We start from the raw sequence: 72,089 nt of genomic DNA, 5'->3' as shown, positions 1-72,089 counted from the left end.
TGCCAAGCAGACCATCTGTACATTCATGGAATGATAACTTTTCCGGTTCCTGTACATCTGTTCACTCCTGTGGGGGGGGACCAGAGCTACATGGGTGCCATCAATAGCACCTATGATGTTGGGGATATCTCCAAGGGCATAGAAGTCACCTTTCACTGTAGCCAAATCTTCCACCTCAGGGAAAATGATGTATCTCCTTACGTGTTTCAGCAGGGCAGACAACACTCTGGACAGCACGTTGGAAAACATAGGCTGGGACATCCCTGATGCCATGGCCACTGTTGTCTGAAAAGACCCACTTGCAAGGAAATGGAGCACTGACAGCACCTGCACATCAGGGGGGATTCCAGTGGGATGGCGGATTGGTAACATCAGGTCTGGCTCAAACTGGGTATATAGTTCCAGGATTGTGGCACGGTCAAACCTGTAGGTGACGATTAAATGTCGCTCCTCCATTGTCAACAGGTCCACCAGCGGTCGGTACACCGGAGGATTCCGCCATCTTCTCAAATGTCCCAGCTGACGGCGCCTAGGAAGGACAAAAGCGACGATCGAGTCAATTTTTTTCCAGGTATGTACCCACAGTTACACAGAACACAACACCAAACACAAAACCCTTCCTGTATGTGTGTTGAGTGTAGGCCTAGCTATGTCTGATGAAGAAGTAAATGAAGCCATGTAGGCCCCTGAAATGGCGGCTGCCTGACCTCTAAACTGGGACAATGGGATTGTGGGGTAACTGCGTTGCCGTTGCACACCGTCGCGGTAGGCCGGCGTAGACCGCGGCGCAATGCTGCATTGGTTAACATTGGACCCTATGGGTCCCAGGAGCCAATAAGGAATTGCGCCGGCGGTGATGATACGCACCGCCGCAGACGTCACCGACGCGGACATCACCGAAATTTTCTAGCTGTTCAATCACTAGATACCTGATCTTCGACAGGAGAGGACCTACACTGCAAGTGCTGCTGTGACCTCGGTCTGGAAGCGACGATGGCTGCTGAGTCTGAGGAAAGGGCCCCTGCCTTCACTGCTCAGGAGTTGGAGAAACTGGTAGACGGGGTCCTCCCCCAGTACACACTACTCTACGGTCCTCCAGACCAACAGGTTAGTACACAGGTAGCACGTTGTATGGGCTAGGCCTGGGTGGAGAGGGCTGGTTGTAAGAAGGAAGGGGGCAGAGTTCAGGGAACATGAATTGAATGCATGTGAATGAATGTGCCACATGGCTAGGGTAGGGAGGGGGGCCACTCACATCGACGGTGCAGTTGGTAATGACTTTGCTTCTTCCCTTGTGCATGTCATGTAGGTCAGCGCCCACCAGAAGAAGGACATTTGGCGTGCCATCGCCAAGGACGTCCGGACCCTGGGGGTCCACCAGAGACGGGGCACCCACTGCCAGAAAAGATGGGAGGACATTCGCCACTGGAGCAAGAAGACGGCGGAGGCTCAGCTGGGGATGGCCTCCCAACGTGGGAGGGGTGCCTATCGCACCATGACCCCCCTGATGTTCAGGATCCTGGCGGTGGCCTACCCTGAGTTGGATGGGCGCTTGAGGGCATCCCAGCAGACACAAGGAGTGAGTACTCTCTCATTCTGCGGACTTTGCGTGCAGTGGAGGAGTCTGGGTGGGGGAGGAGGCCTGTGGGTGTACCTATACCAGGCAGAAATATGCAGACTAGGCCCCTCCGTAATGCAGGCCATGTGGCACTCTACCCCACCGCAGTAGAGTGCCAACTACAGGTATAGATGCCCCTGTGGCATCCATGTGTGCAGATGTCCACCATAGCCATGTAGGCCAGATCCCAGAAATTGCATCTGCAGAGGCCAGGAGAACGGTGTAGTGCAGGGGGCTGCTGTGTCTGTATTGTCCGCCAAAGGTAGCGGTATGCCATGCACTCAACCTGTCTTTCTTCTGTTCCCCCCCCCCCTTTTTGTGCTCTCCCTGTTCTTTTGTGCATCAGCATCATCAGGCGGAGGTACAGTGGCACCAGAGCACGAGGGAGCTGCATCCCACTTGGCCCTGGAGGGCCACACCACGGACTCAGAATGCACCAGTGGGACGGAGGGCTAGGGGAGCTTCACGTCGGCCATGGGATCACCAACCAGCGACACGGACTCGTCCTCCGATGGGAGCTCCCTTGTGGTGGCGGCACCATCTGTGCGCCCCACTTCTACAGGTACAGCCGTCACCTCCCCTACCAGCACCGCCCTCCCAGCAGCCCCTCAGCGTTCGCCCTGTGCCCGCTCAACCAGGAGGGTGGGCATCACCTTTGCCCCAGGCACTTCCGGCCCTGCCCCAGTCACCCCTGCTGCCCTCAGTGAGGAGGCCATTGACCTCCTCAGGTCACTCACTGTTGGGCAGTCTACCATTGTGAATGCCATCCAGGGTGTAGAAAGGGAGTTGCAACACGGTAATGCATTCCTGGAGGGCATTCATTCTGGTCAGGCTGTCCTTCAGCGAATCCTGCAATCTCTGGCCTCAGCACTGATGGCAGCCATTGTCCCTGTGTCTAGCCTCCCCCCTCCAACCTCCTCCACCCAGACCCAATCCCCTGTACCCCAGCCCATCCCAAGCACACCTACAGACCAGCATGCACACACGTCAACACACAATGAAACCTCAGGCAAACATAGGCACCACACAATCCACAGGCACACACACAAGCATCACCCACGTGCAGACACAGCAACATCCACTGCCTCCACTGTGTCCCCCTCCTCGTCGTCTCCCTCCTCCCTCCCAGTGTCATCTACACTCTCACCTGCATGCACTACATCTACAGGCACTAGGACTCGCACCAGAACACCCAGCACCACACCCTGCTCACCTGCAATTACCACCTCCACTCCCATTTACACATCCCCTGTCTCCTCTCCCAGTGTGTCTGTGACGCCCCCTCCCAAAGTACACAAACGCGGGCACCCACACACCCAAAATCCATCCACCTCACGACAGCATCCAGTACCTGCACCTGCACCCAAAACACCTAAAGTGACACCTCCTACAACCACCTCCTCTTCCTCCACTCCCAGACCCCCTCCAACTACCCATCCCAGTGTTCGTCAGAAACTGTCCCTCTGTAAAGTTGACCTTTTTGCCCCCACCCCCCCTCCAATTCATAAGTCCCGTCGTAGCGCCTCAGCCAAAAAGCCTCCAATACCAGTGGTGCCTGTTCAACGTGTGTGGAGTGCACCGCCCACCAGGGCAGGCAGTGTGACCCGGAGCCAAGGCACTGGCAGCCCACCCCCTGTAAAGGCTCTGAAATTGGAAAGTGGCCGACGGGACCCTGTGAAGACTCCTGGAGGCAAAACAACTCACAGGGGTTCCAGGGGGATTGCAGAGTCACCTGTGACTCCTCCAAAGGTGGGGAAGGGCCAGAGGAAGTCTGCACAGCCTGGTGTGAGCAGCACGGCAGAGAAGGGCGGCATCCTTCCCGGCGGTCGGGACGCCACCGCCAGAACCGTCGTCACTGGTCCGGAGACCACCGCCAGAGTCATTGCCCAGGAGGGCCCAAGGATAGTCACTGGTCAGGCGACCACCGACACCACCGGAGTCAGTGCCCAGGAGGGCCCAAGTATCATCACTGGTCAGGAGACCACCACCAACGCCGGAGTCAGTGCCCAGGAGGGCCCAAGTATCGTCACTGGTCAGGAGACCACCGCCAGAGTCAATGCCCAAGTATCATCACTGGTCAGGAGACCACCGCCGGAGTCAGTGCCCAGGAGGGCCCCAGCTGCCACAGCCCCGCTGGGCAATGAGGGAACGTCATGCCACACACCAATGCCCAGTCCAGAGAACGTCATGCCACACACCAATGCCCAGTCCAGAACCGCCATGGCAAAGCACTGCTGAACAGTCCAGATGCCGCCATGGCAAAGCACCGCTGAACAGTCCAGAACCGCCATGGCAAAGCACCGCTGAACAGTCCAGATTCCGCCATGGCAAAGCACCGCTGGACAGTCCAGAACCACCATGGCAAAGCACAGCTGAACAGTCCAGAGACCTCCATGGCAAAGCACCGCTGAACAGTCCAGAGACCGCTATGGCAAAGCACCGCTGAACAGTCCAGAGACCGCCATGGCAAAGCACCGCTGAACAGTCCCGAACCGCCATGGCAAAGCACTGCTGAACAGTCCAGAGACCGCCATGGCAAAGCACCGCTGAACAGTCCAGAGACCGCCATGGCAAAGCACCGCTGAACAGTCCAGAGACCGCCATGGCGAAGCACCGCTGAATAGGGCATGCACCGGGGAAGAATGAAAAGGCCGCCACATCAAGCATCTTTATCCCATGTGCAGGTGGGACAGTGACGTGACAGGAATTTCCACGGGGAGACTAATCCAGTCTGGGCACCAGTCCCCCTCCAGAACCAGTAGAGGCTGGAATCTACTTGCGAAACTGTGGCTTTGCACTCCCCAGGATGGTACAGTGGGCAACCCACCCACTGTAGAGACTTGAGAGACTGTGGCTTTGCACTCCCAGGATGGTACAGTGGGCAACCCATCCGCTGTAGAGACTTGAGAGACTGTGGCTTTGCACTCCCCAGGATTGAACAGTGGGCAACCCACCCGCTGTAGGGACTTGAGAGACTGTGGCTTTGCACTCCCCCGGATGGTACAGTGGGCAACCCACCCACTGTAGAGACTTGAGAGACTGTGGCTTTGCACTCCCCAGGATTGAACAGTGGGCAACCCACCCACTGTAGAGACGTGAGAGACTGTGGCTTTGCACTCCCCAGGATTGAACAGTGGGCAACCTACCCACTGTAGAGACTTGAGAGACTGTGGCTTTGCACTCCCCAGGATTGAACAGTGGGCAAGCCACCCACTGTAGAGACTTGAGAGACTGTGGCTTTGCACTCCCCAGGATTGAACAGTGGGCAACCCACCCACTGTAGAGACGTGAGAGACTGTGGCTTTGCACTCCCCAGGATTGAATAGTGGGCAACCCACCCACTGTAGAGACTTGAGAGACTGTGGCTTTGCACTCCCCAGGATTGAACAGTGGGCAAGCCACCCACTGTAGAGACTTGAGAGACTGTGGCTTTGCACTCCCCAGGATACATCAATGGGCATGGAGCCCCGTTGTGGATCTGTCTTTGCACTCATCCGGCTGAGGTGCCCCCCTTCCCTTCCCCCTGAGGTGCCTGTAGTATTTTGATCTGATGCCCCAGCAGTGTTCTCTCCGTTTGTGGACAGGTATCTTTTGTGGGCCTCGCCCATGCATTTTTGGACTAGTGGTGCACGGACATTGACATGTGCATATCTGCACTACTTTTCGTAATGTATAAACTTTTCTATGATTTTATAATGTATCTGTATATTTTTTAGACTAGTATATTGATACATTACAATGTTTTAACTGATTGCGTTTTGTCTTTGCATTCTTCCGGGGGGGTTGTGGGTTGTTACTGTGATTTTAGTGAATGCATTGGTGTGTGTGTTGTAATATGCGAGGGTGGGGGTGTTTCGTGTGTGTCCCCCTAACTTTTGCCTCCCCCCTCCCCTATGTCGTAGGTGCAGTACTCACCGTTGTCTTCGCCTGTGCCGACGTTGCTCTTCGTAGATGAATAGGAATACAAGGGCCGGTACGATTTGGAGTTCCGGCTCCATGGAGTCCTCCTTCCTTGTGGAATGTGTTCAGGTGAGCGTTTCCCCATTGCAGTAACTGTTTCCGCCGTGTTTTTATCCATGGTGAGTCCGCCCCGGAAAAGGTGGCGGATTGGTACGTTGTGATACTATGGGCGGTACATTGTCTTCCGCCTGTCTGTTGGCGGTGACCGCCACGCTGCTTGTCTGTACCGCCGTGGTGGGCGGTGTGTTATAGTGGCTGTCTTTGTTGGCGGTTTCCGCCAGGGTCATGATTCCCTTTTTTTGTCGGCCGGCCTGTTTTCGGTATTACCGCACCTTTAACACCGTCCGCCAGGGTTGTAATGACCCCCTATCTCCTTTGGGAATCCCACACGGGTAAATATCCCCATCAGAGTTCTGGTCACCACCGGTGCAGTTACGGTCCTCAGAGGGATTGCCTCTGGGTAACGGGTGGCATGGTCCACCAAAACCAGGATGAACCTGTTGCCTAAGGCAGTTTTGGGGTCCAATGGACGAACAATGTCGATGCCCACCCTTTCAAAGGGGGTGCCAATGACAGGAAGTGGAATCAGGGGGGTTTTAACCCTTTTCCCTGCTTTACCACTGGACTGGCAGGTAGGACAAGATCTACAGAACTTATCTGAGTTTGTCCTCATTCTGGGCCAATAAAAGTGGGTGACAAGCCTGTCAAAGGTCTTGCCTTGCCCCAAATGTCTTGCCAGGGGAATGTCGTGAGCCAGACCCAGTAGGAAGGTTCGGTAACACTGGGGGACCACCAGCGCACGCGCTGCCCCAAAGGCTGGAACCTTAGGCTCACTGTAGAGGAGATCATTCTCCCAATATATGTGGTGATCGGCAGAGGCTTCACCTGCCGCCTGGTCTGAGGCTTGCTTCCTCAGACCCTCTAGAGTGGGACATTCTTTCTGCGCCTTGCAGAATTCCTCCCTGGTGGGTCCACCCTGAACTTGCCAGCCAGCAAGCTCAGGTAGGTCACCTAGGGTGGCAATGTCTTCCCCAGTTGTCTCGGGAGTCTCCTACTCAGGAACCCTGTCAACCACTGCAGGAACTTCTGGGACTGGTTTCCCGCGCCCCTTGCCCCTCCTCTTGGCAGCTCTCTGGGCCATTTTTCCAGGCTCCAGATGCCCTTGACTTCCCTCTTGGTCAGCCATGGACCGTGTGGTCATGAAGACCCACTCAGGTAACCCTAACATCTCCAGGTGAGAACTGAGCTCCACTTCTTTCCAAGCAGTATGTTCAAGATCATTACCTAACAGACAATCTACAGGCATGGCAGGACTCACAGCTACTTTCAGAGTACCAGAGACCCCCCCCCCACTCAAAGGGAACCAGAGCCACCAGTAGGTGACTCTCACGATTGTCATCGACTATGACCTGGTGGAATGTATTAGGGACTATCTGCTCTGTTGACACCAGCTGACTCTTGATAGTAGTCATACTGGCTCCTGTGTCACGCAGAGCCTCCACCTTCTGCCCATCAATGGTGACCCACTGCCTGTACTTGGAAGTATTTTGGGGCATGTGGGCTTTGGGCACCATTTCTCTTTCTCCCAGAGACACTTTGGAAATCTCTACCTGTTCCCCAAAGCTATCTGGGTCCATCTCCCCCCGAGCGCTACACTAGTCAACCCAGGTGTCTGTCCAGTAGTGGACGGTGCTCTATTGGAGCACTGGGGGTCACCTTTATAGTGACCATACTGGTAACACTCCATACATTTGGGGTTGGATTTCCCTGACCTATCATATGTCCCTGGCTTTTTCCCAAATCTGGAAAAGGAATGGTTGCCACCACCTCCCTGGGAATTCTTTTGGGGGCCTTTGGAGAGTTCCTTATCTGTAAGTTTATCTCCCCCCTCTTTCTTCTGTTGGGAACCCTGACCACCTTTGTGGGTGTCCCCCCCAGGTAATTTCTTGGACACTCTGGTGCTAACCCAGAGGTCCGCCTCCTCAACAAGCTTCCTGGGATCAGTCACCTTACTATCCACTAAGTGCTGGCACAACTCTGTAAAAGTAGTATTAAGCATATGCTCTCTCAGAATCAAGTCATATAACCCTTTATAATCATCTACTTTGTTCCTCCGCACCCATCCATTCAGTGCCTTACCGCAGTGTTGTCCAACCTTTTTATCGCCGCGGACCGGTAAATGTTTGATAATTTTTCCGTGGCCCGCTTGTCCCATTGTGTGACAAGCGGGCCACGGAAAAATTATCAAACATTTACCGCCGCCACAGTGGGGCGGCCCGGTGCCGATTGATCCACGGACCGGCACTGGTCCGCAGCCCGGGTGTTTGGGAACACTGCCTTACCGGAAAAGTCAAATAAATCTACCCATGTTTGTGTCGTTTGATTGGTGCTGTCCCTGAACCTCTGACGGTATCCCTCAGGGGTCAGCCCAAACTTGGCAAGTAAAGTGGCTTTTTGAAGTGGGTATGTGTTTTGATCAGGTTGATCCAATGTGAGAAGTGTGTCCCTCCCCAATGGCGGCACATAACCCCACATAGCTACCCCCCATTGCCCTTCAGGAAACTCATGAGCCCTTAGTGCAACTTCATAAGCAGCTAACCATTTATCTATGTCATCTCCCACCACAAAACTGGGCACCACATTTTTGGGTATACAAACCTTCTTTTCTCCAGCAGGTCCTGTCAGTATGCTGCCACCATTATTGCTGGATTCAGACTGCTTTGCCTTGAGATCCAGCTCCTTGAGACTCAGTTCATGAGCCAATAACAGTTTCTTTTCAGCCAAGGCTCTCTCAGCTGCAGCTTCAACTCTTTCAGCTTCAATCTGTTTGGCTGCTCTTTCAGCCCCAGCTTGCTTGGCTTCTCTCTCTGCCCTTCTTTCCTCCTGTTGAGCCTCAATTTTCAGTTTTGCCATTTACAATTGGAACTCCCTTTCCTCTCTCCTTTCCTCTGCGGTCAGGCTTTGCACAGAGACACTGCTCCCTGGTCTGGAAGGGGGCACAATTGTAGTGGTAACACCATCCACAGAGAGCAACAAATGCTCTGAGGGGCCATTTTCTGGCTCCTCTTCCTCATCATCCTCTTCTAAATGGGCTTCTGCACAGGCCCTCAGAGCCACTTGAAAGTCCTCCTTTTTGGAGGCCCCTTGGGTGGGTACCCTCATTGCAGAATCCTTTTAGTTGTTTGACCATATATGTATCCAACAGGACTAGGTCAAAGTCTCCTATCTGAGACCAGTCAGAGGCATGTTTAGTGAGGATTTAGTTTTTGAAAATTGTCAGGAAAAAACTAATTTGCAAAAAGAGATAAAAATCAAGTTGACCTTCAACTGTGGGTAGGTAGTGAAATACTTAGCTACTGTATGTCATTGCACAAATACAAGTCCTATCCTCACAGCTGATCACCAATGTTAGAAATTGTTTTTTTAGTTGGCAGTCAGGTTACCCCCTGTCCAAGCAAAAGCCCTCACTCTAGTCAGGGTAAGTCACACACAATCCAAGATTATCCTGTGCCCACCCTCTGGTAGCTTGGCACGAGCAGTCAGGCTTAACTTAGAAGGCAATGTGTAAAGTATTTGTGCAATAAATCATACAATACCACCATATAGCACCACAAAAATACACCACACAGTGTTTAGAAAAATATATAATATTTATCAGGATAATTGTAGGTCAAAACGAATAAAGTTGCAATGTGAATTTGTGGGGATATCACTGAAAAGTGATATAAAGTGTCTTAAGTCTTTAAAAAGCAAACAAAGTCTCTTTCAAGCACAAAGTACCTGGTTTGGAGTGGAAAATCTCCTCAGAGGGCCACAGAAGAAGAGATACGTGGAAAAAGGGTGTGTGTGTCGATTTCTCCCCAGCACACACGGACTTGCGTCGTTATTTTTCGCGCAGGGAAGTCGTGCGTCATTTTCCGGCGCGCGGACAGTCTCTTTCTGTGGATCGCGGGGATTACCAGATGTCCCGGGTCTGTGCGTGGATTCTCCTGCTTGTTTACCGGCTGCGCGTCGTTCTGCGGGGCTGTGCGTCGAAGTTTCGCTCTCACGGCAGGCGTCGCGTCGATTTCTCCTCTGGAGGTCGGGCGGCGTTGTCCTTGCGAGGCCGTGCGTCGAAGTTCCGGTCGTCCCGAAGGCGTTGCGTCGATCAGCGTCGGTGTGCGGAGTTTTTCTCGCCGTGGAACAAGCTGTGCGTCGAAAATTTCGGCGCACGAAGCGTCCAAGTGAAAAAAGAGAAGTCTTTTTGGTCCTGAGACTTCAGGGAACAGGAGGCAAGCTCTATCCAAGCCCTTGGGAGCACTTTTACAGCCGGACAAGGGTTCAGCAAGGCAGCAGGGCAACAGCAAGGCAGCAGTCCTTTGTAGAAAGCAGTCAGGTGAGTCCTTTAGGCAGCCAGGCAGTTCTTCTTGGCTGGATGCAGGTTCTGGTTCAGGTTTCTTCTCCAGCAAGTGTCTCATGAGGTAGGGCAGAGGCCCTGTTTTATACCCAAATGTGCCTTTGAAGTGGGGGAGACTTCAAAGAGTGGCTAAGAAGTGCACCACGTCCCCTTTCAGTTCAATCCTGTCTGCCAGGGTCCCAGTAGGGGGTGTGGCAGTCCTTTGTGTGAGAGCAGGCCCTCCACCCTCCCAGCCCAGGAAGACCCATTCAAAATGCAGATGTATGCAAGTGAGGCTGAGTACCCTGTGTTTGGGGTGTGTCTGAGTGAATGCACAAGGAGCTGTCAACTAAGCCCAGCCAGACGTGGACTGTAAGGCACATAAAGATTTAAGTGCTAAGAAATGCTCACTTTCTAAAAGTGTCATTTCTAGAATAGTAATATTAAATCCAACTTCACCAGTCAGCAAGATTTTATATTACCATTCTGGCCATACTAAATATGACCTTCCTACTCCTTTCAGATCAGTAGCTACCACTTCAATACTGTATGAGGGCAGCCCCAATGTTAGCCTATGAATGGAGCAGGCCTCACAGTAGTGCAAAAACGAATTTAGGAGTTTTACACTACCAGGGCATGTAAACTACACAGGTACATGTCCTGCCTTTCACCCACACAGCACCCTGCTCTAGGGGTTACCTAGGGCACACATTAGAGGTGACTTATATGTGGAGAAAGGGGAGGTTCAGGCTTGGCAAGTACTTTTAAATGCCAAGTCGAGGTGACAGTGAAACTGCACACACAGGCCTTGCAGTGGCAGGCCTGAGACAAGGAAAAGGGGCTACTTAAGTGGTTGGCACAACCAGTGCTGCAGGCCCACTAGTAGTAATCTACAGCCCTAGGCACATAGAGTGCCCATTACTAGGGAATTATAAGTAAATTAAATAGTCCAATCAGGTATGATTCAAGGTTACCATGTTTTAAGGGAGAGAGCATATGCACTTTAGCACTGGTTAGCAGTGGTAAAGTGCGCAGAGTCTAAAAGCCAGCAAAAACAGTGTCCAAAAAGTGGAGGGAGGCAGGCAAAAAGTTAGGGGTGACCACCCTAAGGCTGTCAGGTGGAACAAGTACTGGTAGAGTTCAGGCTTGCTCTTACTGTCACAAACCTTCGCTTTTAATTATAACAGTCGCCTGACCTTCCCATTGTCAAAAAAGGTGTTCTTTAAATACAAAGGGTCAGATTTAGAAGATACCTGTGCCACCTTGCGCAACATTAGCATCCCTTTTTGATGCTAATGTGGCTCAGCGAGGCATAAATTGCTGCAGCATAGTTACAAAGTGGCGCAATGCATGCATTGCGCCACTTTGCGACCACTTGCCCCACATTATGCCTGCACCCAGCATAACGTATGCAAGGGGGCGTTCCAGCACTAGGAGGCTCACAAAAATGACACAATGATATCTACAAAATTTCATTGCACCATTTTTGGCATCTTTTTTAATGCTTGCTTAAAGCATTCCTTACAAGGATGCACACATTGACATCAATAGGCCTCGTTGCACTTTGCCCCACTAGATCCACATTTTTGATGCTGGTGGAGCAAAACGCCACAATAGTGTCAAAAATGTTGACCCTATTGGCCTAACGTGCGTCATGGTGCACCGTATTGTGAATACGGTGCACCCATGGTGTTGTTAGGTGGCGGTGGGGGGGCGCAAGAAAGCTGGCGCATCAGTTCCGATGTATCATATTCTTTCAAATCTTTGCTAAAGTCCTCAGAAAATCGGAATCTGGCCTAAGCTTAGAGCCTGATTCACAAAGGTATACTTACACTTTTTTGTAATTCACAATGCAATTTTACGAGTAGCCTATCTTTTTACGAGCGGAGACTCTGCCACAAGTGGGGAGTCTCTGCAGTCATGAAGATAATACTCGTAAAATTGCTTTGTGAATTGCAAAAAAAATTTAAACATACTCCGATGGACTCTGGACAATCCTGCAACACAAAATGGCTTTATTCAAGCTAGATAATGGGTTCACACATCAGCATTGCTAAAGAATGCGTAATATGAATGGGTCACGTTACATACTACATTACGACTGAAGACTAGAAATCAGAAAATGCAAAGCCTTAAGGAAGCAACCCAGACGTGAAAAGTGTTGGTTGAGAAGTGAACTCTGAAAAATGGGTGGTAAGCGATCAAAACTACAACCCATGGGAAGAATAAAAAGCTTTAAAACATTGGGAAAATATGGCTTAAAACAGACAAAAGAATGAGATAAATGTTTGGGGACTATATTATATTGAAGCATATGGTCACAAGAGATTTTTTAAATTGATGTTTCGTTTTTTTATCAGTTAAATACTAAGCAAGATCATCAACGATCTAAATTTCATGAAGAATGCGGTCTACATAAAGAAGTAGGCATCTTAAATGTAATAAGAGTAACTTGCTGTCAGGTACTCTTTTTGGAAATTATATAGTCTGTGCAGGTGTGTGTACTGGCTGCACAGCGCCATGCCTTAATCTAATTATCTTAATAAGAAACTGTGAAATAAATACCAGAGAAAGGATGGGCATGTCGCTGAGGTGTGATGAGATGGACAGGCACACCCCAGGAAGGAAAGCAAGAAAGAGAAAACATGTACACTGATTCCTGTAATCCAAAGGTCACGGGCATGTTAAAGGGAAAACAACATTCGACAAATTAGACACCCCTAGACAAACCATGCGCAACATGCTATTCAGGACAAACTAAATAAGAAGCTGTTTGGGGAAAAAAAACAAGATATGGGGGTGAGGTGTCAGGGAAAATTTGAGTAAACTATTTATAAAATTAACATGCAACCCTGAGTACTTGGTCCCCTTCTCTGGATTACACTCCCTCTTTGAGAGTCGGGCCACGCTCAACATCACAATTAGGGGTTCGTGAATGTAGGAGGCTGGCCCGGTTTGTAGTGGGTACCTAAGATACTTACACCTTATAGCAGGTTCACTTATCCCTTATTAGTGAAATGTAGTTAGTGTCTAGAAGCCAGGCTCTCTAGGGGTAGTGTGGATGAGCAGACAAGCCCTGACTAGGAGACATGCAAAGCTCATGCAATACCACTGTAGTCATGCAGAACTCACACACATGACAGATCTCAGTGTAACAAAAGGTACTTTATTTTGGTGACACAAATGCCAAAAACACCATAGAGACTATACTCCCTAAGGAGGTAAATAATACACAAATTATGTACACTGGAATGCAGAAATAGCTGTAAAAAAATCACAATATTTAGAAATGGGCCTGGGGGAACACAAACCATATACTAAGAAAGTGGAATGCGAAAGTAGGTTTCCCCCCTAGGCAAGTGTAGTGTGTAGAGGGGCATTGGAAGTATTAGAAAACACCAAAGGTAAGTAATAGAACCCACCCCAGATAGCAGGAGTAAATCACAGTAACTGTCCTAGAACACACAAGAACATGAGAAAGAAGATTATGCAAGACCCAGAAGAGACTGCAAGACACCAATGATGGACTCCTGGACCTGAAGACCGGTGGAAGAAGGGGACTAGGTCCAAGAAGCACAGAAGAGTCCAGGGAGACAGGAGCCCCTGCTAACCCGGATGAAGGCGCAAAAGAAGAAATACCGATGAAGAACAACAGTCACTACTGCACCCAAGAAGATGGATTTACTCCTCCTTTCCTGGTTGGTGCAGAAAATGTCCCACGCCGGATGGATGATTGCAGTCTGGTTGGTGTTGCTGGATTCTGCTAACAAGCCTTGGCACATGCAAAGCTTGCGGATAGCGGAAATGGCACTGCCCGGGACCAGGAGGGACCTGGTGGACTCTACACAGGAGGGTGAGACAGAGGGGGCACTCAGCAACTTAGAGAGCAATCAGAATACCAGGCAGCATGCACAGGAGTCCCACAGCATGGGGAAAAAGAAGGTCAAAAGGAGGCCCACACAGCACTACACAAAGGGATCCCATGCTGCCGGAGAACCATACAGGAGGCTGTGTGTCACAGGAAGGAGAGCTGGGGCTGGAGCTGCATGACGCATGAAGAAGTTTGTGGAAAGATGCCAACAAGCTTTGACAACTGCAAAACATGCAGTGCAAGGGGACTGTCTTGCGTGGAGAGGCAAGCTCTTACCTCCACTAAAGTTGGACAGTTGGACGCCAGGACCGTCTGAAGCACTTCAGTCCACCGCCTGTGATGCTGGATCCATGCACTTTGTCAGGAGAGGGGACACAAGCCACCAGTCATCACTGCAGAGGGGTGCCTGCTGAAGCGGGGAAGTGACTCCTTCACTTCAAGGGAGATTCCTTTGTTCGTTTGGTGAGGAATAGCTGTCCTCTGAGGATGCACGACCGGAAAACAGTTACAGTTGCTGGCAGGAGCTGAAAAAACAATGTTGGGATTTTGTCTTTGCTTCTTTGTTGCAGTTGTAGAGTTTCTGGAGGGCCCAGATGCAGTTTCTTCGGTAAGAAAGTGAAGTGAAGGTTGCAGAGGATTCCTGCTGGATTCTTGCAATCCGAATCTGAAGAACCACCCAACAGAGAAACCCTAAATAGCTCTGAAAGGGGGATTGGTCAGCTACACAGGTAAGCACCAATCAGGGGAGTGCTCTGATGTCACCTTCAGGCACTGGCCACTCAGATGCTCCCAGAGTTCCCTGCCAAATTGGAATCCAAGGTGGTAAAACCCTCTGGAGGAGCTCTGAGCACCACCCCTGGGGTAGTGATGGACAGGGGAGTGGTCACTCACCTTTCCTTTGTCCAGTTTTGCACCAGAGCAGGGACTGAAGTCGCTGAACAGGTGTGGAATTGATTATGCAAGGAGGGTATCATCGATGCCCTTCAATGCATTTCCAGAGACACTGGGAGCCTACCCTTCCATGCCTGTGACACCTATTTCCAAGGGGAGAGGGTGTAACATCCCTCTCCCAATGGAAATCCTTTGTTAAGCCTTCCTGGGCTCGAGCTGCTTGAGCAACAGGAGGGCAGAAACCAGTCTGTGAGTTGGCAGCAGCTAGGGCTGCCTGGAAAACCTCGGAATACTGTAATGGCAATGATGGGGGACTTTTAAGGATCCTCCAGAGTGCATGGAATCGTGCAACCAATGCTTGCAAAAGCCTTGAGGTATGATTCCAACATGTTTGATACCAAGCATGGCCATATTCGGAATTACCATTGTGAAGCTTCACATAGGTGTTGACCTAGGTCCAGTGCAAGCGTAAAATGGTGTCCCCACACTCAAGAAGTCCGGGAAGATGGTCCTGGATTTTGTCGGGGCACTTCTGTTAATGCAGGGGTGCCCTCACACACAGGTACTCTGCACCCAGCCTTCAGGGCTGGAAGACCTGCAAAAAAGGTGACTTATGAGTGACCTGGTGCAGTGTAAATGGCAGTGAATGGGTGCATTCACCATTTCATACAGGCTGCAATGGCAGGCCTATCAAAGCCTTTGCATGGGCCCGCTATGGTTGGCAAAAGAAATGTTGCAGCCCGTAGGGATCCCCTGGAACCCTAATGCCCTAGGTACTTAGGTAATCATATCTTATGGACTTATCAGGGGGCACCAGTATGTCAATTGTGGGTGAAATACTGGATTACCTGTATGCAAGAACCATAATTTAAGGGAGAGAGCATAACTACTGGGGTCCTGATTAGTAGGATCCCAGTAGACACAGTCAAACACACTGACAAACAGGCCAAAAGTGGGGGTAACCATGCTAGAAAGAGGCTACTTTCATACAGTGAAGAAATCCGCTCCACTGGTGGAGTTTGCTGAGTTTTGCGTTTTCCTTGCAGAGTTCCAAAAAACTCAGCGAGGTGACAGGGAGTGGAGTTTTTTCTCTTGCGCTTACTTAAATCAAGGGTGGGTACGCATCCACCCCACAGTCCCGGGGATCACTACCTCCCCAGGGCTATAATAAACAGATGAAGCAGGTCACATTCAATGTTGGAGGGGTGCCAAGTGGCTCCCCTTTTGGAGCAAATAATAGTCCTGGCTACCACTATGTTTGGTATATTGTTGGGAGCCGGTTGTGATCATGAAGGCCTTGAGACCCCTCCGCTGTCCCCAGTGCACACTGAGTGCCCTGCAGGGCACCCAGGATTGTTGGCCAGACCTCCTTCCCCCCAAAAGAAGATAATGATAAGTCTGGGCTTTGGGGGATGGATTCCTGGGGCCAAAATCTGCTGGTGTAAGAGGGGGCTGCATAGACTTGTGTTGGACTTCGCCCTCTTTACAGGGTCACTCCAAAAGTTTTTGACTGATCCCCTCCTGTTTTGCTGAATTTGTTTTTTGTGGAATCAGGAGCCTGTGCACTTTACCACTGCTGGCCGGTGCTATCGGTTATGCTCACTCCCTCAAGCATGGAAAAATTGGTTTACACCTGATTGGCAGTGGTATACCATATACACAGGGCTGGTAAATGAAACTACTATAAGTGGGTTTGCAGCACTTATTGTACCATTCACTTAAGTAGTTCCTTAAAACGTGCCCCAGGCCTGCCATTTCAGCCTGTATGTGGTGTTAAACTAATTTGACTTGGCAAACTAAAACCCTTGTCAGGCATAAAACTCGTGTTTTATTACATATGTCATCCCTAAGGTATGCCCTAAATTGCAAGTAGGGATGAGTGCATTGTATTTGAAAAGTTGGACATGTACTTTTAGGTTTTACATGTCCTGGTAGTGAAAAACTCACAGATTAGATGTCACTACAGTGAGGCCTCCCAACAGGATAACACTGAGTACTCTTCTCACATTTAATAAGTATTAATGTTTATTTGGGAGCAGGTGGAAATGTAATTTTTGATGTCAAAGGAATTGTAATTTTAAATCCTTTATAATGATAAAGTCAGATTTTAAATCACAGTTCTGAAAATGCAACATTTAGAAAGCTAGCATTCGCTTGTCGTGACCATTTAGTGCCTGCATCATGTTTCCTGAGTTACTTGAGTATGTGTAGTAGGCAGTTGGACTTTCTGTATTTCTCCCAGACAGCCACACAAAAGAAGGACTGGAAATGGGCAGAATGGACCTTCCAAGAAAGAGGGGGTCTGGATCTGTGTACATCCCCACTTGCATTTCAAAGACCTTGCCTCAGCTCACCAAAGAACGTCACACTAACCTATTTTGCCCCCAGAAAACTGAGACCAGGGCAGAAAGGGAGGAAATTCCACACAAATCTGTGGAGGGGTACTCTAGAAGTTTCTTACACTCCAAATCTGGCACCAGGACTTCCTTGCTTCTAAGACCTGCTTTCCTGCTTGAAACCAAGACTTCCAGAGAGACTCAAGGGATAGTTGGCTGTCCTCAGGGATCAAAAGATTCCCCCCAAAAGTACTCTGAGAACCAAGAGAAGACTGGCACCCACCTTTCCGCTAATCAAGCAGTCAGCCTGATTTTTTTGAAGCTCCTACTACGTTCTTCTCCACAGCAGCAAATCCTGTTCTGCGGCTCCTCACAAAAGGGCTGTCCGGCCTCGTGCATCCCTAATTGGCTACAGACTGCAGCTTTGTCCCACTAGAGACTTTTGACTTCTATAAAAGAGGCTAAGGGCCTGATTTAGATTTTGATGGAGGGGTTACTTCGTCACAATAGTGACAGATATCCCATCCACAGAAATCTAAATCACATTGTTTCCCATAAGATTTAGGCCCATATTTATACTTTTTGACGCAAACCAGAGCCAGCGCTGGTTTGCGCCAAAATTTTTACTGCCGGCTGACGCAGTTCCTATGTGCCATGCAGGCGCCTTATTTAAGGAATTACGTTAGCCGGCACTGCGGACTGGTCAGAGTAAAAAAAAAAAGACTCAAACCAGGCAGCACCAGCATAGGGGAAAATGGGGGTTGTGCATCAAAAAAAAGTCAGGTTTGAGGCAAAAATCATGCAAGTCAGGTTTGAGGCAAAAATCATGCCTCAAACCGGACTTGTGCCATTTTATGATGCACAACCCCCATTGAAATGACTCCTGTCTTAGCAAAGACAGGAGTCATGCCCCCTTGCCCAATGGCATTGCGCAGGGGACTTCTGTCCCCTGGTCATTGGGCACAGTGGCATGTAGGGGGGCCCAAATTAGCCCCCCCATGCCACTTTAAAATAAATACTTACCTCAACTTACCTGTAATTACCTGGGATGGGTCCCCCCATCCATGGGTGTCTTCCAGGGGGGGGGGGGGAGGGTGGCAGGCGGTGTCCCTGGTGGCAGGGAAGGGCATCTCTGGACTCCTTCCATGGTCAGAGACCATGGAAGTGAGCCCACAGGTCCCTTAACGCCTGCCCTAACCCAGGCGTTAAAAAACAGTGCACATCAGGCTGTACGCCGTTTTTTAAGGGCCGCCCTCTCCTGTGCGTCAAAATAAAGCAGGAGTATAAATAAGGCGCACAGGCCTTAAAGTAATTTTTTGGGCGGGAACGCCTACCTTGCATGTCATTAACGCAAGGCAGTTTCCCGCAAAAATGACTCACATGGAGGAATTTTGACGTCCGCGGTCGTCAAAGTTTATATATGGGGCACGGTTTGTGCCGAATGTGCGCCAAAATTTTTGCCGCACATTCGGCGCAAACAGAGTATAAATATGCCCCTTCGTTTTCGGCAGACCGGATATCTGTCACTGGTGTGACAGAGTAACCCCTCAGTTGAAATCTAAATCAGGCCCTAATGAAGAGTTATTCACTGCAATTTCATCCAGAAGCTCCCTCAGACACTGCCAGCTGCCATACCCTGCTGGTAGTGGCAGTGCTAGAGGCGGTGGAGATGGAGGTGCTGGTGGCGGTGCAGGTGGCGGGGCAGGTTGCAGTGTTTGCCGCCGTACAGGTTGGTGTAGTCATGGTCAGAAGGGGTGACACTAGTCCCTCAGTCGGTGCCACTGTGCCCTGTCCTGACCTGCTCTTCTGCTTTTGTCCCTTCCCCACCTTTGATGGTGCTGCAGGTGTCTTGCCACTGTCACTTTTTGTTTTCGGGAGCCCTTGGTGGCTGGGAGGTGCAGATTCTCCCTCCGGGATGTGGCCACCTTCTTCATCTTGGCAGGTGGCGGAATGTCGTTACCCTCACTACGTGGCACACTGGCAGCCCTGATGGGTGGTGCACTCGATGACCCCGCAGTTGCTGGCACCACTGTGCCTGGGGATTTGGTGGCTGAGGTGCTGGGCTGGGACCTGGAAAGCCTGTCCCTAGGGGGAGGACGGGGGGAGGTGAAGGGAAGAGGTCAAAGTTTGCCAGGAAAAGTTTTTTAGACACACTGGGATGGGAACATGGAGGGGGTTTGGGAGTGGAGGAATAGGTAGTGGTTGTAGGAGGTGTACGTTTGCTGAATTTGGGTGAAGGTGCATGGGCCAGAGGCTGTTGTGAGGTGGATGGCTGTTGGGTGGGTGTGTGCCTGCGTTTGTGTACTTTGGGAGGAGGGCTCACAGACACACTGGGAGAGGACACTGGGCATGTGTGCAAGGTAGTGCAGGTGGTGATTGCACGTGAGTGGTGTGTGGTGACGGGCATGCTGGTGATGGAGGTAGTGGCTGAGGATGTAGTGCATGCAGGTGTGAGTGGAGATGAGACAGGGAGGGAGGAGGAGGAGGACGTGGAGGAGGGGGACACAGTGGAGGCAGTGGATGTTGATGTGTCTGCACAGGTATGGTACTTGTGTGAGTGCTTGTGAGATGTGTGGTGCTTATGTTTGCCATGCCCACTCTTGTGTGTTGATGAGTGTGCATGCTGGTCTGATGGTGTGCTTGGGATAGGCTAAGGTACGGGGGATTGGGTCTGGGTGGAGGAAGTTGGAGTGGGGAGGCTGGACACAGGGGCAATGGCTGCCATCAGTGCTGAGGCCAGAGCCTGAAATGCTTTCTGTTGGGCCTCCTGCCCAGAATGAATGCCCTCCAGGTATGCATTTGTTTGTTGCAAATGCCTCTCAACACGCTGGATGGCATTCAAAATGGTATATTGCCCAACAGTGAGTGATCTCAGGAGGTCAATAGCCTCCTCACTGAGTGCAGCAGGGCTGACTGGGGCAGGGCCTGAGGTGCCTGGGGGGAATGAGATGCCCACCCTCCTGGGTGAGCAGGCACGGGAAACACGCTGAGGGGCTGCTGGGAGGGCGGTGCTGCTGGAGGGGAGGCAGCTGTACCTGTTGATGCGGTGGGCACCTGGGTGCCTGCCACCGCAAGGGAGCTCCCATCAGAGGAGCAGTTGCTGTCACTGGTGTATACTCCTGTCCCCGTCGTGGAGCTCCCCTCGCCCTCCGTCCCACTGGTGGCTTCAGACTCCGTTGCTTCACCCTCCAGGGCCAAGTGGGTTGCAGCTCCCTCCTGCTATGGTGCCACTGCTCCTCTACCAGATGATGCTATTGCACACAAGAACAGGGAGACAAAACAAAAAGGTGGGAAAGACAGAAGAAAAACATGTTCAGTGCATGCAACACCACTACTGTTGGCGGACACAACACACAGGGAGCAGCCCTCTGCATTAATCCATGCACTAACAGTTCCTAGCAAATTCACATGCCCACGAGGCCTAAGTCCAATTGCTGCACACTTGGAAGTCACAGGAGCCTGACTAGGTGTAGATGGCTCTTACCACTAGGGCGATTGGGGTGCCACAGAGCCTGCCTAACAAGGGACCTTGCCTACTAAGTTCACCCTGGCCTAGGGGAACCCACAGCCCACCTCCCCCACCCAGACACCTCGTAATGTGCGCAAAGTCAGCTGAATGAGAGTGTACTCACCCCCTTGTGGCTGCTGAGAGGCCCTCAAGTGCCCATCAAACTCCGGATAGGCCACCACCAGGATCCGGTACATCAGGGGGCTCATGGTGTGACGGGCACCCCTCCACATTTGGAGGCCATCCCCAGCTGGGCCTCCGCAGTCTTCCTGCTCCAGCAGCGCAGGTCCTCCCATCTGTTATGGCAGTGGGTGCTCCATCTATGGTAGACCCCCAGGGTCCAGACGTCCTTGGCGATGGCACGCCAAATACCCTTCTTCTGGTGGGTGCTGACCTAGAGGAAAGGTACAGGAGGAAAGTAAATTACTCACCCGTCCAGACCGTCATACTCATTGCCCACCAGTTCCCACCCATGCCCTGACGCACATACACTCAACATCCTCACATGCAGGCCTCACGCCCTCCCCACATGTATCTTCCATCCACACCACTCAAAACAGGCATTGCCCACGCAGCATGCTCATAGTGTACTCACCTGTTTGTCTGGAGGACCGTACAGTTGTGTGTACTGAGGGATGACCCCATCCACCAGTTTCTCCAACTCCTCCGAAGTGAAGGCAGGGGCCCTTTCCCCAGACACTCTGTGTAGGAAAGTACCATCTTGCCTGACATGTTACCCCCATGTTTCACTGTATATATGTTGTTTTAGTTGTATGTGTCACTGGGACCCTGCCAGCCAGGGCCCCAGTGCTCATAAGTGTGCCCTGTATGTGTTACCTTTTTATGACTAACTGTCTCACTGAGGCTCTGCTATCCAGAACCTCAGTGGTTATGCTCTCTCATTTCTTTCCAAATTGTCACTAACAGGCTAGTGACCAATGTCACCAATTTACATTGGCATATTGGAACGCCCTTATAATCCCCTAGTATATGGTACTGAGGTACCCAGGGTATTGGGGTTCCAGGAGACCCCTATGGGCTGCAGCATTTCTTGTGCCACCCATAGGGAGATCTGACAATTCTTCCACAGGCCTGCCAGTGCAGCCTGAGTGAAATAACGTACACGTTATTTCACAGCCATATACCACTGCACTTAAGTAACTTATAAGTCACCTATATGTCTAACCTTTACCTGGTAAAGGTTGGGTGCAAAGTTACTTAGTGTGTGGGCACCCTGGCACTAGCCAAAGTGCCCACACATTGTTCAGGGCAAATTCCCCGGACTTTGTGAGTGCGGGGACACCATTACACGCGTGCACTATACATATGTCACGACATATGTATAGCGTCACAATGGTAACTCCGAACATGGCCATGTAACATGTCTAAGATCATGGAATTGTGACCATTCTGGCATTGGGGAGACAATTCCATGATCCCCCGAGTCTCTAGCTCAGACCCGGGTACTGCCAAACTACCTTTCCAGGGGTTTCACTGCAGCTGCTGCTGCTGCCAACCCCTCAGACAGGTTTCTGCCCTACTGGGGTCCAGCCAGGCTTGGCCCAGGAAGGCAGAACAAAGGACTTCCTCAGAGAGAGGGTGTTACACCCTCTCCCTTTGGAAAAAGGTGTCAGGGCTGGGGAGGAGTAGCCTCCCCCAGCCTCTGGAAATGTTTTGATGGGCACAGATCGTGCCCATCTCTGCATAATCCAGTCTGCACCGGTTCAGGGATCCCTCAGCCCTGCTCTGGCGTGAAACTGGACAAAGGAAAGGGGAGTGACCACTCCCCTGACCTGCACCTCCCCTGGGAGGTGCCCAGAGCTCCTCCAGTGTGCTCCAGACCTCTGCCATCTTGGAAACAGAGGTGCTGCTGGCACACTGGACTGCTCTGAGTGGCCAGTGCCAGCAGGTGACGTCAGAGACTCCTTCTGATATGCTCCTTCAGGTGTTGCTAGCCTATGCTCTCTCCTAGGTAGCCAAACCTTCTTTTCTGGCTATTTAGGGTCTCTGCTTTGGGGAATTCTTTAGATAACGAATGCAAGAGCTCATCAGAGTTCCTCTGCATCTCTCTCTTCCCCTTCTGCCAAGGAATCGACTGCTGACCGTGCTGGAAGCCTGCAAAACTGCAACAAAGTAGCAAAGATGACTACTGCGACCTTGTAACGCTGATCCTGCCGCCTTCTCAACTGTTTTCCTGGTGGTGCATGCTGTGGGGGTAGTCTGCCTCCTCTCTGCACTAGAAGCTCCGAAGAAATCTCCCGTAGGTCGACGGAATCTTCCCCCTGCAACCGCAGGCACCAAAGAACTGCATCACCGGTCCTCTGGGAGTCCTCTCAGCACGACGAGTGAGGTCCCTTGAACTCAGCAACTCTGTCCAAGTGACTCCCACAGTCCAGTGACTCTTCAGTCCAAGTTTGGTGGAGGTAAGTCCTTGCCTTCCCACGCTAGACTGCATTGCTTGGAACCGCGTGTTTTGCAGCTACTCCGGTTCCTGTGCACTCTTCCAGGATTTCCTTAGTGCACAGCCAAGCCTGGGTCCCCGGCACTCTAACCTGCAGTGCACGACCTCCTGAGTTGTCCTCCGGCGTCATGGGACCCTCTTTTGTGACTTTGGGTGAGCTCCAGTTCACTCCACTTTGTAGTGCCTGTTCCAGCACTTCTGTGGGTGCTGCTTGCTTCTGAGTGGGCTCTTTGTCTTGCTGGATACCCTCTCTGTCTCCTCACGCCATTGGCGACATCCTGGTCCCTCCTGGGCCACAGCAGCATCCAAAAACCCTAATCGCGACCCTTGCAGCTAGCAAGGCTTGTTTGCGGTCTTTCTGCACGGAAACACGTCTGCACGACTCTTCACGACGTGGGACATCCATCCTCCAAAGGGGAAGTTTCTAGCCCTTGTTGTTCTTGCAGAATCCACAGCTTCTACCATCCAGTGGCAGCTTCTTTGCACCCACAGCTGGCATTTCCTGGGCATCTGCCCACTCCCGACTTGATCGTGACTTTTGGACTTGGTCCCCTTGTTCCACAGGTACTCTCGTCAGGAAATCCATCATTGTTGCATTGCTGGTGTTGGTCTTCCTTGCAGAATTCCCCTATCACGACTTCTGTACTCTCTGGGGAACTTAGGTGCACTTTGCACCCACTTTTCAGGGTCTTGGGGTGGGCTATTTTTCTAACGCTCACTGTTTTCTTACAGTCCCAGCGACCCTCTACAAGGTCACATAGGTTTGGGGTCCATTCCTGGTTCGCATTCCACTTCTAGAGTATATGGTTTTTGTTGCCCCATCCCTATGTGCCCCCATTGCATCCTATTGTGACTATACATTGTTTGCACTGTTTTCTATTGCTATTACTGCATATTTTGGTATTGTGTACATACATCTTGTGTATATTTGCTATCCTCATACTGAGGGTACTCACTGAGATACTTTGGCATATTGTCATAAAAATAAAGTACCTTTATTTTTAGTATATCTGTGTATTGTGTTTTCTTATGATATTGTGCATATGACACTAGTGGTACTGTAGGAGCTTCACTTGTCTCCTAGTTTAGCCTAAGCTGCTCTGCTAAGCTACCTTTTCTATCAGCCTAAGCTGCTAGACACCCCTCTACACTAATAAGGGATACCTGGACCTGGTGCAAGGTGTAAGTACCTCTTGGTACCTACTACAAGGCAGGCTAGCCTCCTACACTCTGGCCATCCTCGCTTCCAGACACAGGTCACAGCAGCACTTGCAGTGTAGGTCCTCTCCTGTTGAAGGTCAGGTATCAAGTGAGTGAACGGTAAGAAAATGGCGGTCACGTCCACGGCGGTGTGTACCGTCACCATCGGCGTACATCGTCATTGGATCATGGGACCCATAGGGCCCAATGTTAATCAATGCTGAATTGCGCCGCGGTCTTCAACCGCCCACTGCGATGGTGTACAACGCAAGCGCAGTTACCTCATTTCCCCTTGTCCCCCCTTACAGGTCAGGCAGCTGCCATTTCAGGGGGCCACATTGGATGGATAAAAACTGCACCACACCTAACTTGGCTGGGAATACAGACAGATACCGGCACATTGCGATTCATCAATGTTTCAGCAAATAACACATTGTGATACCTCAGTGTTTGATGACCCTCTGCTCGCTGTTTTCCTCCATAGGGCACGTCTGCTGGGGCAGGTGATGAGATGGCAGCATCCTCTGGTGTACAGACCCCTGGTGGACCTGTCAACAATGGAAGAGAGAAACATCATAATCACATACAGACTTGATCATGCAACAATCATTGAACTGTGTGCCCAGTTGGAACCAGACCTGATTTCAGCTTTCTGACATCCCACAGGAATCCCCCCCTCTAGTGCAGGTTCTGTCTGTACTCCATTTCCTGGTCAGTGGTTCTTTTCAAACAACAGTGGCCATGGCATCAGGGATTTCCCAGCCAATGTTCTCTAACATGTTGTCCGGAGTGTTCCCTGCCCTGCTGAAACACATGCGCAGCTACATCGTTTCTCCCCAAGTGGAGGATTTGCCCACAGTGAAAGGTGACTTTTATGCACTGGGACATATCCCCAACATCATTGGTGCCACTTATGGTACACATGTGGCATTTGAACCCCCCAGCAGGAATGAACAGGTGTACAGAAACCGGAAAAGCTTCAATTCGATGAATGTGCAGATGGTGAGGTTGGCAGACCAGTACATCTCCCATGTGAATGCCAAGTATCCTAGCTCAGTGCATGAGGAATAGCAGCATCCCTTATGTGATGGGGCAACTTCTGAGTCACGGTGTGTGGCTAATAGTTGAGCCCAAGGTCCCAACACAGTTGACATAGGTGTCTGGGTATGGGGTTGTCCCTAAGGGTAAGTGTGTGTCTAACAGTTGTCCCTCGACATTTGCAGGTGACTCTGGTTACCCCAACCTGTCATGGCTACTGGCCCCAGTGAGGAATCCCAGGACAAGGGCAGAGGAACGCTACAATGAGGCACATGGGCGTACTAGGAGGATTATAGAACGCACCTTCAGCCTCCTGAAGGCCAGATTCCGATGCCTCCATCTGATAGATGGCTCCCTATACTACTCACCGAAGAAGGTGTGCCAGATAATCGTGGCCTGCTGTATGGTGCACAACCTGGCTTTGTGATGCCAGGTGCCTTTTCTGCAGGAGGATGGGCCAGATGATGGTCTTGTGGCAGCTGTGGAGCCTGTGGACAGTGAAAAAGAGGAGGCAGAAGAAGAAGATGTCGACAACCGAAACAACATCATCATGCAATACTTCCAGTGAGACACAGGTAAGAAGATGTAACTGCTTCCCACATCTCATACTATTGTTGGAGCTAGCATAAGTCTGTCATTTTCACTCAGTGTATGGACCCTGACATGTTACTTTGCCTTTCCATTTCACAGATCTGGGTCCCACTTTGTGCCCTCTGCTATGTTTACTGCTGGCCTACAGCTGTGTTATATTGGTATGTGAACAAGTACATTGACATTGCTATATTTCAGAGGTTTTGCAATTACAAATTTGTAAAAACACAGACAGACTCCAGATTGTTTTGTGATTGAAGTGTGTTTATTTCTGTGCACATAAGTGTAGGGGGTTGTGAAATGGGCTAGGGTGATGGTGGAGGAATGCCCATGGCAGAGTCCAGTCTATTTGTTTCACAGGTGCATTGTCCAACGGGGCATAGGAAGTGGAGCAATGGCAGTTTAAGTTGGACAGGGTGACAAAGTGGGACAGAAGGGTGACATTCAGGGGGGGCTAATTTCCTGGTGGGGGTCTTGGCAATGTTCTCTGTCTTGTTCCTGGATCTCAGGGACCATTTGCGAGGTGGTTCTCCATCTGCAGAGGGAGGGGTGCTGGTGGCCTGTTGTTCCTGTGGGGGTGCCTCCTGTCCACTAGCGCTGGCAGAGGTGGAGGGCTGTTCATCGTCCTGGCTAGTGTCAGGGGCTTGTTGGTGTGCCACTGTGTCCCTCCTGGTGTTGAGAAGGTCTGCCAGCACCCCTGCAATGGTGACCAGGGTGGTGTTGATGGACTTCAAGTCCTCCCTGATCCCCAGGTAGTGTTCCTCCTGCAGCCGCTGGGTCTCCTGAAACTTGGACAGTACCATGCCCATGGTCTCCTGGGAATTGTGGTAAGCTCCCATGATGTTGGAGAGTGCCTCGTGGAGAGTGGGTTCCCTGGGCCTGTCCTCCCCCTGTGCACAACAGTCCTCCCTGCTTCCCTGTTATCCTCTGTTCCCTGAACCGTGTGCCCACTGCCACTGCCACTGCCCCCAGGTCCTGCAGCCGCTGGGTCTCCTGAAACTTGGCCAGTACCATGCCCATGGTCTCCTGGGAATTGTGGTAAGCTCCCATGATGTTGGAGAGTGCCTCGTAGAGAGTGGGTTCCCTGGGCCTGTCCTCCCCCTGTGCACAACAGTCCTCCCTGCTTCCCTGTTATCCTCTGCCTCTGTTCCCTGAACCGTGTGCCCACTGCCACTGCCCCCAGGTCCCTGATCGTCCTGTGTTAGTGGGGTTGCCTGGGTTCCCTGTAGTGATGGACACACTGCTGATTGACGTGTCCTGGGGACAGAGGGATGGGCCCGCTAGGTGGGTGCTGTGGCGGAGTTTCCTGAGGGGGAAGGTTCAGTGGTAGTTTGTGACTGTGTCAGGGGAACCGACTTTCCTGAGGTTGCTGATGGGCCGGGCTGGCCATCTTGATCCAGGCATGCAGAGCTGTGATTTTGGGGCATGAGTGTATCTCTCTACTGGACATGCTTTGGTGATGGGTGTCCATGCATTGGTGTTACATGCAGGGCTTGATTTCAAGATGTGTGGGTTGTGTTAGTGGGTTATCTGTGGGTTGTTGGGGTGTGAGGGTGAGGGTGGGAGTATGTGATGGCATGCAGGTGGGGTGGGGGGATAAAGTAGTAAAGATTTGCCTCATCACAGTCCAGTCGTCCTGCTACTCCGGCCAGGCCCTCAGGATGCATGATCACCAAGACTTGCTCCTCCCATGTTGTTAGTTGTGGAGGAGGAGGTGGGGGTCCACCGCCAGTCCTCTGTACAGCAATCTGGTGTCTGCATACCACAGAACGTACCAACCCCCGTAGGTCGTTCCACCTCTTCCTGATGTCATCCGGGGTTCTTGGATGCTGTCCCACTGCGTTGACCCTGTCGACAATTCTGCGTCATAGGTCCATCTTCTTTGCAATGGATGTCTGCTGCACCGGTGATCCGAATAGCTGTGTCTCTACCCAGACGATTTCCTCCACCATGACCCTGAGCTCCTCCTCAGAGAACCTGGGGTGTCATTGAGGTGCCATGATGTGGTGTGGGTGATGTGTGAGGTGGTGTCTGTTGTGATGTGTGAGGGGATGTGTTGGTGTGTGTTGTTTGAGGTGCGTGGATGTTGTATGAGTGATGGTGTTGTGTGTCTGTGGATGCTGGTGTTGTGTTAGAACGTCTCTCTCTCTGGCCTTCTTTCAGAATTTTGGTTGTAAGTGTTTGTGGGTGCTCTGGGTGTGTGTTTTATATTGGATTGGGTGTGTGGGTGTGGTCTGTGTCTGCGTATCAGATGTGTGTATCTTGAACTATCCAATTTGGTTGTGTTTTGTAAATGTGTGTGTATTTTGAGCGCAGCGGTGTGTACTGCCAATGGAATACCGCGGTTGAAAGACCGCCGCGTTGATTCATGGGTCGTGATAGTGTGGCGTATTCTTGTTGGCGTAACGGTGTTGGTTTTGGTATCGCCAGTTTATCACTGACCTTTGGTGTGGCGGACTTATGTGGGTGTCTGTATTGTGGCAGATTCCGAGCTGTGAGTCGCAATACCTGTAGCGGAATTCTGCTGCCGCAACGGTATGTTGGCGGTCTTCTGCACGGCGGAAAGCGGGATTTACCGCCAGGGTTGTAATGAGGGCCTTAATGTTGAGTTTAGTATTTTGCCTTTACACCCATTGTGATAGCATGTGTTTTGTGTTTTTCCAGTCATGCATATTGTTTCAAAACAATTCTCCAACAAACTCTTGTTGCAGAAATGTTAGAGTCAAGTTAGATTTTGCAAAGGTGACGAATTTGCAACTTGATGAAGTTTAAACGTTTGGGTAATGTTTAAATGGCATAAATTAAAATATTCTACCAATGTTTTCTATTTAGTTTAACTTTAAGATAGCATGATGCAATACGTGGATCCCTTGTCACCATCCTAGCAACTCACTGTTTAATCAAGGCGAAGGTGTTAGTAATTTACTATGTTGTGGGCCATATTCAGAGAGAGAAGGATGATTGTAAATAAACACCGGAATACAATATGGAAATGTTATCACAGCTTCTGCAGTTGCTACAGCCTAGTCGCATAGTCATTGATTTCATTAATTGCTTACTTGTTAGATTAGCATTACAAATCCATTACAATAATGTCATCATCATAGCAGAACGCCTAATGTACTCTTTAACAATTAACATGGTTCTTAAGGTTAAGAGTATACATCTGCAAAAATAATACATGTACCAGCTTATAAAAGAAGGGTTCATTTTGCAATGTAGACTTCGTTGGTTTGGGCCACGATACTGCATGCAACAATAGTGTGTGAAAATAAACCTTCACTCTTCCATGTATACTTGCCAATTACCGTACACTGATGACATGGGTTGCACTTGTGTCTGCTGTGAATGCATATTATATCTACTTGTGAGTCGGATATGCGATTCTTCTCTGCAACTGTCATATTGCTTGTCAGTCAATAATTACCAGCTAGAGTGAAAAGTAGGTGTGTGTCGCTGTTACTTTGCAAACGCATCTTTTTTATGTACTGCTGACTGAAAACAGTATGCAATAATGCAGCCAAGAAAATCATTAAAATATACAGAGATGTCAACAGGATCATAAATATTGATGCTAAATAAGCCCCTGTGTTCTGGAAAGAAAAACATACTGGGTGTTGCCATGTGCCAGGCAAGCATTTGAAAACTGCTAATCCATTGCAAAAAATACACACGCCTCAGTGCACCTATCATTAGGTTGTGCTGTGTGTGAGATGAGTGATATGTGAGACATGAATAATGAGAGGTGTTTATCAGTTTACTTGTAAAATTAACTTGTTAGGGCCATCAATACAGAAAGTAAATCTTTCTAACCTACTGTGCCAAATGAAAAGAGTGCATTTGAAGCAGAAACACGGCCTACTGAGTAATGAATTCAACCTTACTGCTATGAAGGTGATCATACGAACGAGTTTAACTATACACCGTACCAGAGTTTGTGGAACCCATGAGTCAAAGTACAACTGAGGTTTAAAACAGATTAGCGTAAGGCAAACAGCTCAGATTGCTTAACAGTAATATTATTAGATTGAATCCTACTCCGCCTCAATAACGCCCTCATAGTTCAGGGCGGCCATTCCTGGAAACGGGCAAGCTTGTTGCTTATTAGACTAATTGGCAATAATTACTAAGAGGTGACCAAGACCTCTACTACTGTGGGTGCACTAATCAAGCAAGTTCGTAAAACATATCTTATGTCAAAAACCCAAGAAATACTACGAACATGTTAGGTATTAGTGTTGTCTTACTGGGGCTCACTATAATCAGGATAACTGGTCAATGCTATTGGAACATTACCATTTCATACCTAATTCTCATTACTGTCCTGGATGGGACGTCTAAGAAAATAGGGTCCAGCATATTTAAATCCCTAGATGTTTTGCTTTTCCACTACTAGGTTTATGAACTTTTATTGTGAGTTAGACTCACAAATTGAATCTCATTCACTGTAAACTCTGTTATAGTGCGCTGAGAATGATAGTCAAAAGTTTCCACATTGTGAAACAGAGCCTGCTGTGATTTGAAGCACTAGGTTGGCCGAACGTGTACACATGCACACATGTGTGTAGGACTGCTGTCCAGCTCAGTCCAATAAGCGTGCAGAGGTACACAGCTGCAGAAGAGAACCTTCAGGGATTTGTGCCTCCCTAAGATAGTGCTTATAACGTGAGTGGACATTCGTGGTGTAAGTCTGAAGAGCTTAACTAAAAAGAGTGTGTGCTCACTATATTTTAGGTTATGGGCAAACTCTGTACTAAAGTACAGTGTTGCTCTTAGAGATAAATGTGAAGTATGAATCTTAGGGCAAACAATCATCAGAAATGCAAATACAATATTGGTTTCATCATATTGCCATTACTTTTGGCACTTACATTTTTCATTGTTCTCTGAACCAAAACCTTAATGAGATATCTGTTTCTGAATCCCCCTGCTGATCCAAGTTAATGACTGCTGACAAGGCAAAGGATAAACAGCATGACGGTCATTTATCACTAATGAGTCTGAGGCTGGAGGAATCAGAATCAGAACTATGGTGTGCTGATGATCCTGCTACATCTAATCATGCCTGTGAGGTCCCTCCCAAGTAGAGCAACGGAGGGTAGCTAGAGTTCTGGATCTAACCACAAAAGGGATTCTCCTTTGACGTTTTGGATGGAATAGACCATGGCGCTGTGGCAGCTGAAGGCTTGGTTTCAGGCTCTCAGTGAGATCTTTCATCAGATCAGTGAAATCACTATCCTTGAATGTCACAAGATGCTGTGTAGGACGGTTGTGGCAGGGCTGGAATGATGATTTGAAATCCCAGGATTGGTGCCAAATCTTAGGAACGTTATACCCCCACTGAAACATCTTTGCACAGGAGAGAGAAGGGGAGCGAGAAGATGGGTTCCCCACGACCCTGAAGAAGACCTTACTCCTTTGTAGGGTATCAGGGCACCCTGAACATTTCGTAGATGGGAACTGGTAAATTTATCCCACCAGGGCCTAGTGGTGCTACCACCCCTTACACCTTTTGATGAATAGAAGGGGGAAGGACCAGCTGGGGAGCCGGAATGAGGAGTGGGCCTGAAGTGATGTACCCTCAACAGAGGGCCACCCGCTAAGACGTTTACTATCACAGGGAGCCAGCATTAATAAATACTAGAAACTAAAATTGGTGCCTCTGTGCTAGGCAGATAAGAAGGCCCCAAAGATGGCCAAGCACAGCGGAGCACCACTAGGACATGCAGCTTAGCAAGCCTTTGTCAATGCAAATTATGGGTGAAGGAACAGAGGCAGAGTGTTCTTCTTACCTGCAGGTCAAGGAGTGTGGGCAGAGAACGGAGGATGCCGGCCCTCCACTGCAACACAACCCCCATGTTGTTGGCGGGAGCCGGGGGTAATACGGGATTGGGTTCTCTCTGTGACCCAGACCTCAGTATATGGATGGTACTTCCCTGGAGGGGTAGGGCACTGAGCCTTGAAAAAATACAAAAAGTTATTTTGTGAGGCAATTGAAGTGGCAAAGCAACACATAAAAAATTCATGCCTCAGGGCATCAATTGCTCCAGAGTCGTCTGGGGTACTCTAAGACAAATGATATGTTTGTTTTTGTGGTGCCCCAGAAAGGAAAGGGACATCACCCACACTATGCAGGAAGTTAGTGAGGCAGGTAGGTGTGCAGCTGTCTCCAATGGTTTTCTTAAAGTTCCCTTTTGTCTCTCAGGGGGTCGAATTGATGACACCATCCAACCACTCCTTTTTGTTCAGAGACTTTAAACTGTTAAATGGTCGTAAGGCTAAACTTGCAGCATGTTAAAACAGAGGAAATACCTATGCACACATTTTACTGAAGTAGAATTGCTTTGTTGAGAAGAATAATAAATGTCACAATGCATCATAATATGTTTTGGTGGGAATTGTGAAAAGGCTTTACTGACAATCGCAATGTTAACAGTCATTCTTTACATGATTTAATGGAGGCCATTGCAATGATTTGAAATGCATTTTTGACTATGACAAGTTTAGCACTGAATAATGAGAGGCCTTATTTAATGTAATTGTAAGAAGAAAAAATACATGGAAAGCTTGATAACGCGTCCCACCTTTAATAATTTAATTTACACGGGGACTCGTTTCAGGCCAATGAACCTTTTGACCTTGATTGGAGACTCCTTAGGACGAGATATCTATTCAGCATTTCAATCAATAGAAAAATAACCTCATCAATATTCACAATAACAAATCAATCAAATTAGTTGTTGACATTAAAAAGAATCAAAACACACCATGAACTTTCAGCCACGAATAACCGCACAACTTTAGTAAAATTAAAGATATTTATTCCCTATTTGGTACACTCTACTAGCAAGTTTATTAGTCTCAATACCAGTAAACACATCAACACCGTTACAATGTGACAACTTAAATAAGACTTTATCAAATCAAAGATCATGAACATTAGAACAAACACAACGTCAACATGAATCAACTTAGCAGAGTATCATTAGCATATTATTCATAAAAGCAAAGATTCAGTCATTTGTTTATTTGCACCCAGTATTTAGTGAACTCCTTAACTACCCTGTAATTAGCATCAGCATGTTGGGCTTCATGCAAAACAATTTAGCAACACAAATTTGGAAAATATCTAACTATGGCCTCTATCAAAATAGCAGTTGATACCTAGAAAGAAAAGGCAAACAGACAATTTCAGTTTATCATCATATAGTTTCCCTCGTAATGGGTTGGCATACAGAGTCAGTCTTCGTCCTTAGGACATCAGTCGATTCACCATCAGCCAGGATAGAACAGCAAAGTCTCAGCAAGACAGGGCAAAAGGCTCTTCGTTCATAAGGAGGAGAAGTAAGTATCGGGCAAGGCAAGAAGGTGATGATGGTTTAAAGTATCAGAACAGCAAAGACATAGGGGCATATTTATACTCTGTTTGCACCGAATTAGTGTCATTTTTGTTACTCTAATTTGGTGCAAAACTAACTCCATATTTATACTTTGGTGCTACACCCCTCTAGCACCAAATTTATGGAGTTAAAGTCATTTTTTGAAAGTGGAGACCTACTTTGCCTTAATGAGATGAAAGGTAGGCGTTCCCGTGCAAAAAATGACTCTATGGCCTTAACGCCATATTTAGGGGCATATTTATACTCTGCTGCATATTTATACTCTGTTTTCACCAAATTAGTGTCATTTTTTTTTTACTCTAATTCGGTGCAAAACTAACTCCATATTTATACTTTGGTGCTAGACCCATCTAGCACCAAGGCTCTGATTTAAACTTTTTTTGCACTGCATTAACGTCATTTTATGACGCAAAAGTGGCGCAACCTTACAAAAAATTGGCACTTATTTATACTTTTTGCTGCAAAACTGCACTAACTCAGTTTTGCACCAAAAAGTTTAACACCGGCTTGCACCATTTCTGTGCACCAGCCGGGCACCATATTTATGGAATGGTGCAAGCCGGTGCAAAGGGTAGGCTAGAGTTTAAAAAAATTACTTTAGTCGGGTGGGGCTGGCAGTATAGAAGAAGAGGGTTTAGCACCAAAAAATGGCTTTAGGCAGGTTAGAGTAAAAACAAAATGACTCTAACCAGATTAGCGTCATTTTATGGTGCTAAACCTACCATGCCACATGACTCCTGCCTTAGAAAAGGCAGGAGTCATGCCCACCACCCCAGTGGCCAGCACAGAGGACAGGGGTCCCCTGGGCATGGCCATTGCACCCTGTGCCATATATGGGGGCCGATTTCAGGGCCCCCTATGGCACTTTCAAAAATAAAATGCACTTACCTGTACTTACCTGGGATGGGGTCCCCCATCCTCGCAGTCCTTCTAGTGTGGGTGGGGGTGCCCCTAGGGCCTAGGGAGGGCACGTCTGGGCTTATTCCATGGTGTTCCACCATGGAAATAGGGCTACAGGTCCCCTAACGCCTGCCCTGACCCAGGTCTTAAAAAATGGAAGAAAAGTTACACTTGTCGCTCCAGTCGGTAGCTCCATTGTCTTGTACAAGCACAGGCGACCTTGCACCTGTTGCAAATTACACTGTTGCATTCAGCAAGAATGCCTCCTTGAGCAAGTCGGGTCTCATGAGAAATAATTTACTACGGTTACACACTCATCTCTAGCTTCTGGAAAAGTCCAGTTTCACGTCCTTCAGGAAGACAGCACATTGCACGTTAGAAAAACACATTTAATATGAGACCAGGCAGCTAGGACCAGACCTTTGTTAACTAAGGCCTAATGATTTATTTAGCAAAACCTTAACATATAACTCTAATTGTTAATACAAAATCGTACATTAATACATTATTAACTCATCATTAGTCAATTTCATTAATCACCGTATACATTGGTTGCCACTCCCCGTGGGCACATTTCAAACGCGTACATTAATATTACTCTATCACATTTTCTATGCAGTTATGTTATACATTGTTTTGCAAGCATTTCATGTTAATATTGATTATAAAAGTCACAATTCAACAATCCCCCCTCTGATGACTCTTGTCATCACAAAATCCTTTCCTCACAACCTATTTATCTTCTCAGCTCTTTCATTTCTATTTCCACCCCCATTTTGGTTACATCACATTTTTCTCTGAACAATTTCTCCCTTTTCTTCTCTTTCCTCCTCTGATTATTTTTCGCCCTTTTCAATTTAATTCTTTTGTAATATTGCATGCCAACCATAATCCAAATAAACAAGCTAAAACAGTCAATATTCCCTGTAGTATCTTTCCCAATATTCCATGCCAAATATTACTAAACCAGCTTCCCACTTTAGCAATTCCCTTTCCAACCTTTTCCCAAACTCCTGGCTTTTTCAATTCCTTCAAATCTGCACTATCTCTTGTTAGGATAGTAAGCATACTTCTAATCTCATTACTATTATCTGGAATATATGCACAACAATGTTGCTCATTAAGCATCTTACAGACTCTGCCATTTTTTGCTAAAAGAATGTCTAAAGCAAGCCTGTTTTGAAGAGTCATAGCCCTCTCCGCAGTAAGTTCAGTATCCATCAGGAGTGTAGCTCCTGTAAAATTTGTCAGCGTGTTATCCACAATAGTAGACAACTTTTGAATCTTTATGGAGTTCAAGATAACTTCCACTGAAGGAATTAATGCTCCAAATATGTAACCTACTACACCAGCAGCAGTTTCTCTCCTTTGTCTAGTACGATTAATTCAGAAAATTTTGAAAACGTCTTTAAATCCTCTACCTGATATATCTTTGGGAAAACTATCCCCAAATAGCATGTCCCATACCATCCCTTTGGAAGATGGTAATAAGCATTAAGTCCACATATATAATAGACCCCAGGAATCGCTGGATCCTGTCCATTTAACATGAACGTCCACTTACTCTGAAACAAAAACACATGCTTACATTCACTCGTTCCCACAAACACATTGTCATAATATGACTTTGGTCGCATTATGCAAAGCTTACCTACGTGTAGTGCATCTAAAGCTAATTTCCCTTGTTCCCTAACTGCACTATAACTCTCACTACTAATAAATGATCGTTGCTGCAAGACTTTTTCTAATTTCCCCTTCAAAGCCCTTCTTCTATCTTACGTGTGATCTAGAAAGGTTTTCTCTACAGGTGTAAGCAAACATGTCAAATTATTGCGGTGTGCATATGATGTACTAATAGTTAGTGTTGCTTCAAAGAACCCCTTAACTAGTTTTATGCTATAGTATTTAGCTACACTATTCAAATCTTCTATAATAGGTACATAAGAAAACACAAGGTCATAGTTAGAATAGAAATACTGCACCTCTTCTTGGTTATAGAAATGTGTTAGTAACAGACTACAGCTTATCCCATAAGTTAGGGGCACACTATGATAGGTAACTCCCTCTTGTACCGAAACAGGAATCTGCATACACACATAACAAGCCTTTGCATCCATAGTATCAACATACTCACTCAGCGAGCGATAAAAAACATTAGTAGATAGTTCCCCTTTTGTGGTAGTTCCCTCATGCAAATATTTCATATCTTGCTCGAACCTCTCACAAGCTGTTAGTGTAGCAGTAGTCTTAGGAATTGTAGCATTGTTAGTACCATTCTTATCCACCAAAGGCATTCCCACAATCAAAACTATAATGAATATCACACACAACAACCAAAGCAACCCCCAAACATTTGCAATGCCTACTCCCCTTATTATCATTTCTAGTGTTAGCCATGATCTGTAAAGAATCAGAGCAAAGCAAAGTGCTATAAGTATAAACAACAACCAACTGAGAATGGTTAAAGCCCTTTTTTTTTTTTAATTCCCTTCAGGAAGGCTAAGCAATGTCTTTCTTCAGCAAGTATTTACAGCTTTCTCATTCACTCCCAGGATTCTTGTCAATTCAGGTTAGCAGCTTTGTCAAACTCGGTTCTCAAAAGTCAATTCAAGTTAACAGTGTCACATCCGGTAATTCATCAGTCTCTTTTCTCCGATTTCTCTAATTCAATTTTCACATTAACACAGTCTCTTCCTCTGGTCAGATTCAGGTGCCAAAGTACTGATGTGGAACTTCTTGATCAAAACAGAGCGCCAAGAACTCTTGTTGCCCTTCAACTGACGTTGCATATGCCCATTCAGGAGCTGCGTATCTTCTGTTTGCTACCCTCTTTCTTTTCAACTTGCGGTCACCTTGCAATTCTCTTTCGCTCAGGTCTTCTTTCCTTGTTGTATCAACCTCTTCTTCTATTGTATCATCAACAACCACCTTCCCTTTTGTCACTTGCGATTCTGGCCACTTATCTCCTTTCAGCGTCTCTCTGATTTTTGATCTTCCTTGTGGCAACTCGTTGTATCCTTTGACTCGATGGTGTTCTCTGCAACTGGCTCAGGAGGAGTTTGGACACTCTGATTCTCTTCCACCTCAACTCCTTTGCCTTCTGGGTCTGTCAGGGGTTCAACCTCAATACCACATCCGTCTGCTTCTGGGAGGACCTCTCTCTGGGTCGGACCTCCTGGCGCCTCAGTTGAGATAGGCTCCCCGTCACCCCTCTGGATCTCGTTTACTGTTTGAGTGACCAAGCCGTCCTCAACGGGCTCTCCTTCTGTCTCAGTTCCTCTTTTATTACTCTCCGGCCCTGAGACTTCCTTTTCTGTTGTTGTTACTTTCGACAACTCAATTTCCTCATCAGTTGGAAACGTCATCTTCTTGTGTGACTGGCATGAATCCAGTTTGGGATTCCTGCACACTTCACAGCAATAGTAGTCATCAGTATTACTTGATATGGCCCCTTCCAACGTGGCTCTAAACACAACTTCTTCACGTGTTTCTTGACAACAACCCAGTCACCAGCTTTCAGGTTGTGACCTGGATCATTTATCGGTGGCAATGTGGTTGCTTCCACCTGGTGAGAGAAAGAGCGGACCAACACCATATCATCCGTGATATTCAAAAGAGCATTTGCAGGCACTGCGGGCAGTCTCATAGCTCGGCCAATGAGAATTTCACGAGGAGACAATCCTGTCTTCTTGTTGGGTGTATTTCTCATTGACATTAGCACCAAAGGCAATGCATCAGGCCATTTCAAATTTGTAGCTGCACACATCTTTGCCATTCTCAACTTCAGGGTACCATTTATCTGCTCCACTAATCCGGAGGCTTCAGGGCGGTAACTACAATGCATCTTCTGTTCAATGTTCAATGCTGCGCACAATAGCTTAACCACCTCATTGTTGAAGTGACTTCCTCTATCTGATTCTAAAGACATCAGAAACCCGAAACGCGGTATCAATTCCCTAAGCAGCAACTTCGCTACTGTGAGACTGTCATTTCTACATGTAGGGTATGCTTCACCATTGGACTCACCTACTTCTCCGGTGCACCATGTAGCTGTCCATACAGGGATAGGACCTCCTCCATGAGCCTGTCCAGCTCTTGAAGACTGGGGCCCTATCAACTGCAGGACATGGCATGATAGCTCCCAGAGGCAGTACACAGCAGCTCAGGTAGTAGAAGTCTTGCTGGCAGCAGTGTCAGGACCCAAGTGAGTAATATTACAGAAGATGGTGGTCACATCCACCATGTACAGGACCATCACAGCCGGCGGACATCGCCATTGGCCCAAGTCCACCAAAGGCAGAAATGTGCTCTAATGGTAATTTATACCATAGTAGTGACTGCCATGACGACATCCGCCGGTGGAGTTAAGTCAGTATCACATGTCCAGCACAGTAGGTCAAGCGGCTGCCATTTTGAGCACATTTCATGCGTGGAACTATTTTTGAATCTGCATCATTAACAAATCCCTATATTGTGCTAATTATCTGTAAGTACTGCCATCAGGTTTATTAGTCTATTTGTGCATGTGAGTAATTAAAACAGTGTAACAGAGGGATTTGTTGTGATATAAATGTATATCTATTCCCAACATCCTATGTGCATTGGTAATGTAAATGATGTGCTCCAAAATATGTTTCACAGTTTAAGTCGGTTGGACTAACATACACTGACAGACACAGATAAATATGCATGTGTAGCACATTACATATTTGAGGGAATGCGTACCAAGGGGAGAGCCATAGGAAGCATAGCAATATGTAGTCCTGTAGATGTCAAATGTTGTAAACAACCTTGATTGCAGATATGTGTGAGTTGTATATATACATGTTCATTATGTGTGCATTGTTCATGTCACATACAAATTTTATATGTTTTCAGATAGTGACCCTGGCATGAGGAGAGGAAGACAACCTCCAGTGTACCACCCACTAGTAGATCTGCATACCATGGAAGAGAGACATACTATCTAGACATATCGCCTGAATAGGCATACAATCATGGATCTTTGTGATCAGTTAGAAACTGATCGGATGCCTGCCAATCGCACTCCCTATAGCATACCTCCCATCATTCAAGTAATATCAGTGCTACACTTCTTGGCCACTGGGTCCTTTCAGAATACAGTGACCCGAACTGCAGGGATGCCTCAGCCCGTATTCAGTCTGGTTTTGAAGGAAGTATTGTCTGCATTGTTGAAACTCCTGGAAATTTACAGCAGGTTTCCCCAAATTGAGGATTTGGCCTATGTGGGGCATAGTTTTATACAATAGAACACATTCCACATGTGTTTGGAGCCATAGATGGCACCTATGTAGCCTTGCTTCCCTCCACTGCCAATGAACAGGTATATAGGAACAGGAAAAACTACCACTCCATCAGTGTTCATGTGGTGTAGTTGGCAGACCAGTACATTTTATAAGTCAGGGCAAAGTGTCCAGGATCACTCCATGATTCCTTCATTATGTGGAACAGCAATATCCCACTACTGATGACACAGCTCAACACAGAGAAGGCCTGGCTGGTTGGTAAGTCAGGTTTGACATGTATTTTTGCAAATATTTTCTCCTTCTATCACAATAGTGCATGTCCTCGATATGTGTTTGTGTTTTTATACCTATTTGCTTACAGGTGACTCTGACTATCCAAACTAACCTTGGTTTTAGACACAAGTGAGGTACCCACCACGCCAGGGGAATTCGGCTACAACGGCCCACAGAAGGACAATAAATGTTGCAAAGCAGACTTTTGGGCTCCTGAAGGCAGGTTTTGCTGCCTGGATAGATCAGGATGAGCCCTCCTATACTCACCCAACAAGGAATGTCAAATAATTGTTGTCTGCTGCTTGCTCCACAATCTTGCCCTGAGATGTCACATACTATTTATACCAGATGACAGAGAGGCAGCAGAACCTTTGGGTGGAAATGCAGAGTTGACAAGTGATGATGAGCCAGAAGAAGATTAACCAGGAGACTTCAGGGCAGATCTCATCAATTAGTACTTCAACTGACTCAAGGTACGTGATGTCTTCTCAATGCTGCCATATAAGTGTGTAACCTAGAGTTAATAGGTAGAATGTTACCTCTTTTTAACCATCAGCTAAAAGGTTTTGGGTAGCTCCAATCCCTATAAGTGAGTTGTGCATGCAGACTGTTAATTTGTATTGTGTACTGAACATAGTGGTCTACATTGTCATGTTTTGTTAAGGCACATGCAATGTCATTCTTGTGTACATGACTTGTTTTAATTGACCAATGCTTTCTGCTATGTGCTATCTCTTATCTCTATCAATCACAGATTTGCTGAGTTACAGTTTGGCTCCTCATCCCTGGTAAGTCACATACAGTGTCAGAAGTAGATGGGAATTGCAGGCAGACATGAGAAGTAGGCATGGCTGGAACCAGGTACTAATTGCCATGGGTATGTGGAGTATGACTAACATGGCCAGACTGTCAGGATACTGGGGTGTAATTGTTTTTTTTCCCCATCAAGATAACCTGTAGGGTATTGGAGGAGGTAAGATTGTGTCATTTGTATGCCATTGTGTGCCTGACACAAGTGAGAATTGTAGAACCATAGAATCTACCATCACAATGGTTTCTGCTGTTTGTAAACTACCTTGAACCAGCTGTCAGTGTGTTCCTACTTTGCAGATCAATGTGCATGTCTCTGTGGACTGACATAGATGAGTGGCAAGCCTATAGGTATGTGACCAATGTAAGTGAAAGATCTCTGGACTGGGGACATCATTACTGATATCTGTCTGTACCATGGGGTATGAACATTGGGAAGCTAAGGTATGGACATGTAATAAGGCCTTACCAGCTGATACAAAGGATCAATCTGCATGTCTGTAGCTTGTAGGAAGCCTGACATGTACCTAACTTATTTATCTTGTGGTTTACCAGTGCCTGATACCTTAGCAAACATCCTAATGTCAGTTATACTCTAAGTGCTGTTTGCATATCTACCAAAAAATATGTTTAAATATAGTATATAACTGCTTATTGAATCTGTCCATGTTACAATCCTAATGTAATGAGCCTCCTGTTGATAGAGTCCACCTTTGATGTCCATAACAAAGGTTGTACAATTCAGAGGGCCATATTGATAGTTGAGTTGGCATGCATAACAGTCGTACATGGTTGATAAATGACACATACATAGAACCTGGGTTTAAGTGTAATTTACTGTGGACAGTAAAACAATATGTGTGACTAGAAACCTAAATTCACATAAAATGAACAGTGAAGGGTTCAGTCATGGTGGCAGGAATCATGAGGGTAGCTGCTACACCATTAGGATACACAAGTCCAGTGTCCTTGCACCATGGGAAAATGGTCATTGGTTTCAGGACAGTCAACAGGGTGTGTCTGTGGTACACAAAGGAAACAGGTCAGGAGAGGTTCACTTCCTGACAGTGGGTTTGGTTTTGGCAACTACTCTTTCTGGACGTCTGGGTGGGCGTCCATGTTTGCGGGGGGGTTCCTCTGAAATAGAGGGTGGGGAGCCTGAGGCATGTCCTTCCCCTGGCAGGGCCTCAATTCCACTAGCAGCTGCAGAAGAGTCATTACTATTTCAAGAGGCCTGATGTTGTGTTCAGCACCATAGCAATGGAAGCCAGGATGGCATTTTGTGCTTGCCACTGCTGCATGACTTCCTGGTGGTTGTCCCTCTGTAGGTGTTGGATTTCCCCCATCATGGTGATTACCTGGCCCATCATCCCTTGGGAATTCTGGTAGGCTCCCAAGGCTTGGGAGATGGTTCACTGGCCTGTATTGTCCCTTTGAGCCCCCGTTCCCCTGTCCCACAGCATCCCTCCCATGCAACCTACACACACACACACCAGTGCCCCTGGCACAGTGTGCCCACTCCCAATGGTGACAGGACAATCATTGTCAGGGGTGGCAAGAGGAGACTCAGATACCTGTACTTTGGGCACACAATGGATGAGACAGTCCTTGGGACACAGGGTTGGGGCAACTGGTTGCCTGTGATGTAGATGCAACAGGGCTGGGAGCAGTCAACGTGGGCAGGGTGAGGCTGACAGTTGTTGACTGACCAGGTGTACCTGATGGGCCAGCTTCATCTTCAGTGTCCACACACCCAAGGGTATTGTCCTCACTGGGGCCTTCATCCAGAGAGGTTGTGGTATGCTGTCACTGGTAACGTTGGCTAGGTTAGCTGTGGGAGAAGTGGAACGCAGAGTTGTTGTTACATTTAGGGTATTATTGATGTTGTGTGAGATGTAGACAGTGCCTAAACATGATCCCCAGACATGACAATGACAGCTGCTGCACAATCTTGATTTATACAACAAGAGACTCGGTAATTTCAATACCATAACAATGCTTGAAGCTGTTAAACTATGTTCTTAGAGATTGGACTGCTGATACCATCTTAGGTTGTCTGATTTTTACATGGGTTGTCATTTTTGTTGCCTACTGAAATGTCTGACATGATACATGGCACAAAAAAGAGGTGTACAATGCACAATAGTGTCAGAGTAGTGACACAGTATGGGAGTAAGCAATTGATATTGACCTATAACTGGATGTACTGCATGTGCATCTGCTTTGGCATCTAGATTTCCATACCAGGTGGGTATATTTCAACCTTAGGAATCTGTATTCTAAGGGCATTGTGATTGGGTACTCAACCATAGCTGTGTTTGTCTTGTGATAATAGTGGAAGTGGACCATTACATTGTTGTCATTGGCATTATTATTTCACATTTGCACAATCAAGATGGGTTAGATTGGTAGTTACTTTCATATGCATGACATCTCACATTTGGTGCACAGTTCAGATTTCCACAATAATGGGTTATTTCATTCTGGGAATAGTAGTGCTATGAGTAGCCAGTACTTCCCTGCCATTCCCAAGGGCTGTGGAGCCAGGTGAGTTTAGTAGACATGGGGCATGCCAGAGAGGGGTATTGTGGACAGAGGTGTAGTGGGTGGTATGTTAAGTGGGATTCTTTAAGGTGGTGAGGGAGCATGCAGGACATGACAGTTGGGTGAAATGGAATTTGTGGGAACTTACCTGACTCTACTCCCCCAGGTATTCCTGTCAGACCCTCAGGATGCAGTAAGTCCAAAACCTTCTCCTCCCAAGATGTTAAAGTAGAGGGAGGAGGTGGGAGCCCACCGCCAGTCTCCATAACCACCTGCTGGTACCTGGATGCCAGGGAACCTGCCTTCCCCCTGAGGTCATTCAACTTTTTTCTGATGTCCTCCCTTGTGCCTGGATAGGTGCCTAAGAGAATTGACCCTGTTGACTATTCTTTGCCACAACTCAATTTTCCTGACAATTGATGTTTGGTAGACCTGTGTTCTGAACCTGTGTGGCTCTACCCTTACAATTTCACCCACCATGACCCTCAACTCATCATCCGTGAAACATGGGCTTTTTTGTGGGGACATGGTAGTGGTGGTGAAGATAGTGTGGTAGTGTTCAAAGGAAAAGGCTGTAGGAAACGTTAAGTGGTGATGTGTAGGTGATGGAATGTGAGTGGGTGTCGGTTGTTGTTGATTGTGTGTGGTACTAAAATGTGTATTGTGTATGTTGTGTAGGTGTGTGTTGTGTGTGTAATGAAATGCATATGGATGCCTAATGTTGGATTACCTATATCTGAGAACGATTTTGCTGGTCTGTGGCTGTGTGTGGAGTTCTGTTTGCAAAGGATTGTGGGTTGTGTAGAGTGTAGTATGTAGTGCAGTGTGCAGGTTTGTCAGGTGTGTTGATATGTGTCAGATGTGGGGTATTCAAACTATCCAATGTGGTGCTGTGTTCATTGTGATGTGAGTTGAGACCGCCGCGGTTTGCACCACCAGTGGTTTTTGGCCATGGAAGAAACGCTGTTGTGATTTGTGGAGTGTAATCTGTTGGGTGGCTTTATGTCGGGCTGGCGATGCTGGTGGTGGGACCGCCTCTTTTTCATTCTCCAGTGTCCTGGCGTTTCAGAAATATGTCTGTTTTCTGGCAGAGTTCTCAGTGTAACTCTTAATAGGGTGGTCGGATTACTGCCAACATGGCTGTCTTTTAGCAGCCACAACTATGGCGGTATTACCGTCAGACCACCAAAGTCATAATGAGGCCCACTGCATGGGTGGGAACAGTTTTACTTTTCCAACTCCAATGTAACAGAAATTTGGGAAATTGCATATATTGGGAGGGGCATATTTTCTATTTTAACTTCAATCTAATAAACAATGGGGAAAGAGCATATGTGAGGTGTGATATTCAAAAATCAGCCAAAGGTCTGTCCCTCTGAAAGGGCAAAGTAAAAGAAAATGTTCCACAGCATTTCTGGTGTTGGTAGTTACAAGTGGCTTCAAGTTAATCATCTATCTCAATGACCTGAACTATTTCTCAAGTAAGACTCACAGCCTCGTTTCAGGCCTACATATCCTGAAAACCTGCTGACTTCATACACATACCATAATTGGATTATTTGGGTAGGTGACTGCCCACCTCGAGATATTTTCACAACCTTTATCAGTGTAAACACTCAAAGTCATTAAATTAACTAGAGATCTTCCACTTGGTAGCCATGACGAAGAGAAGACAGGTTTAACTTAACTTAAAGGGAAATGTGTAAAGTGAATATACAGTACCAAAACAGTAATGAAGTCAAAACACCAAACAATAAAAATCTCTAAAACAATTGCATAAGTAGCATACCATTAAATACCAACATTCCAATAACGTGAACAGGAAATAATACTTTTTCAAGCGTTAGATGAAAATAGAGCCAAAATGTGCAACTCCACAATAGTAGTTAATGGGTTGAGAATGTGCCTTTGCACAATTTAAGGCTGACCACAAAGCAGAACTGTCTGGATCCACTAACTAGGTTTGGCCCAGTGGGAGGTTTTACCTTTAGTCTAATAGTCAAAATTCTTCAGTGGGGCAAGGCTACAGGCTGTATACGAGGAATTCTCCAGGTATTGGTGAATGTTAGAAATGGGGTCTCAGGTTGGCAGTCACTTGGTACTCTGTCCAAGCAGGGACCCTCAGACTAGTCAGGGCAATGGAGATATACACTTAAGATAACCCCTGCTCACCCCCTTGGTAGCTTGGCACAAGCAGTCAGTCTTACCTCAAAGGCAATGTATAAAGTATTTGTACCAACACACACAGTAATGCAGTGAAAACAATACAAAATGGACACCTCACCAGCTTAGAATAAAAGACATTATCTATCTGAATCAAACAAGACCAGAACAATAAAAATTCAACATACACAAGTTAAGTTATACATTTTTAAAAATAAAGAGTCTTTCTCTATAGAAAACAATGGAGACATTGTTGTTAAACAAAATACCTGGTTTGCGTAAACAATAAAGCTTCACAGGTGAGAATACATTGGAAAAGTCAGTCATGCGCCAATTCCTTACTCGCAAGAGAGGCTGTGCGTTGTTTCTTCTTCGGTCGGGTAGGTGATATGCCATTTTTCACTCCCATAAGAGAGCAATGCGTCGATTACCGGATGGCACCTCGGATCCGGGCAGGTTCACGTAAATTTTCACGCCCAACGATGTTGCATGTGAAATCTGGCCACAATGTGATGGGAAACCACACTGCGCAGAGGTTGCATCATTTTCAGCAGCCACAAGTGGGTGTTGCGTTATTTTCCAGCTGCGGTGCAGTTGACGCATCGATTTCGCAGCCCACAATGCAGGTGGTGCATTGGTTGTTCAGGCGTGATGCAGGTGGTGCATCAATATTTTTCCCGAACGGCTCCTGTTCATCGATTTCAGTCTTTGTTCTACCAGCTTCACCTTTCAAGGGCCCAAGGACCAGAGTGGACAGTCATTTGGCAGGGTAGGAGTCCCAGCAGGGAGTCCAGGTTCTGACAGAGGAAGTCTTTGATGACCCTGAGACTTCAAAACAGGAGACAAGCTCAGCCCAAGCCCTTGGAGACACTTCACAAGCAGGAATATACAACAAAGACCAGTATTTGCCCTCTTCCAGGCAGAAGCAGCAACTGCAGGACAACCCAGCAAAGAACAGTCACAGGCAAAGGGACAGTACTCCTCCCCCAGCTCTTCAGCTCTCCCCGTGGCAGAGGTTCCTCTTGGTTCCAGAAGTAATCTACAAATCTAGGGTTTTGGGTCCACTACTTATACCCCTTTCTGACTTTGAAGTTGGCAAACCTCAAAGGAAAGTCTCTGTTGTTCACAAGATCCTGCCTTGCCCAGGCCTGGCTCCAAAATCACACTAGGGGGTTGGAGACTGCATTGTGTGAGGGCAGGCACAGCCCTTCCAGGTGTAAGTGACCACTCCTCCCTCCTCACTACACTAGCCCAGATGGCCCATCAGGATATGCAGGCTACAACCCAGCTCCCTTTGTGTCACTGTCTAATGAAGCAACCCAACTGTCAGTCTCTCGCAGACAAGGAATTCACAAGCAGGCAGAATCAAAGAATGTTTTAAGCAAGAACATTCCCACTTTCTAATCTCTATCTGCTCCCAAAGGAGGGAAACTGCACTTAAAAGTTATTTAAGGGTAGGCCCCCTGGTTAACCTATGAGAGAGATAGGCCTTGCAACAGTAAAAATCAAATTTGGCAATGCTTCACTGTTAGGACATGTGAAAACACACTAGTACATTTCCTATCTTTAACATACACTGCACCCTGCCCATGAGGCTACGTACAGCCAACCTTAGGGGTGTCTCAGCTGCATAAAAAGGGAAGGTTTGGGCCTGGCAAGTGAGTACACTTGCCAGGTCAAATTGGCAGTTTAAAAACTGCACAACCGGACACTGCAGTGGCAGGTCTGAGCCTTGTTTACAGGGCTATTCATGAGGGTGGCACAATCAGTGATGCAGACCTACTAGCAGCATTTGATTTACCGGCCCTGGGCACCTCTAGTACACTTTACCATTGACCTACTAGTATTTCAAATATGCCAATCATGGAAAATCCAATTACACTTACAATTAACACATGGAGCACTTGCACTTTAGCACTGGTCAGCAGTGGTAAAGTGCCCAGAGTAACAGCACAAATAAAAACAGAGTCCAGCACACAGGCAAAACAAGAGAAGCAGAGGCAAAAAAGACATGGGAGACCACGCCAAGGATGCCAGGCCTAACAGTGAAGCTATTGGTTTTGACAGGAAAAGCTCTGAATGGATTAAATTCAAAAGGAAACGTACTTTCACTGTGCGGATACTTTCATTGCCTTCGCAGAGTCCAGATTTTTACCTTCAGGATTAGTACTTTTTTAGGAACTCAGAATGCTTCAGAGGGATACGGCTGTAGTTGCATCCAACATTGAGTGGCATGAGGTTGAATTTAATGAAATTCCATGCAGCAGATATGCTCAGAGCAGGAGAAACCTGGACCCAGGACTCAGTCCTTTTACTTTTTAGTTTACTTTGGGCTTGCATTACTTTTACACACCAAAACAAATGCAAAGTGTTAATGTGATATTTACTATCCACTGAAAATCTGGATTTGTTTTGGCTAGTAACCCAAAGAAACACAAAGTTACACATTGTGTTACTTTGAGTTAGTTAGTGGATCTCCATGGGTGGTGCACAAGTGTTTCCATTCCCATGCATCTTCTCATCAGTTTACACACAAATCACTATCTATAAAGAGTCAGGGACAAGGATATCACCTTTGGCGGTTCCTCCTTTAGGGCAGAGGAGTGTTTCCCCACCAGCTGTGAGCCCAGCAACAAATGTAAATGAATAAAATGGCCCTCACGAATGATGATATTACCATTTCGGAATAGTGCTGCTGTTTGTGCTCGAGTGCAAGGAAGGGGGGTGGGGCTATATCTGCTGATTGACAACAGGATCAAAGAGGATGATTTGACTTGCGCATGTCAGATTGGCCAGCCCTATTGCCATAGCCATCCTGACATGTGCACTTCTGACTACACTAGTCCGAACAGTTGGGCAGATTTCAGACACAGGACCCCAGTTTGAAGAGGAACGCAGAGTTAGACTATTCTACCCAATCCTGGCACTTCTCTCATATTGAAAGTAGCATGAGAGTCACTCCAGGACTGGCTAGGTTTGTTGGCTTTGAGCAGGCTACAGTTGGAAGAGACACCCTTTTAGTGACTGGAGTGGCATTGAAAATGTTGCGGGAAGGCCTGATTCTGCTTTAGTTTGCACCAATATTTGTCTGCTAGTTCCCCTCTTAGCTTGAGATTTTATCTTTCCTTCCTTTTGGGTTCAGCTCCCTTTCCCTTTATGCCCGTTAGACACAGGAGAGAGGACCATTTTTCATGGAAATACAATTGATTTGTTTTTTGACTGTCAAGCCAATGAGTGCTCAGAAAAGCACATTAAGTATAAGCGCTATAAAATAAGCATACCGTTGAACAATGTGGCACTCACAAAATCCTTTAGTGGGTGCAGCCTGCCTGAAAACACAACTGTTTGATGCTACCTGGCTTGAGTGCTACAGACCCATTGCAGCCTTCCAGCACTTTCTGTGTCACTCTTATCTCCACTTTGGGTGGCAAACTGCAAGGGCTGTACATCAACGCAAACTGCAGTCAGTACTCAAGTGTCTCTCAGATCGATGGGCTCCAAATATCACACTTTCCCAATAAACTGTAGTGGTTAGGCTCACAGTTGCCTCAGACACCCACTGAGCAGATGTAATGCCTTCTGTAGGTCAATACATTTTTATACTGCTACTGGGTACTTGGGAGTTTGGTACTCTGCCGTCCTCCAGCTCGGGATCGTTACAACTAAAAGTTCCATCCACAGAAGTATCTGTTTATCTGCAGCATGGACGAGGGGCCAGCATTTTTCCCAAACTGCGGTCAGGAGGTGGGCACCACCAGCGGGGCATGTAGATGGCAGCAGGGAGTACCATTTGCCAGGATTCTGAAGAAAAAACCTGAATGTAATTAGCTTCTTAGTAGTGCATATACAAAAGCACAGGGAAGCTTAATGACTAGCTCCGGGTCTTTAAATAGCAACAAGCTGAAACAGATGACAAAGGATACTGGTTTTTCTGCTCTGTTGAAACAGTTGACTGAAACGTAACCTCCAATCGTCCAGCAGGTGCAGAGACACAGGAGTCCATGTGGGTAAAGGATGCCCTACACTCAAATTATGCCTGTCTTTTATTACCATACAGTGTGGGTAGGAAGGCAATTTTCCATGCCTGCTTGAGGTCTTATGGCACCCTTGCTATGCCACTGAGAGTCTCGCCATGGCAGTAAACACCGAACAAGACCTATGTGTGTTTATAGGGAACCCATTTTCTGAAATCGAATGCACTCTTTTACTTATTTCAGACTTAAGAATGATATAAAAATACAAAATGATATCACCTTGCGTATTATCTAAGCATTATTCAAAGACAAGCATTAGAGATCTATATCAAAGTATTTATTATAACACCCCTTCTACTTTCTACTGTGTATCTGGTTGAGTAAGGCACAAGTGGCTGGTGGAGTTGTGGAGAATATTTGTGTGATTATCCTGCCCATAGGCAGTGCCCGGGACACTGCACACTTCTGACTACACAGGGCACTTGTGTCTCCTGTGGGCGTGCAGCCCAGCACTCTCCATACAGACTAGTCTTTCCCTGCTTCCTTGCAGTGAGCATCCCAGCGCTGGTCAGTGTATTCCTTTCAGCGCCATGAAGGAAAGTCTTTCTCACACTTTACGATTCTGGCTTGACATTGTGTCTGCAAACAAAGTGCAATCCGCACCACCAACTTTGTGTTGTATTTGCTTTTACTCCCCACCATTTTCAAATGCCATTAGCTGCCACTGGATTGCACCAAAATCCTCTGCCTTCTTGAAGCAGAGACAAGGAGAAGAAATGTTTTCATTTCTCTTCTTTTTTGGTATGTTGCATGTGTTCTGCATTGTAAATCATGGATTTACCTCTTCCAGTATTCACTCTATGCTTTAGGAAACACAGGCACCATTGCACTATGGCAAAAGGGTATCTATTTTGGCACAATGCTGCCCAAGGTGCACCTTAGTATATGTTGTTATGTTGTGCCCTCTCCATTTCATGGAACACAGCACAGCAACTTTAGTGGCTGCATAGCATTGCAGGACCTCGGTATACCTAACCCATGGTTTCTTAGCCCAGTGACGTTGTGCCTTGGTTGGATAGGGTGGGGTGTTTTGTTCCAGTCTTCTTGAAGTCTGGAAGTCCAAACATTTTCTAAGTCCCAAGTTTTTACTGGTGGTAGGAGTAGTCCTGTTAAAAACAGCAATGGGTCAAAGGACCTCAGGAACAGCACTTGGGGGTCAAGTGTCACTCCAGCAGCAGCAGTCACCATCAGGGTCCAGGTCAGATACAGTTCTTACTGGTTTTGCTACAAACTTCATGAAAATGCCTTTTGCAGCTTTTAATAGCCCCGTAGCCACACTCAAGCAACTGACTGTTAGAGTCCACTTTGATGTCCTGAGTACAACCGGGAGGAGGTACAGTCCTTCAATGCTCCTTCCAGGTCACTGACAGCAGAGCCATTTATCTTATGTTCTTCCTTAGGTCCAAAACGTGGTTGCCTAAGGATGGATGACACACTTATGCCTCGCACTAGCTAGTGGGTAGGGGTGGCTACTGGACCCATGCTAATAAAGTAGTGAAGAGTTGCCAGTGGAAAAATTACCCACTTTTGAAGCAGTTTCTATTTGCGCTAAAGCAAACAATCCTGAAATGCCTCTCACCCCCAAAATCCATAATGGAGAAACTCTTCTTCTGGTGTGTAAAGCCTATTTGGCTACACAGAGCTATGCCAGGGTAAGAAGCAGTGCCCACCTCCTTGATCACTTCCAACAAGGTCTGGGGGCAGCTTTCTCCCAGAGGGCTTGGAGCCTGCCTAACTGGGAGGACATAAGCCAGTGTCTTCTAACATTTGCTAACCACATCCTTTTGATTTACATTAAGGCCCTCATTATGACATTGGTTGTAAATCCCACTTACCGTCATGTGACTGCTGCCAACATAATGCCACGGCGGCCGATAACCGCCAATCATATTATGACACACACATACCAATCCGTCATTATACAGCCACACACACAAGTCCGCCAGCCCAAAGGTCAGTGATAAACTGGCGGTAGCAAAACCAACACCATTACACCAACAGAACTACGCTCACAACGTTATGACCCACAAATCACCACGGCGAACATTCAATGGTGATAAACCGTTGCTGGTACATACCGCTGCACTCAAAATACACACACTCAAACAAAACATTCTTACAAGCGTTGAGTTATTCACCACTTGCAGAACAGACATGTTTTGACTACAAGCTTTGGTCACTGCATTCATGTAGTTTTCTCCTCCCTCATTTTAAAGTGTAAACCATTGAAGTTATGAGAAAAAGCTAAGGAAAGCCTTAAAGGGGTATGATGTAGATTAGAAGGTTTCAGCCATTTTGGTCTAGAAAAATACCATGCATTTCTCTCATAGGAAAATTTGCACATCATTTTTATTTAAATCAGTGATAAATAAGAAAAAATTTAAAGATAGAAAAAAGTTAAAGAAAGTAATGTTAACATATTTACAAATTTGTGGCTACATTCTTTCAGTTTATTATTTTTGGAAAGTGGATTATTGGTAAGGGCGTGTAGGTATCTACACTTTGCAATAGGCCACAACCCGCCACTAGATCCAATCATGTTTTAAAGATTAAGGCCCTCATTATGACATTGGCCATAAGTGCCGCTGACTGCCACCAACATACCACGGCGGTATAGCGCTTTGCGTATTATGACCCACACATAGAAATCCACCACTATACAGACACACACACAAGTCTGCCAGCCCAAAGGTCAGTGATAAACTGGCGGTACCAAAACCCACACCGTTGCGCCAACAGAAATATGCCCACAGCATCATGACCCACGAATCACTGCGGTGGACATTCAACCACGGAAAACCACTGGCGTTACATACCGCTGCACTCAAAATACACTCACACTAACAAAACAACACCACATTGGACAATTCCAACTACACACACCTGAAATACATACACACACCACACCCACACCACTATAAAACACACACCCACATTACCCACAACCCTTTATGACTAGAAATAATTGCCAGCAGAGAGAGACACAGCAAGAGCGCCCACACAACCAGAGCTACATAACACCATCACCTATACACCACCCACACACATTATGTTACACACCCCAGCACATAACCCCACACACCCTCACCCATACCACCCACACCACACTCATGGCGCCACAACAACACCCCACGTTCTCTGAGGAGGAACTAAGGATCATGGTGGATGAAATCATCCTGGTAGAGCCACAGCCATTTGAATCACAGGTGCAGCAGATATCCATTGCTAGGAAGCTGAAGCTATGGCGGAGGATGATGGACAGGGTCATCGACGTGGGACAGCACCCAGAACAAGGGATGGCATCAGGAAGAGGTGGAACGACCTACAGGGGAAGGTACGTTCCATTGCAACTAGACACCAGCTCGCAGTACAGAGGACTGGTGGTGGACCCCCACGTCCTCCCCCACAACTTACAACAACGGAGGAGCAAGTCTTGGCAATCACGCATACTGAGGGCCTGGCAGGAGTAGTAGAAGGACTGGACTCTGGTAAGCCAACTCTCTACTACTATCCCCCCTATCTGCATGCCATCACAAAACCCCACCCTTACCCTCACTCCCATTACTCCACCACCTCCCATACACCCCACCATCACAACCCACTCATCCCAATACTAAGCCCTGCATGCAACACCAATGCATGGACACCACTCACAGACCTGCATGGACAGCTATCACCACAGCATGCACACTAGAGACAATCACCTAGCCCACCAAATAACAACTCACACAAGGAAAAGTTGTCAGGGCAACAACAACCATAGAGGGGAACACACCCATGCACAATATGTCACACTCACCGGCAAAGAGGTGCCAGCAACATCCAGTCCCCCCACAGAAGAGGCCCACGGTGATGACAGCAACTCTAGTCGACTGGATCTCCAGACAGTCGGTTACCCAGATACAGTCTCACACCACCACAGAGCCTTCCCACTCAGGGCACACCACCACAGCACCCACCCAGCATGTCCATACCTCTGTCCCCAGGACACGTCAGTAAGCAGTGTGTCCACCACTACAGGGACGCCAGGCCACCCCACAAACACAGGATGATCAGGGACCTGGGGTCAGTGTAAGAGGGCACACAGTTCACGAGAGAGAGGCACAGGACAACAGGGAAGCTGAGAGGACTGCTGTGCGACAGCGGGAGGACAGACCCAGGGAACCCACTCTCCACAAGGCGATCACCAACATCCTGGGAGTATACCAACATTCCCAGGATACACTGGGCCAGATACTGGACAAGTTGCAGGAGAACATGTGGCTGCAGGAGAGACAGTACCTGGGGATGAGGGAGGACTTGAAAGATATCAACACCACCCTGGTCTCCATTGCAGGGGTGCTGGCAGACATGGCCAACACTATGAGGGAAGCAGGCACACACCACCGGGCCCATGACACTAGCCAAACCACTGAACAGCCCTCCACCTCCGCTGCTGCTAGTGGACAGGAGGCCCGTCACAGGGTCAATAGGCCACCAGCACCCCTCCCCCTGCAGAAGGAGAACCACCCCGCAAACGCTCCCTGCGATGCCAGGCAGAAGCCAGAGACTATTACCAAGACCCCTGCCAGGAAATAAGACTCTCCTGATTGTCACCATTGTGTCCCACTCTGTCACCCTGTCCACCTTGAACTGCCATTGCTCCACTACCTTTGCCCCTCTGGACAATGCACCTGTGATTCAAATAGACTGGACTCTATCCTGGACTTTTCTCCATTGTCACTCCAGTCCATTGCACTACCCCCTCTTCTTCAGAGCACTACAATAAACACACTTTGATAAAATACAAGTATGGCGTATGTCAGATGTTTTCAAAAGGTATTTGTTTAACAAAGGTTCAAATATTGCAGTTCAACTGTACAGTAATGTTTACATTGTAAAGACCTGTAGTTGGATGCACTGAGCACACCAGGAGCAATAGTGTGGCACCAACATCTGCAAAAAGAGATGCCAAAGGGTTCAGTGAGTGGGCATAGAAGTAGGAATTCACAGCCTGCCTGTGACCAAGTCACACATCAAATTGTCAATTATATGTGTATCATCACTGTCTTACCTGTGTCTCATTGGAAGTATTGACGAATAATTGCACTTCTGTTGTCCTCATCCTCTGCCTCCTCATCTTCACTGTCCACAGGGTCACTGCTGCCACACGGCCATCTCCAACCTCTTCCTCCTGGCACATGGCGACGCAAGGCAAGCTTGTGCAACATACAGCATGCCTCGATGATCTGGCAGACCGTCTTGGGTGAGTAACACAGGGATCCACCTGTTGGATGGAGGCACGGAAACCTGGCCTTCAGGAGGCCAAAGGTCCTCTCTATGATCCTTGTTTGCCCATGTGCCTCATTGTAACGTTCCTCTGCCCTTGTCCTGGCATTCCTCACAGGGGTCAGTAGCCATGAGAGGTTGGGGTAAACAGAGTCACCTGCAAATATCAAGGGACAACTGTTAGCCACACACTAATCCTTGGGGCCCAGATCCTACCCCTAAACCAACATCCAATGGGTGGGAACTAGGCCTCACCTATTAGCCACAGCCTGTGCCTCTGGAGCTGAGCCATCACATTTGGGATGCTGATGTTCCTCAAGATAAAGGCACCATGCACAGACCCAGGATACTTAGCATTGATGTGGGAAATGTTCTGTTCCATCAGGCACACCATCTGCACATTCATGCAGTGGAAGTTCTTTGGATTTCTGAACACCTGTTCATTTCGCCGGGGGGGGGGAATGCAATATGTGTTTCATCAATAGCCCCAATTATATTGGAGATATGGCCCATTGCATAGAAGTCAGCCTTCACTGTGGCCAAATCCTCCACCTGGGGGAATACGATGTAGCTGTGCATGTGTTTCATCAGGGCAGACAACACTCTGGTCAGCACGTTTGAGAACATAGGCTGTGACATCTCTGATGCCATGGCCACTGTCGCTTGGAACGAACCACTTGCCAAGAAATGGAGCACTGACAGGACCTGCACTAGAGGGGGGATGCCTGTGGGGTGGCGGATAGCCGAGAACAGGTCTGGCTCCAATTGGGCACACAGCTCTTGGATTGTGGCCCTATCAAGTCTGTAGGTTAGGATAATGTGCATGTCCTCCATTTTCGCCAGGTCCACCAAGGGTCTGTACACGGGGGTATGTCTCCATCTCCTATTCATCCTCAGCGGTTGAACTCTAGGGTGAAAAACAGTGAGCAGAAGGTCATATTCAAACATATAATCAGATTAATATGCTATGTTTGTTTTACAGAAACAGTATGTGAACTTGTAAGTCCGTTGATGTGCCTGTGTTAGGTGCCATGGCCTGTGACCCTCTGAAATGGCGGCCCCCTGAACTGTGAGGAGGGACAAGTGGAAATGAGGCAATTCCGCTGGCGTTGTGAGCCAATGTGGGAGGTGGTCGACGACCGCCGTGCAACACTGCACTGGTTATCATTGGGGCCTGCAGGTTCCAGGATCCAATGGTGATGTACGCCGGCGGTGACAGTACGCACCGCCGTGGACATGACCGCCATTTTTTATCTATTCACTCACTTGCTACCTGACCTTCAACAGGAGAGGACCTACACTGCAAGTGCTGCTGTGACCTGTGTCTGGAAGCGACCATGGCTTGAGTGTCTGGGAAAAGGGCCCCTGCCTTCACTTCGGAGGAGTTGGAGAGACTGGTGGAAGGGGTCCTACCCCAGTACCCTTTACTTAATGGTCCTCCAGACCAACAGTTGATTACACTGTGAGCATGATGCATGGGGCATGAATGTATGGAGTGCTGTGTGTGTAAGCCTTGCGTGGGGGGGGTTGAGTGGTACTGGGCAGAGTGCTGCATATATGGTGGTCAATGTATGTGAGTAAGGGGATGGGAGGGATATGTTGGGCCATGAATATGACAGTCCGGATGGTATGAATAATACCTTTTCTGCTGTATCTTTTTCTGCAGGTCAGCGCCCATCAGAAAAAGGGTATTGGGCGTGCCATCGCCAAGGAGGTGCGGACCCTGGGGGTCTTTGACAGGCGGAGCACCCACTACCGCAAACGGTGGGAGGACCTGCACCGCTGGGCAAGAAAGATGGCAGAGGCCCGGCTGGGGCTGGCCTCCCAGCGAGGAAGGGGTGCCCGTCATACCGTGACCCCACTGATGTTCTGCATCCTGGCAGTGGCCTATCCAGAGTTGGATGGGTGCTTGAAGGCATCACAGCAGCCACAAGGGGGTGAGTGCAGATTCAGAATTATGACTTTGTGCGCGTTAAGGTGTTACCTGGGTGGGGGATGTGGGATTGGGTGTCCCCCTAGGCCAGGGTGAACATAGCAGGGTAGGTTCCATGATGGGCAAGCTCAGATGCACTCCAACCCCAATTATGTTAGTGGGCATCTACTACTGGGCAGGGTCCTGTGGGTTTCAGGTGTGCAGCTAATAGTGTTAGGCATTGTACCCCATGGCCTGGTGACTAGCATTGTAACTGGTAGTGTATGGCCTAGTGCATAAGGCTGTTCCCTGTGTGTTGTGTACGTCAACTGTAGTGTTTTTGCTGTCATTGACCAAGTGTATCCTCTGTCTCTTCCCACCTCCCTTTTTGTTTTGTCACCATATCCTTGTGTGCATCAACATCATCTGGCAGTGGAGCAGAGGCACTGGTGACAGAGGGAGCTGCATCCCACATGGGCCTGGAGGCCGAAACCACCGACGGTGAGGGCACCAGTGGGACGGAGGGTGAGGGGAGCACCACGACGGAGACAGGAGTGGACAGTTCTGACAGTGACTCCTCCTCCGATGGAAGCTCACTGGTGGTGGCAGACACCTCTGTGCCCACCCCAAGTACAGCCGCCACCCCCACACCAACACTGTCCTCCCAGCAGCCCCTCAGCGTGTTTACCATGTCCGCTCACCCATGAGGGTGGGCATCTCCTTCGCCCCAGTCACCTCAGACCCTGCTCCAGTCAGCCCTGCTGCCCTCAGTGAGGAGGCTATTGACCTCCTGAGATCCCTCTCTGTTGGGCAGTAAACCATACTGAATGCCATCCAGGATCTAGCAGGGCATTTGCAACAAACAAATGCATACCTGGAGGGCATTCACTGGATGGCGTGGCGGCCCAACAGAGAGCATTCCAGGCTCTGGCCAACTCACTGATGGTAGCCATTGTCCCTGTCTCCAGCCTCCCCCTCCAACTTCCTCCACCCAGTCCAAATCAAATCAAATCAAATCAAATCATTAACATTTATAAAGCGCGCTACTCACCCGTGAGGGTCTCAAGGCGCTAGGGGAAAAAGGGGGGGTTATCGCTGTTCGAACAGCCAGGTCTTTAGGAGTCTCCGGAAAGCGGAGTGGTCCTGGGTGGTCCTGAGGCTGGTGGGGAGGGAGTTCCAGGTCTTGTCCGCCAGGAAGGAGAAAGATCTCCCACCCGCCGTGGAGCGGCGGATGCGAGGGACAGCAGCGAGTGCGAGGCCAGAGGAGCGGAGGAGGCGGGTGGGGACGTAGAAGCTGAGGCGTCTGTTGAGGTATTCCGGTCCCTTGTCGTAGAGGGCTTTGTGTGTGTGGGTGAGAAGTCGAAAGGTGATCCTTTTGCTGACAGGGAGCCAATGCAGGTGTCTCAGGTGTGCGGAGATGTGGCTGCTGCGGGGTATGTCGAGGATGAGGCGGGCCGAGGCGTTTTGAATGCGTTGCAGGCGATTTTGGAGTTTGGCTGTGGTCCCGGCATAGAGGGTGTTGCCGTAGTCCAGGCGGCTCGTGACGAGGGCGTGGGTCACGGTTTTTCTGGTGTCGGCGGGGATCCAGCGGAAGATCTTGCGGAGCATGCGGAGGGTGAGGAAGCAGGCGGAGGACACGGCGTTGACTTGCTTGGTCATGGTGAGAAGAGGGTCCAAGATGAAGCCGAGGTTGTGGGCATGGTCTGTGGGGGTCGGTGCGGTGCCGAGGGCCGTGGGCCACCAGGAGTCGTCCCAGGCGGACGGGGTGTTGCCGAGGATGAGGACTTCCGTTTTTTCAGAGTTCAGTTTTAGGCGGCTGAGCCTCATCCAATCTGCGACGTCCTTCATACCCTCTTGTAGGTTGGTCTTGGCGCTGGCGGGGTCCTTGGTGAGGGAGAGTATAAGTTGGGTGTCGTCGGCGTAGGAGGTGATGATGATGTCGTGCTTGCGTACGATGTTGGCGAGGGGGCTCATGTAGACATTGAAGAGTGTCGGGCTGAGTGATGAGCCTTGGGGTACGCCGCAGATGATCTCGGTGGGTTCTGAGCGAAACGGAGAGAGGTAAACTCTTTGGGAACGGTTTGAGAGGAAGGAGGCGATCCAGTCCAGGGCCTGGCCTTGGATCCCGGTGGAGCGGAGGCGGGTGATTAGGGTGCGGTGACAGACGGTGTCAAAGGCAGCCGAGAGGTCGAGCAGAATGAGGGCAACTGTTTCACCGTTGTCCATCAGGGTTCTGATGTCGTCAGTGACTGAGATGAGGGCGGTTTCAGTGCTGTGGTTGGTTCGGAATCCGGTTTGTGAGGGGTCGAGCAGGTTGTTGTCTTCCAGGAAGGTGGTCAACTGTTTGTTGACGGTCTTCTCTATTACTTTGGCTGGGAAAGGCAGAAGAGAGATGGGGCGGAAGTTTTTTAGGTCGCTCGGGTCAGCCGTAGGTTTCTTTAGTAGGGCGTTGACTTCGGCGTGTTTCCAGCATTCGGGGAAGGTAGCAGAAGAAAAAGAAGAGTTGATGACGGTCTGGAGGTGCGGGGCGATGATGTCGTCGGCTTTGTTAAAGATGAAGTGCGGGCAGGGGTCCGAAGGGGCACCGGAGTGGATAGAGTTCATGATGGATTTGGTTTCTTCCGTGTTGATGTGGGACCAGTTGTTGAGGGTGATGGCCGTGGATGCCGGTTCGGTGGTGTATGGTTGGGTCTGGTGTCCGAAGCTGTCGTGGAGGTCACTAATCTTGCGATGGAAGAAAGTGGCGAGGGATTCGCACAGTTCCTGTGAGGGCGTGACGGCGTTGGCGTTGGCGCTGGGGTTGGAGAACTCCTTGACGATGCTGAAGAGTTCTCTGCTGTTGTGTCTGTTTTTGTCCAGTCTGTCGGTGAAAAAGTTCCTTTTGGTAGCGCGGATCAGGTGGTGGTGTTCACGGGTAGCGTTCTTGAGGACGGTCATGTTGTCAGCGGTGCGGTCCTTGCGCCAGGCTTTCTCAAGGGCGCGACAAGTTTTCTTTGATTCTTTGAGGGTGTCAGAGAACCAGAGAGGTTTTTTGGTGTTGGTCTGTCGATGCGTGCGTTTGAGGGGAGCAAGGATGTCTGCGCAGTTGGAGATCCAGTTTGTGAGGTTGAGGGCTGCGTCGTTGGGGTCGGTGGTGAGGGTGGGTTGGTTGGCGGCGAGTGCGGAGAAGAGTTGCTCTTCGGGGATCTTGTTCCACTGTCGACGAGGGATGGGTTGGGTGCGGAGGTGGCGGGTCTCGCATCGGAATGTGAAGTGGACGCAGCTGTGGTCAATCCAGTGTAGGGCGGAGGCGTGGCTGAAGAAGACGTGTTTGCTGGCGGAGAAGATGGGGTCAAGCGTGTGTCCGGCGATGTGGGTGGCGGTGTTCACCAGTTGTTTGAGGCCAAGGTTGGCGAGGTTGTCGAGCAGGGTGGTGGTGTTGGGGTCATTGTTTTGTTCCAGATGGAAGTTGAGGTCACCTAGGAGGATGTAGTCCGGCGAGGCGAGAGCGTGCGGGGAGATGAAGTCGGCGATGGCGTCGCTGAAAGGGGCGCGTGGGCCGGGAGGACGGTAGACGAGGGATCCTCTGAGGGTGGTCCTCGGATCGGTGCGAATCTGAAAATGCAGGTGTTCAGCGGCGAGAGGGGTGTCTTCGGTGGAGGTGGTGACGCTGATGGAGTCTTTGAAGACGATGGCGATACCTCCTCCTACCTGGTTGGTGCGGTCTTTTCTGGAGATCTTGTAGCCTTCGGGGATGGCAGTGGCGATGTCAGGGGCCGAGGAGGCGTTCATCCAGGTCTCCGTGATGAAGGCGACGTCCGGTGCTATGGAGTCCAGGAGGTCCCAGAGTTCAATGGCGTGTTTGTGGACGGAGCGAGCGTTGACTAGGATGCACTTGAGGTGGTTGATGGCGCGTGGGCTTGTGGTCGTGGTTGTTGCGTGGTGGAAGGTGCGTTTGCAGGAGTTGCAGGTGAAGGGTCCATGGGTGCGTTTGGGGTGAGCTTGGAAGCAGGTGTTGGAGCGTCCTGGGTTGAGGGCGTGGAGGGTGGTGGGGTCATAGCGGGTCAGCGGGGCTTGGGAGAGCTGGGGACCAGGGGTCGTGGCGCTGGGTGCGGGCCAGGCGCGGACGGGCGCAGACGGGCTTGCCTCTGGCGCGCCAGTGGCACGCTCGCGCAGCGGCCGCCATATGAGGTAGGAGGGGGGGGAGGGGTCAGGTGGGGGCGAATGGGAGCTGGGGGGCGGGGGCGTGCAGGAGGTCGCGGCGGGAAAGCGCGAGGGAGGGGGGGACAGGTAGAGTGAGAAGAGCTGGGGGAGGGGGGTTTAAGGGTGGAGGGGGGTGAGTGTTAGGAGGTTTAGGAGATAAGGGAGAAAGATAGGAATAGGGTTGAGAAGATAGGGGAGGGGGGGTTGTAGAGGTGGGTGAGGGTGAGAGGTAGAGTGAGAGGATAGGAAGATAGGTAATAGAGGGGGTGAGGGAGGGGGGGAGAGATAGAGAAATAGATGGAGAAAATAGATAGGGAAATCGATAGATAGGGAAATAGATAGAGGGATAGGAAGATAGGAGGAGGTGGAGAGTGAGGGAGTTAGATAGTGGGATAGAGAGATAGAGAGATAGGTAGATAGGAGGAGTGAGGGAGGTAGATAGTGAACGGGTTAGATAGGAGAGATAGAGAGGGGGATGCGAGTGGGGGAGGGGGATGAGGCAGGAGCAGGAGGGCAGGCGCGGGGAGAAGAGGACGGAGGAGGCAGAAGAGCCGAAGACAAGAAGAACAGAAGACAAGAAGAACAGAAGAACAGAAGAACAGAAGAACAGAAGACCGGAAGGAGAGAAGAAAGGAAGACCGGAACACCGGAAGAACACAGAAGAACATAGAAGAACACAGAAGAACACAGAAGAAGATACAGAAAAACGAAGAACAGAGGGCAGAAGACCACAGAAGAAGATGAGGAAGAAGAGAAGAAGAGTGAAGACGGGGGAAAGAAGAGTACAGAAAAAGATTACAGACGAGGAGCGAGGAGGAAGAACAGAAGAACAGAGAAGAAGAAAAGAAGAAAAGAAGCAGGAGCAGGAGAGAGGGTGAGTAGCGTGGGGCAGAGCGAGGGGCGGGGGGGGTACTTACTGTGAGGTGGGTCTCAGGGACTCAGGAACCTGGAGGGGCTGCAGCGGCAGGGGGAGCGACCTACCCTTGGAAATCCACTCAACCCAGCCTATCCCAAGCACACCTTCAGACCTGCATTCACCCAAATCAACACACATAAGTGGCTCAGGCAAACACAAGCACCACACTTCATCCCACAGGGTCTCACACTAGCACCATCCAGATGCAGACACACCAACATCCACTGCCTCGACTGTGTCCCCCTCCACCTCCTCATCCGCCTCCTTCCCAGTAGTATCTCCACTCACACCTGCATGCACTACATACTCATTCACTACCTCCATCACCAGCACACCTATCACTACACGCCCCTCACTGACAGTCACCACCCCCACATCCATGCACACGTCCCCTGTGTCCTCTCCCACTGTGTCTGTGACCCCTCCTCCCAAAGTGCACAAACGCATGCACTCAGACACCCAACAGCCATCCACCTCACAACAGCATTCAGTCCATGCACCTGCACCCAAACACAGCAGACAGACACCTCCTACAACCACTCCCTCTTCCTCCACTCCAAAACCTTCACCCTCTTCCCGTCCAAGTGTCCCTAAGAAGCTTTTCCTCGCCACCCTTGACCTATTCCCTTCCCCTCCCCATCCTTCTCTTCGGGCCAGGGTGGCCAGAACCCAGCTCAGCACCTCAGCCACCCAGTCCACGGCCACTGTAGTTTCTGAAGCTACTACAGGTGTGAGAGGCTCCAAGGAGGCACCCGTCAGCACAGCCAGTGTGCCTGCACCACCCGCCAAGGGCAAGAAGGGGCTGCAACTGAGCAAGGGCAAGAAGGGGACAACAGCCAGCAACGGGAAGGAGGCACCACCAGTCAGCAAGGACAGGAAGGGAACACCAGCTGGCAGAAGCAAGGAGGCACCACCATCTGCTAAGGGCAGGAAGGGGAAACAACACCAGCTATGGAACTTCAGGTGTCCGAGGCTGCGGGGGAAGGGCTGGAGCCTCCCCCTAACAGTGACAGCACCACCACCTGCACAGCAGCCAGCACCGCCACCTGCACTGCCACCAGCACCACTGCCAGCAGCAGCAGCCCCAGTGGGCAGCTATCCGAGGCTTCAGGTGAAGGGCTGGAGCATCCCCCCACCACTGACAGCACCGCCACCTGCACCACAACTGCCATCCACTGAGCCACCGTCACCGCCGGCGAGCAGTGTGTAGTCGTGACTACATGGGCTGCAGTGCGTCTTGGCCCCTGCAACACCTGTAGGTGTGACAACCAGGTGAGAGACTGTGACCTTGCACCATCCAAGATGAAGCACACTGGGCACAAAGCCCCCTCCAGGACCGGTGGAAGAAGGCATCCACTCACACCCTCCTTGCCAGGATGAACACACTGGGCAAAAATCCCCCTCTAGAATCAGTGGAAGAAGGCATCCACTCACACCCTCCTTGCCAGGATGCAGCACACTGGGCACAAAGCCCCCTCCATAACCAGTGGAAGAAGGCATCCACTTGGGAGATTGTGGCTTTGTACTCCCCAGGACCAAGCAGTGGGCAAAGCACCCACTTGAGAGACTGGAGAGGCTGTGGCTTTGTGCCTCCCCAGCAGTGGGCAAAGCACCCACTTGAGAGACTAGAGAGACTGTGGCTTTGCACTCCTCAGGACTAAGCAGTGGGAAAAGCATCCACTTGAGAGACTGTGGCTTTGCACTCCCCAGGACCAAGCAGTGGGCATGTAGCCCTCTCCAGGAGCAGTGGCGTTGTACCATCTTCCAGCTGAGGTGCCCCCCCATTCCCCGTTCCTCTGAGGTGCCTGTGTGTTTTCAACCTGATGCTCCTACAGTGTTCTCTCCATATTGAGGCAGGAGTCAAGTGTGGCCTTGGCCTATGTGTTATGGCCCCATGGGCCACGGACATTTTGGAGTGGACATTGTCCCTCCATTTGTGTATATTGTTCATACTGTTTATTGCTTTGAGGACGTATTTATCTAATATTGTACTATTACACTCAATTTAATCAATTCCTTTTGCCCTTGCGGTATTCCTGAGGGTTAAGGGGTGTATCTGTAATGTTGTTGCATCTGTTTGTGTGAATGGTGTTGGGGGGTTGAGGGGGTTGTATGTTGCATCTGTGTGTCACTCTCTTCCCCCCCCTTCCCTTGTGTGCTAGGTGCGGTACTCACCGTGGTCGTCTTTGCCGCTGTTCGCGTTCCTGGTGTATGAGGAGGTAGACCAGCATTGGCAAAATGTGCAGCTCGGGCTCCATGACATTGTGGTTCTTCCCTGAGTGTCGAGAGGTGAGTTGTTTCCCTTCTGTGTACTGTTTCCGCCGTGCTTTAATGGCATTGGTACCACCCCGGAAAAGCTGGCGGATTGGCCTCTCATATTACTATGGGCAGTACATTGTCTTCTGCTTAGCTGTTGGCGGTTACCGGTGCGGCGTTTGTTGCTACCGCCGTGGTGGTTGGAGTGTTTAAGTGTCTGTCTGAAGTTGGTGGTTTCTGCCGTTAGTCAGAATTCAATTTTTTTACCGCCAGCCTGTTTGCGTTACTACCGCCGCTTTATCACAGACTGCCAGGGTTGTACTGAGGGCCTAAATGTAAAAAAATGATTTCTAGCGCCTAAAAAATAAAAGCGCCAACCAGGAACATCTGGTCACACCCGACCGGGGCAAAGTCAAAGTTTGAGACCAAACACGATGGAGCCCTGCTCAGCTACGCTGAGTGGGAGGCCAGAGTCAAAATTTTACCTTCGGACTTCGTCACTTTTGTGGAGCTTGTCTTCCACAATGTTATACGGTCCTCCTCAGCAAGCTAATTTCAATGTGACATCGTCTGATTGCCTTTCCGAGACCTCCCGGTCAAATCTGGGAAGTCTGTAGCTCAAGAGCTTTTTAGAGGGACGAATCTGAAATTCAGGCCTGGTCACGTTCGTAAGGTAGCCTGCTTGACTCTCGACATCGGGTCAGTCCACTTGAGTGAGCTTTTTTTCAAAGTTGCTGCAAACTTCTGGATCTTTTTCCAGAAGTATTTTTTGGGTCCTGAAACTAACCACAATCTCGATACAAGGTTCCAGAAGCTCTGAGTTGCTCCTGGGAAGTTGGGGCTTCAATTCTCAGAATGCACCTGGTCAGAGTCCTCAAATGGCCACTGGACGCTGGTCAGCGGGTCTCTTCTTTCAGGACTTGATGCAGGGAACTCTGAGTAGCTCCTTTTTACCTGTAGCTTACAGGGAGTCCACTCCTGGAGTTGCAGAAGCAAGGCAGAGTCCTTTTCTTTTTGAAGCCCAAAGAATTCAGCTGGTGCAGTCCTTGTAACTGCATTGTCCAGGTGCAGGTCATGGGTCCAGCAGGGCAGTTTGTCTTCTTCCAGTACCTTCTTCCAGCAGGGATCTGAATTATGGAGCAGCTCTGCCATATTTATCCTTGCTCCTGGGGTGGAAAGCAGTGGGTGCTGCTGTCCAATGAGGTGCTGGCCAACACCCTCTGGGGTGACCACTTCCTGGGAAGGGTGACACAAATCAATCCCTGAAAGCAACAAACTTTAAAAATCCAACATAGTGAAAATCCCTCCTAGAAAGGGCACATCTGCCTGAGCCCACCCACTGGTGTGGTCAAGTACCCCTACTGTACCTTCTCGAGCCCCTCTCTTAATGTAACCAGTGGGGCTCCAAGCTGTCTGGGTTGCAGAAAATGGGGGTGGTCCAGTTTCTGTCCCAGCTGGCTTTCCATCCTTTGAAGACCAGTTTGGCTATTCTTTCCCCATCCTGCTCTGCCATCTGCTGTAGCAGTTCTCCACCGCAGGTGATTCCTTTATGTCAGCCCAGGCCACTTCACACCTCATTAAGGCAGCCTGACTCAGGCTGCCAGAGAGTGACCAATCAGGAAAGGGAGACTTCCGAAACTCTTTCTTTGTGCTAGGTATATTAAATTCAAACTTGGCAAGCTGTTGGATGTATTATAACATTTAATGTGGTACCAAACTTGCTATATTTAGCTCATCTCTATTGAAAATAACACTTTATTATTGTTTTTAAAGTCACCAATGTTAGCCTATAGGGTCCATTTACTACAATGGGGAAACACAAATATGGCTGTTTTCCCCTCAACAGGACTGATAAAATATATTTTATAAAGTCCCTGCTTATACTTACACTGCATCCAACTTTGGGGGCACTGAGGGCCACCCTTAGGGATGACTTATATGTACAATAAGGTAGCTTAGGACTTTGGAAGTACTTTTAATTCCAAATTCTAATTTGGGTTTATCTTTCTTTTAAAAGCAGCCAGCAATACAGGCCTGTCTTTAGAATGACACTGCACACCACAGCAGTGCACCTATGTGTTCAGTATCGGCCCTGGGGTCATTAAACCAACATGCCCTACCTTATACTAGGGGCTTACAGGTAGGTTGTCAGAGCCAATTATAATTAGGTCTCATTTGTAGACACCATTTTACACAGAGCACTGGCCCTAGGACTGGTTAGCAATGCCCAGGGCACAGTTAGACTTGTTAAGCACCAGTATCAGTCCAAAAGTGTGGGGATGATCAGGGCAAAAGAATGACTTTCCCACAATCATGTCTTCCATGTGCTCACCATTGCAACCCATGAAATAGTTTCAGGCATTTCAACCTTCTTGTACCAGTCAAAGTACTGTATGTTTATCACAAATGAATTGTTCACAGTATAATACATCATTATGAATTCATATCTCTATGGAGTCAGTCATCTTTTGTATATTTAATATGTCCTCAATTGGCTAACCAGTACAACATCTGAGGTAATTAAAATATTTCTGCCAACTTGATCTAATCAAAGTACTACATTATTTTTCATTTTCCAACAACCTGCTACATGTAAAGAGCTTATGCTTTACTAGAAATTCTAACCATGATATACTGCCCCTTATGGTGCTGCTAGTTACATCAAAAAATCTTAATTCAAACATCAACCAAACGTTACTTGTCATTCGAATATTGATTGGTCATTGCTCTCCTCGTATAATATCTGGTATCTCATAGCATACAAATTACAAATAAAATTACATTTCATTAAAATCTTTTTAGAAGGTCTAGAAGACTAGAACCAGAAACTAATGGGTAGCACAAATACAATACACTGAACAAAATACCCTAACTTATTGTAAATTTCTATGTACCTAACAGTATCTAGTCCATGTAAATAAAGCAAATAGAAAATAAAAAATGAGGTAAACCGAAAACTGGGATGATCTGCAAATCCATCTATCAATTAATCTTATGGTGCTTATCAATACCTTATCCTCCATTTAATAGTTAAGCAGAACTCACGTAGTTTCACTCTGTGGAAGTTCATGGAGTTGCATAAAAACTCCTTGAGATTCTGCGGAGTTGCGAGCGTGGGAGAAATTCGAATAGAATGAGCTGCTCATGCTGATTTCTAGTACTGGAATCTTGTTCTGAGCTGTAAAAAAAGAGTGAGTGGCACCACACTGTGTCTCAGAGCCCACTGCTTCTTTGTACTGCTCTAGTACATTGTCCAATCAAACGCCAGCCTTCCCAATGCGAACTATTGTGACCTGCTGCGACCGTATGCATTGAGAAATCCTGCCAGGAGGCATTCTAGCACCTAAAAATCACACTACAGTATGCACATTCTTGCTAAAGTGCACCGACGTAACGCTGGTGAGCCGGCCAGAGAAAAACCTCTGCCATGGAGGGAGTACAGAAATGGGAGGCCCACATTCAGAATTATCCGGGTCCAAGTGCATTAGTGAAGGGGGATGAAATGTCTGAGTTGTAGCCAGGAGGGAATAATTCTGTACAGCTCTCCATCCAGTGACAGGAGGAAATAGCAAATAAAAGAATGATATTGACACAACACCACAATCTCAATAGTAAAGATTACACTATTAACAATACTACAACTGCTACGATTATTAACAATACTAATCTAGTGCTCATCACAAATTGAACGGCCTCTCGGCACCTGCATGCCTGGTGCCTGTGTTTCCCAAGTTCTGTGGTCACACAAGTCTGGTCTTCAAAACACTCATAATATCGGCAAACATTTGCTACCTGCACCCAGAGCCTCCCCAGGTTCACACAGCTGCATTGGGGCTATTAAAGTTCCAGCTCATCTTCCTTTAGAGAACAGCCTGTGATCCTTGCATGGAGATGCCTGTAACCTGAGCGAATAAACGACCATCTCAGTATATTTTTCTTTTTTAATTACAATAGGGTGCCTTTAAAGTTTCTCTTACGGGATCCAAAGTGGAGGAGAGGTGCTAGCAACTAGAGGCTCAGTTCTTAAAAAGGTTCTGTGAAAGCGCTTTAATAGAGTTCAACGCTTGGAATACAAAACACAACACTGAAAAAAGACAAGCAAAAATGCAACCACATCTATGAAGATGTTTATTCTTTAAAACAATCTGAGGTTTGGGGTCTGAAGCTAGAAGATCCTCATACAGAGGCAGAGGGGGCATTGGCGATGATGTTTGCAGCGTCCCTGTCTAATATTTACCTGTTGCAGGTGGCTTTAAATTGGTGGTAACCAATTCGCAAATGAGAAGGTTCCTCATGGGACCCCTTCTTGTTTGTGAATGGAAGTGAGAATATTTTTTCAGAACCGGGAGTGTCCCAGAGACCACTGCCTACTCTGAAAAAATTAAAAAAAAACTTTTCCTTTTTTTGTTTGAAATGCATCCCGTCCCCAGCAGGCCACCAACCCGGTGAGTGCGGCCATTCCCAATGGGGGTGCATATTGCGACCTAGCTCATGAATATCGTGCCCTAAGGTAACTAAAACTCACACCATTGCCATGCACTGCTAATTACCCCACAAATTAGGGCACCATGACATCTTTGATAACATCATTGATAATATCAATGTAATATTTGCATTCACATTTGTGACGAAAAAGCTGTCCATGACGGGGGCATGAGTTATTGTTTCCTTTGGGCTTATAGTATAGTTTTTCAAAAGAAATTATCTTTGTTCTCATTTTCATAATGTTAGCAATACATACGTATGTCTCAATGGATCAAATCATGTGCCAGTTCACCATTTATACCACAAGGGTATATCTTCCGCAAGGCCCCAGTCATTCTACATTACCTGACATGCTATATAATCTGCCCAATCATTCCTGGACTTTGTGTCCAGAGTTTCCTGAGATGTAGGCATGTCTACAAGATGGGATACTGACCCATCATGATGGTTCCTGCAGCGTGGGTTGTGATGGGGCTTCTCCTGAGTTGTAGGAAAACCTTGTAGGATCTACACAAATTACCCCTTGCTGAATTCAGAATTTTTTATACTTTTCCGAAATGTTTAGCTTTCTGGGATCCCGCATTGGTTTTATATCCATTTCTGTCACTAACTGGAAGGAGGCTGAAGGCACAAAATATAGTAAAAATGGGGTATGTCCCAGTAAAATGCCACAATTGTGTTGAAAAATTGGGTTTTCTGATTCAAGTATGCCTGTTCCTGAAAGCTGGGAAGATGGTAATTTCAGCATACAAACCCTTTGTTGATGCCATCTGCAGGGGAAAAACCACAAGCCTTCTTCTGCAGCCCTTTTTCCCATTGTTTTGAAAAAAACAAAAATGTTGCTATATTTTGGCTACTTTCTTGGTCTCCTTCAGGGGAACCCAACGAGTCTGGGTACCTCTAGAATCCCTAAGATGTTGGAAAAAAAAGGACACAAATGTGACGTGTGTAGCTTATGTGGACAAAAAGTTAAGCGGGCCTAAGCGTGAACTGCCCCAAATAGCCCAAAAAAGGCTTGGTACCTGAGGGCGGAAAGGCCTGGCAGCGAAGGGGCTAATAAAGCCCCTGGGTGGGCCAGGTCTCGGGGGCATGAAAAATAAAGGAGGCAGTTGCACGGGGCCTCCCTCCTAGGGTTTACTTATGCCCTGGAGATCACCACATACCTGTGGCTGAAACTATGGTGAGGGTACGCAGACCCTCACAGTTCTGGGGACAGCCACCTCTCTGGGGCTAAAGAAAGAATAAATGCGGAAGGACTGCACAGAACCCCCCACAGCCCCTGGGACCACCATCTCACTGGGGCTATTCATTTAAATTAAGAGGGGTTACAGAGCCCCCCCACAGCCCTAGTGCTACTATCTCCCTGGGGATGAATTTAAATAATGAAGAGGGTCTGTCACAGACCCCCAGCACTATAAATACCACCTACCCAGGTCTGTGTAACGTTGGAGGGGAGCTGCGGGCCCCCCTTTAGGAGCCAAAAATAAATCTGGGGATAGCCACCCCCCCCAGGACAGGCAACTGATATATTCTGAGGAGTCTACCCATCGTGCACTGCCGTAGGCTGTGCTCCGCATCGGGGTTGGCTTTGGTTGGATTAATTTATAGTAATTAAAATTACTTTATGTTAAAAACACATTGAAATTCACAGAAAAAGGCAAACTTTACAAGGAAGTTATAGTTAGGAATAGACATAAAAACCTTTAAAATTAATTTAACTGGAGCGCAGTTATAGTTACTTGAAATAACTCTAGGTATAACTGCTGAATTTGTCTGGTTTTGCTCAAATAAATTCAGAACCTAACTATACTGTCCCTGTAACCTTTGTTTTTTTTCTTGGTACTTATGGATTCTTGTGCCTTCTCCTTCTTTTCCTTAATGTAGAACTTTTGAGCATTGAATAGGAGATTTGATTTGTGTATAACTAATATTTTTAATTTGGAATTTTGTGCATGATTAGAATATATTTTATATTTTTGTATTTTCCTTTATTTGTTGGTTAATAGTTTTTATTTCATTTTTATATGTTAATAAATACTTATGTATTTTAGTGTAGATTGTTATTTACATTATGGAATACCTTTCAATTAGACTGATATTTCAACAATGTCATTGTCATGCATATTAGGAACCATGGTCAAAATATTAAATAATTTAAAGGTGACTATAAAAATGTTTTGCTTTTCCTTATTAGTTTTATTTTATTTGTTTTGATTCAATTGTTTCATTTATTGGGATTTGTAAAAAACATGTATATTTTTCTAGTGTTTTTGTCAACTATTCTAGATATGTTGTATTTAGTTGTATTAATAAACTTCAATGATTACCTATTTCACCTATTTTATTCACATTGTAGTGGCTCAGATTAGTATTAGAAAAGTAAATTCCCTCAATGTTGAAGACTTTCATCAATGTGGCTTAGATTGGAGTAGGAATAATTACTTTAGCCCCCTCAAAGTCCAACAATTTACTCAATGTGATTTAGGTTGGATTTGAAATAGTAAACTCTGGTTGCGCCAAATGTGTGTCATAAATTTTGCCCGAGGACTTCAAAATTCCTCCGTGTGAGTCATTTTTTGGCTGCAGAAACTGCCTTGCGTTAATGACATGCAAGGTAGGCGTTCCCGCCCAAAAAATGACTTTAAGGCCTATGCGCCTTATTTATACTCCTGCGTCATTTTTACGCACAGGAGAGGGCAGGCCTTACAAAACGGAGCACAGCCTGATGTGCGCCGTTTTTTAACGCCTGGGTCAGGGCAGGCGTTATGGGACCAGTGGGCTCACTTCCATGGTCTCTGACCATGGAAGGACTCCAGAGGTGCCATTCCCTGCCCCCAGGGACACCCCCTGCCACCCTTGCCCACCCCTGGAGGACACCCATGGATGGGGGGACCCATCCCAGGTAAGTACAGGTACAGGGAAGTTGAGGTAAGTATTTTTTTTATCTTTTTAAAGTGACATAGGGGGCCTAATTTGGGCCCCCCTACATGCCCAATGACCATGCCCAGGGGACAGAAGTAATTTCAATGGGGATTGTGCATCAAAAAATAGCGCAAGTTCGGTCTGATGCATGATTTTTGCCTCAGACCTGACTAGCACCATTTTTTGACTCACAACCCCCATTTTCCCCTACGCCAGCGCTGCCTGGTTTGAGTAATTATTTTTTTACTCTGACCAGTCCGCAGCGCCGGCTAACATCATTCCTTAAATAAGGCACCCGCATGGTGTGTAGGAATGGCGTTAGCAGGCGGTAAAATCTTTGACGCAAACCAGCGTCGCCACTGGTTTGCATCAAAAAGCATAAATATGGGCCTATATGTGTGATTGGATTTTATTTCAAATCATGAGACATAATTTTGGGAACAATGGCTTTGTTTTTACAGTAGTAGCACTTTCTTAGTACAGTAATACATTTTGTTCACATTTTCTCAATGTGTTATTTTGTATATGTTTGGATGTCTGTAATGCATTTCTTTTCAAAATTATTTATAGTTACATAAATGTTTCCATATTATTTTCCATTATTAAGACCTTTTTTCATAAATTTCATTGATTGGTTTTCTTTGGTATACTCCTACACATCCTAGTCATCAATAACATGTTTGTGTTCATTGTTCTTCAATATTATTCCAAATGTTCCATTAACGTCTTATTCATAATTCAAAAATAAATTCCCAACAGCATTATTTGTTTCACTGTCATCCAATATGCTATTCAGTAGGGTTAGTGAGCAGGTTCATACAGCTTTCGTTTTCCCTATACCAATAATAACATTAAGCCATAAGAAAACGTAAAAGTAAAAGATAAAAATTGTTTAACTACAGAAACTA

Source organism: Pleurodeles waltl, chromosome 9 (assembly GCF_031143425.1).
Source record: "Pleurodeles waltl isolate 20211129_DDA chromosome 9, aPleWal1.hap1.20221129, whole genome shotgun sequence".
Taxonomy (NCBI): domain Eukaryota; kingdom Metazoa; phylum Chordata; class Amphibia; order Caudata; family Salamandridae; genus Pleurodeles; species Pleurodeles waltl.
Note: the sequence above shows the minus strand (reverse complement) of the source record.